The 72,089-nt window shown below is 44.6% G+C and overlaps 2 protein-coding genes and 2 long non-coding RNA genes across 7 annotated transcripts; 2 read left to right on the forward strand and 2 right to left on the reverse strand.

Annotated features, from left to right (window-relative positions):
• The first annotated feature begins 5,590 nt into the window (after window positions 1-5,590).
• Window positions 5,591-8,040, forward strand: LOC125524829. Its single transcript, XR_007290965.1, has 2 exons — window positions 5,591-7,222; window positions 7,503-8,040. It is a non-coding gene; the product is annotated as an uncharacterized LOC125524829 (long non-coding RNA).
• Window positions 8,041-14,725: 6,685 nt separating this feature from the next.
• On the reverse strand, window positions 14,726-17,010 carry LOC125522926. 3 transcript variants are annotated; one of them, XM_048687967.1, is made up of 3 exons: window positions 16,753-17,010; window positions 16,479-16,531; window positions 14,726-15,174 (listed from the first exon to the last, which is right to left on the reverse strand). In XM_048687967.1, the coding sequence occupies exons 1-3, from the start codon at window positions 17,004-17,006 to the stop codon at window positions 15,080-15,082; spliced, it is 402 nt and encodes a 133-aa protein (XP_048543924.1). In that variant the 5' UTR covers window positions 17,007-17,010; the 3' UTR covers window positions 14,726-15,079. The 3 variants fall into 3 exon arrangements, 2 of the variants coding, with proteins under 2 accessions (XP_048543924.1, XP_048543923.1); XM_048687966.1 differs by having other exon boundaries at window positions 16,479-16,540; XR_007290040.1 differs by having other exon boundaries at window positions 15,854-17,010.
• Window positions 17,011-17,045: 35 nt separating this feature from the next.
• LOC125522927 lies at window positions 17,046-20,074 on the reverse strand. 2 transcript variants are annotated; one of them, XR_007290042.1, is made up of 5 exons: window positions 20,026-20,074; window positions 19,809-19,948; window positions 19,276-19,346; window positions 18,810-18,881; window positions 17,046-17,547 (listed from the first exon to the last, which is right to left on the reverse strand). It is a non-coding gene; the product is annotated as an uncharacterized LOC125522927 (long non-coding RNA). The 2 variants fall into 2 exon arrangements; XR_007290041.1 differs by lacking the exon at window positions 18,810-18,881.
• Window positions 20,075-32,018: 11,944 nt separating this feature from the next.
• LOC125520684 lies at window positions 32,019-33,092 on the forward strand. The gene is made up of 2 exons (XM_048685649.1): window positions 32,019-32,462; window positions 32,557-33,092. Exons 1-2 carry the CDS (start codon window positions 32,348-32,350, stop codon window positions 32,796-32,798), a joined length of 357 nt encoding a protein of 118 aa, XP_048541606.1. The 5' UTR covers window positions 32,019-32,347; the 3' UTR covers window positions 32,799-33,092.
• The last annotated feature ends 38,997 nt before the right edge of the window (window positions 33,093-72,089 follow it).

Consider the following 72,089-nt stretch of genomic DNA (forward strand, 5'->3'; position numbering starts at 1 on the left):
ACGCAGGGCTTCGCCTAAGCACTACAACGATATGACCGAGGTGGAATATGGTGGCAGGGGGCACCGCACACGGCTAAGGAACGATCACGAGGATCAACTTGTGTCCTAGGGTGCTCCCCTGCCTCCGTATATAAAGGATCCAAGGGGGGGTGCGCCGGCCTAGAGGAGGGCGCAGGAGGAGTCCTACTCCTACCGGGAGTAGGACTCCCCTCCCCGTTCCTTGTCCAACTAGGAGAGGTGGAGGGAGAATAGGAAAGGGGGGGCGCCGCCCCTCCCTCCTTGTCCAATTCGGACTAAGGGGAGAGGGGGCGCGCGGCCTGCCCTGGCAGCCCCTTCCTCTTCTCCACATTAGGCCCATAAGGCCCATTAACCCCCGGGGGGTTCCGGTAACCCCTCCGGTACTCCGGTTTTATCCGAAACTTTTCCGGAACCCTTCCGGTGTCCGAATATAGTCATCCAATATATCAATCTTTATGTCTCGACCATTCCGAGACTCCTCGTCGTGTCCGTGATCACATCCGGGACTCCGAACTAACTTCGGTACATCAAAATGCATAAACTCATAATAACTGTCATCGTAACTTTAAGCGTGCGGACCCTACGGTTTGAGAACAATGTAGACATGACCGAGACACGTCTCCGGTCAATAACCAATAGCGGGACCTGGATGCCCATATTGGCTCCTACATATTCTACGAAGATCTTTATTGGTCAGACCGCATAACAACATACGTTGTTCCTTTTGTCATCGGTATGTTACTTGCCCGAGATTCGATCGTCGGTATCCAATACCTAGTTCAATCTCGTTACCGGCAAGTCTCTTTAATCGTTCCATAACACATCATCTCACAACTAACATATTAGTTGTAATGCTTGCAAGGCTTATGTGATGTGCATTACCGAGAGGGCCCAGAGATACCTCTCCGACAATCGGAGTGACAAATCCTAATCTCGAAATACGCCAACCCAACATGTACCTTTGGAGACACCTGTAATGCTCCTTTATAATCACCCAGTTACGTTGTGACGTTTGGTAGCACCCAAAGTGTTCCTCTGGCAAACGGGAGTTGCATAATCTCATAGTCATAGGAACATGTACAAGTCATGAAGAAAGCAATAGCAACATACTAAACGATCGGGTGCTAAGCTAATGGAATGGGTCATGTCAATCAGATCATTCAACTAATGATGTGACCCCGTTAATCAAATAACAACTCTTTGTCTATGGTTAGGAAACATAACCATCTTTGATTAACGAGCTAGTCAAGTAGAGGCATACTAGTGACACTCTGTTTGTCTATGTATTCACACATGTATTATGTTTCCGGTTAATACAATTATAGCATGAATAATAAACATTTATCATGAAATAAGGAAATAAATAATAACTTTATTATTGCCTCTAGGGCATATTTCCTTCAAAGTCATGATGAAAGCAATAGCAGTAAAACTAAATGATCATTATGCTAAGCTAACAGATGGGTCTTGTCCATCACATCATTCTCTAATGATGTGACCCCATTCATCAAATGACAACACATGTCTATGGTTAGGAAACTTAACCATCTTCGATTAACGAGCTAGTCAAGTAGAGGCATACTAGGGACACTCTGTTTTGTCTATGTATTCACACATGCACTTAGTTTTCGGTTAATACATTCTAGCATGAATAATAAACATTTATCATGATATAAGGAAATATAAATAACAACTTTATTATTGCCTCTAGGGCATATTTCCTTCAAAATAAAGGTCTCCACAAAACAAATACAAATTCTAGCCTGGTTCTGTTTGTGTGATCAGTGCCACTGCTCGTTGTTGGGAGGGAGGGAGCATCAAACATATGCGTCATCACCTTTGGTGATATTGGGGGCGATGACCCTGAGCGTGAGGATATTTCTGCTGAGCCTGGCCTCCTTCATTGCCTCTCGACCTCCAGGTTACGTGTATGTCACGAACCAAGCTCTCTTATTGTTGATCAGCACAAGTAGGTATTGATCACTCATAATTGGGGAATAGATGGAGCTTAGACTGGGAATAGCAAGGAATCGAGGATAGGAGCAAGAGAGAATTAGGGGAGAGAGACACTCGTCTGGATATAGGGGGAGGAGTGAGCCGAGGAAGAAGATGACCTGAAGCTGTGCTAATCTATTCGCCCCCTCCTTGAAGAGAGGCTGATTCTTTTTATCATGCTCCAATGTAGCCCCTTTCACATCTCCTATACATATTTGCAGCTATCGGAGCTAAATCCGACAGATCCCTCGGTAGGATATCCTAGCTAGGCTTACTCGGCGAGGTGGTAACAAGGGCAAGGTTTTTTTTACATAGATTCGGGCTCTCATGATGGAGATAATACCTTACGTCCCGCTCTTTGCTTTATTGCGTTGGAGTGTATAAAAAATACAAAGTACCAAGAGATTCTAATATGAATGATCTTGTTCTACGATGAGCTCGACCCTCAGTTTATATAGCATACTGGGTTTCCTAGGGTTTGCACAACTAGATCGACCATGTTTAAAGAGGTAGAACACTCCACGACTCCGTTTTCTTGTCTTGTACGTCAAGCCTTGCGGAATCGCCATGTATATGTCCATGGGCTGCCCAAAGTGGCCAAGCACAGAACCGACAAAGATCATGTACGATGGAGGGTGCGGTTGACCTTTTTATTGACCCGGCTGTTGGGATGAACTGGCCAACCAAAGAAGGGCATGAGCAATAATCATCATTGGGTCTCGTTAATGAATATATACAGGGCAAATACAAACACAATGCGAAAAAAACAACTTTCAGAGTATTCACGAGAAACATCCTTCAAATAATTCATCTAAGTTTTTGGTTGGTTGGTCTTCGGGCGGAGCTGCACTTGGCCTCTTCAAATACTTCACTTAACTTTCAATTATCCCTAAAAAACTTAACTTTCAATTTATATTTCAAATATTTAACTTAATTTACGGGCTGCAGTTGGTCTCTGCAACCCGTAGAGACCATTTTATGTTTATCATATATTATTATTGTGTTGAAAATTATTTGGCCCCTGTAGCGCTCAGATCACTGGGGAGTACTAAGCATTTGGCTCAGACAAGATGCATCCGAGCCCAACGGCCGACGAACTGATCGGTGAACTTCTGCTGATGTGCCGAAGGAGCAAGATTGCTGGAAGATTCAGTGATGTTCTTCATAGTCTTGCACAATACTTTTGATTGCCACGTAATTTTTGAAGTTTAATATCTGTGTCAGCCATGTATTGTGCCAACTCTTGACAGCCTGAGTATCCCTGATTTTTTGTGCTATGTACAGCAGTAATAAAATGCAGGTTTATATCATCATTCGTTCATTTTTTTTTGCATGTTCTGATTCAGAAAAGAAGTGACAATGTGTTCTGATTCTTTTGGCTCAGTTAACGTGCACATGTTGCTTTATCTTTCAAACCTCCCCCCCCCCCCCTTCTGTTTGTCACCCTCCACCAGGGTAACTCTCAGTCGGTCATCCGATCGATCAAGAAACATGTACGAAGTGGCTGAAATCCCAGACCCACTGAAGGAGAGGCGAGCTCAGATCAAGAAGATTAGTCGGACGCAGAACAAGGCTGCGCATGCTATGGCATCCATTGGACGAGCACAAGAACGAACGGCATGTTGGTTAGCAAATGTTCCTCAAGAGATTAGCATTATCATTGTGAATGATTGTAAAAACATTATCAATTAAGTAATGAAATACTTTCCGCCACAAAAAAACTCTCGGTCGGTCAGCCACGCCACCTCGAGGACAGAGGTGAGGCACGCTTGCAGCGACTCTGCGCATGGTGAGAATGAGATGACGAGCAAGATGGCGGGATGGCTCGTCCTCGTACCCTAGCAGCCAAGGCGGAGCACCACGACCTCCTTGTATCTCGTTGTTGCCATATCCACCGCCATTTTGTGTGTCTTCCCACATGTAACAATGATGGCGAGGTTTTCAGCCTCATACCCGTGCTACGATGATGTAGTGGGTGTTGGCTCCGTACTCCCATCATCGACCACGCCTCCTCTCGCGACCAGCGGTAGCCGGACTTGGGGGCGTCGCGGGACATGCAGACGGAGCAGCCCACGCGGGATGAGGTGGTGCGAGCCCACAAGCTCTACCGCCGCGCGGCCGTGACTCGTCAGAGAGTAAAGTTTCTCTGTAGGTCGAGCTACATGGAACTTTTTATCTTCAGCCCTTTAACATTGCCTTGAGATCCTTACTTTTTAACTAACTTCCAACAAGAAGATTTCTCTTTTTTGTTTCTTTCAAATGAAAGAACATATGGACTTCAATGTTATTAGCCAGAGCTGCCTAGCCGACCCGTGCTCCTCACTGTTACCAGACATCGGCGCACAATGCTTTGCTGTGGTGAACGGCCGACGAGCCGGCTACTCTCCCCACCATCGCCCTTTACCAGATCCAGGCGGCTCCTCCCTGGATTCCGCTGCCCTCTGGGCGTATCTTCTGTCGTCGGCTTGACATCGTCTAGGCTGGCTAGAGCTCGACCTTGGCCGTGGTAAAAAAAAGTAATAGTTGGGGACTGGCGTTTTGCCTCCCGGGAGCACATGCTCCTGTGTAAACAGTAACACCAAAAAAAATATTAAATGTTTTCAAAAAATTCTGGATTTTTTTATAGATGTTTGTGTTAGTGTTGCAAGCATGCATGACAATTTTCATGCGAAACGGACCAGCGATGTTTGTCAATAAAAAAACAAATTTGGGATGACATTTTGGGGTCACTTTTGGTGTTCAATTTGTTTTTTTACACAAGGCTTTTTGCGTCAAAATTTGAAGGTAGCATTTGGATGTGACTAAGCACATATAAAATTTTTGGTCTTAATTTTTTTTCATTTCAAATTTTTTTGGGGCCCAAGAGCCAAATTGAATTTCCGTTATATGAGACACGAACTTGTAAAGTGGTACATTTTTTTTGTGAGTGAGTGGTATTTGTTAAATATTCTTAATGAATAAAAGCATCTCAAAAAAATAAAACTGGCTTACAGGAAGTAGAAAATGGCGCCCAACTACAAAAGGGTACACTAGTACAAGCCCAATAAACGTGCTGTGGAATTTGGAGTCAAAGAAAAAGGAAAAAAATATAACATGCGTGCGTGCACCAGCTACGCCCTACGTGGTGCTCCCCGCATGCGCACGTGTTAAGTTAAGATAGTTTTATCTTAAAGTTTTATATGTAATTTAGAGATGATAAAAAAATTATAATGAATCATTTCTTAGCCTTACTAGTAGAGTGCCCGTGCGTTGCCACAAGCTCTTGAAAAAATTTACAAAAGTCATATGTTAAATTTCACATGCACAAACAATATAACACAAACACAATTACTAAATAATTGAAGTCCATTTTGCAATGAAAATTGATAAGAAAAAAGACTAACGACATTTATCACCTGCCTCGTAGATGGTCTAAAGCAAGCATGCAATATATGTAAGTATTTATCACTTATAGTCAACATTTAGATTATATATATATAGTAGCATTATTCTAATTCTAGAATTAGAATAGTTATTTGGATCATGACGCCTTATATAGGAGTCGCGGTGGTGTTCCCAAACTCCACCGACCAAAAAATCGATCGTCTGTCCCGCACCTCCCGCGCCTGGATCCCCACCTCCCTCGCCTCCATCCCCAACCCACCGGCGACCCCCTTCCCCACCCGCAGCCAGTGCTCCACCCCGCCCCGGACCCCATCCCCCGCCGTAGGTGCCCCGCCCCAACTCTCTCGCACCCTCCGGCATCCCCCCACCCCCGCCGCCCCCGTCAACACCAGCCGCCGGAACGTCCCCAATGGCGACGGGGTCGACCGCCTCCCCGGTCGCGCGCCCACGCGTTTCCTTACGGCCACCGCCCCGCCGCCCGCGTTCCCCTCCGGTAGGCCGCAGCGCGCCCCGCCCTCCCTCCGGCCACCCGCCCCCAGCGACGACGGGGTCGACCGCCTCCTGGGTCTCACGCCCCCGCGTTTTCTTCCGGCGACCGCCCCGTCGCCCGCGTTCCCCTCCGGCAGGCCGCAGCACGCCCCGCCCTCCCTCCGGCCACCCGCCCCCAGCCTCCGGCCAACTCCATTACCTCCGCTGGGCACCGCTCCCCCTATCCTCGACCTCTCTCACCGCACCGGAGCAGGATCCTGGTAGCACGACGCGACCAGCGACGCACGGCGGTGCCTGTGTCTTCTCTGCTCATGCTCTTTTTTTCTTTCTGATGCAAAAGGCTATGGTCAAGTTCATGGTGAGAACCGGTTGTGTTCTTCCTCATGGCCAGAGCTCGTCCGGTGATGTAGGAGATAGATGGAGCCCCAACCGTGTGGTCTAATTCCTCATGGGGTTTCTGGAGCCACTTTTTTTGCAGCTCAACATTGGTATACTTTAGAAGTTCATCTACTAACTGATCGAGGTGTTTCCATCCGCCTCCTGCCTTGCATCTCTAGTACGTGACCTGCTCCGGCACCTCTGATCGACCTTCCCCGTCGTCGCTTGCTTGAACATGTGAACCTCTGCTGCTCCATGTAAATCTGCCTGCTGCACTACTACGGTTGCTCTATGTTGTGCCCTTTTGCTGGTTGAAGTTGTTGTTATTTGCTAGCTTTTCCATAGGCTACTGCACTTGGATCTTGAAATCAATTTCATCGGTTATGTGCGTGCTTGGACTGACAACATTAGGCCATAGAAAAAAATGGATGCTCCTCGACTACTAATTCCATGGCTGCCTCAGCTCTACTCGCTCAAGCGACGATAACTTTGATGTTTGTTTCTACAATATTGTTTGCAAGTCAGTATTGTTGGTATGGATGCTTCTCTGTTGTTCATCTTGTAGTATGTTAAAGAAGAATCATGAATGATTGGGTCTACATCTGCATAAAAGAGAGTCCCTTTCCGAGTTTTGATCCGTTAGTTAATTTCATATGTATGTTGTTAAAAAAGAATTAATCGTGTAGAATGTGAAAAACTGAGATTAGAGTTGTATTTTTTCTGCTGAATTTTTTCACAATGTTTCTTGGTTATCAAGTAAGTGTTCTTTCATTGTTTTCATCAATTTCCTAATTGATGGAAAAGCTTGCTGCTACTCGCGTCCAGTGTTGTGTACTGTGCTCCTCTATCTAAAGCTTGTACAGCGTGCCAGAGCAAAAAATGGGAAGGCACTAATCTGAAGTTCAGATATGATAAAGAAAGAAGTCGTGCGATCTCGGATCTAGTGATTTTCCACAAGGTAAGTTGCAGCAAAAACTCTGCTTAGATTTAAAATTTGTGAAGTACTCCCTCCGTTCCTAAATACTTGTCTTTCTAGGCATTTCAACAAGTGACTATATACGGAGCAAAATGAGTGAATCTATACTCTAAAATATGTCTACATACATCCGTATGTAGTAGTCATTTGAAATGTCTAGAAAGACAAATATTTAGGAACGGAGGGAGTATCAGACTAGAATAGTTCCATCGATTTCAGTGAATGAGCAGCACGCTTATGAACATTGCTTTCTCACCCGCAGCTATGGCCCCTTTCCCTGATGCATAAACGCGGACGGCCGCCCTGCAACATACCTCTTTCTCCCGCTGCTCCAGCAAGCAAGCTCCTAGCGTCGCTCCTCCAGCCTGCGACCTTCCGTGCCACGTCTCCACCGGGCGTTGCTACCTCCCGGCCATATGAATGGCGTTGCCGAAGTCCACATTGTACTACACCAGAAGGACGACTCCTATAGGTCGTGCCAATCGTCTTTCTTCCACCGTCCATGGTCGCCATCGCCGTTAATAAAGTTGTACTCGATCCATGTGTACTATGTTTGCCATACGTGCTTGATGCATTCGAGCGCCCCACGCAGTGCTCCAGGGAAGTAGCTGGAGGCAGGAGCTAGCTGCGCACTTGCTGATTTTGTCATAGCCTAGTGGTTGTTAACCAAGCTAAGCAGGTCATGTTTGTGTCAGCTAGAAGAACCAGTGTGAGGCGTTACGTAGAGCTTGTCGGTTTGACTGAGTTAGATGTACCAGGATGGGAGATGCGAGTGTTCTTTACTTGTGAGTTTATTATAATTGTTGTCACCGTGTCTTCAGGGACTACTACTAACACTGTACTGATACTGGAAAATAAAATAAACATGTTAATGTTCAATTATGACAGACTTAAAAATATATTCAGTTGATCAAACTTAAAATAGAGCAGTTTGATGTACATATACATATTTTTGGATATTCTTTGTTTCTTAAAGAAACAATAAGACTAAATTAAAAAAAGCAGAGCAGTCCGGCGTTTATTTTAAAAAGATTAGTTTTTCATGTTCATAAAAAATAGAATAACATCAAATAAAAAATAATAAAAAACTTCAATGTGTACAAAAAAGGATTTATCCATTATAAAAACAGAGAAGATTACTTTCGCAACCATCGGCGCCGCCCCTCATCCCCCTCCCCGACCATCGACGCCATCCCTCACTAGCACTCCCTTCCTCGTTTGAAAAAAATATATGAGAAAGGATTGTCCCCATTTAAAAAAAAACAAATGCTCAAAGTTAAAAGTAGAGAAGTTCACTGTTTATTACAAAACCAAAAAGGTCAAACTAAAAAACAGAGCAGTCAAAAAGGATTATAAAAAATAGGTTTTCATCGATACAAGAATACTTAGAAGTTCAAATTTAAATAACGGAGAAGTTCATTGTTTATTAGAAAATCAAGAAGGTCAAATAAAATAAATAGAGCAGTACATATTATATATATTAACGGCTTTTCTTCGTTTCTTAAAAAACCCGAAAGTTTAAATTTAGATAACAAAGCAGTTTAGTATTTATTACAAACTAGGATTTTCCTCGTTACTAAATAATTAACCAAGGAGTTCAAAAAAAAGAGTAGTTCAAAATTTATTGAAAAAATGGAATTTTCTTGTTTTCTTCAAAATCTAGAGGTTTATATTAAAAAAATCAAGAAGTTCAATGTTTATTACAAAATCAAAGAGGGACGAACTAAAAAACCAAAGAAGTCCAACTTTTTTTTGTTAAAATGGATTAAAAGAACCAAAATTTTCCAACGAATAAAACTAAGAAGTTCAAATTAAATAATAGCAACGGTCAAAGTTTATAAAAAACTCAATTTTGTGCTCGGGGGAGCAAAAACAAATAAGTTCAAATTAAATTAGGAGAGCAATTCGAACTTTATAGAAAAACATATTTATCCCATGCCTAAAGAGTAAAAGCCAAGAAGTTCATTTTTTTTAGAGAGATCCGTTCGAACATTTGAACAAAAATTGGTTCTATCAAGTTCTTAAAAAACATATTTATCTCTAAGAAGTTCAAAGTAAAAAAAGAGAAAAGTACAAAGGTCAAAAAAAGTTAGATGTTTTCTCCTTACTAAAGAATAAAATGAAGAACTTCAAACCTAAATAAAAAGGAAAAACTAAAGAAAATTCAAATTAAAACCAAGAAGTTCAAATTAAAAAAACTCAGATTTTCCCCAATACTAACGATTAAAACCGGGAAGTTCAGTTTTAAGAAATGAAGTAGTTCAATGCATATTAAAAACTCAATTTTTTCTTGTTACTAAATAATAAAACCAAGAAGTTCAATTTTTAAAAGTAGAACAATTTGATATTTATTTGAAAACTCAATTTTTCTGGTCACTAAAGAATAAGACCAATAAGTTCTATTTGAAATAATGAAGAAGTTCTATTAAAATAAACCTATAAGTTCATATTTAAAAACAGACCAGCTCGATGTCTATCAAAAAGTAGGATTTTTTCCGTTACTAAAAGAAATAAAACCAGAAGTCCAAATTAAAAAGATGTAGAAGTTCGATGATTATAGAAAACTCATATTTCCCTCGTTATTAAGAATGGAAAACAAGAAGTTTAAAAATTAAATAATAAGAAGTTCAACTTTTAAAAACAGAGCACTTCAAAATTTCATAAATAAGATTAAGAAAAAAACCAGGAAGTCCAAATTAAAAAGATGGAGAAGTTCGACGATTATAGAAAACTCAGGTTTCCTTCGTTATTAAAGAATGAAAAACAAGAATTTCAAAAATAAAATAACAAGAAGTTCAACTTTTAAAAATAGAACGCTTCAAAATTCATAAAAAGGATTAAACAAATTATATTAATATTTATAAAAAAACTTAGATATTTTCACGTAACCGAGAGAAGTTTAGATTGATAACTGTCAGAAGGTCACGTACTACACGGTGTGCATTTTGTATTAAAAATAAAATAAAAAAGCAAAGTCTAAAACTTTTGTTGTTATAAGTTCAAGTCGTGCGCCGGAGAAAGTTAAAAAAATTATTGTGAGAGAGATTTGTACAAAAGGAATATCATTTATGTAACACGAAGTAATGGATGAGAAAATTACAAACGAAAATACATCACAGAAGTTCAACGTGAAAACAGCAGGAAGTTCAGCTACTATGTTGAATGAATTTCAGATAAAAAACTTTTAAAATCATCACGAGTATGAAAAAATGATCAACATGGGAAAGTTGCGTGTTTACAGCAGCTTTTCCATCGGTATGTCACTTGCTCAATTCCGGTGAGTGGATAGAGAGCTACGAGCAGTGGACCGAGAGCCACGAGCAAAAAAATCACGTGAAAAACAGAGTGAAGTTCAAGTAAACATGCCGAGAAGTTCAGGTTCTTCACACGATGCATTTTCGGCGAATCTGTTTTGCGATAAAGGGAGAACGAATGATCCCGCCGTTTTCGAAATTACTTGAAAATGCCTAGGAATCAGAGAAAACCATCAACATGAAATTTTTTTGCATTTTCCGTAGCTTTTCAACGGTATATTATTCGCCCCATTCCGATAAAGTTTGTAGAAATTACGGCAAAAATATGTTTTTAGCCATTTTCAAAACTGACATAAAACCGGAATGAATTAGGAGAAACAATATATACAAAAAAGTTTCACATTTCTTCAAGCTTTCCAACGCCATATCATTTGCTGCATTTGGACGTACGGTTAAAAAATTAGCTCGAAAATACGAACTCGGTGGAACTTGTATCGTTTTCTAAATTAATTTTAAACCGTTCAAAATTAGAAAAAACTTTTAAAATGAAAAAGTAGCGCATTTTCATAAGCTTTCTAACGCCATATTATTTGCCTCAATTGTATTAGCCGTTTAGAAATGACATCAAAAATACGAACTCGGTGTTCGGTTTGCGAAATTTTACGATTTGCCAAATTACTCTTTAACTGTAGGGAATTAGGGAAAACTTTCAACATATGGAAGGAGCGGTTTTGCAGCAGCTTTCCAATGCCATATTATTTGCCTCATTCCGAAAAACGGTTTAAAAATGCGATCGAAAATACGATTCACGTGTTTTGTACGAAGAAAAAACGGTTTTCAAAACTGCTCTTAAACCGCTTACATTTTACCAAAAATTGAACTTGAGTCATGATACTGGTCTCCATAGCTTTCCAACGGTATATAGCAAGCCCCATTTGGACACTTTTTAGCTGAAGTTCAACCTAGCACACGAGGAAGGTCAGGCGCGTTACTCGGGAAGTTCATGTTGTGATCAGAATATTATTCTGATCCCGTGATCAGAATAGTGTTTATATATATATATATATATATATATATTGTTGCTATTCATCACCCAGGGTGCAGAATAAGTTATACTTCACCCGAGGTAATCTTATGATCGCTTCATAAACAAATTACGTTTGGAATACAAATAGTTACATTCATATTGATTTACTATATAAAATTTAGTATAAGAAAATAAAAAAATAGGTTATAAGACCAAAAATACCGCATTTTCATGTATATTTTTACGTTCGTAACTTTACATAAAATAAAATATTTTTGACGGCGAGTATATATTTTTTACGTTCTCTTTTTACGTATGAAATATGACAAAAATTACGAAACCTAAAAATATGGTGCATTGACGTCAAAATAGAGAGGGGGTGAAGAATAACTATTCCTCACCCAAGGTGACGAATAGCGCGACCCTATATATATATTACAATATTATATTTCGTTGTAATTATTAATTACAAAGTTTATGCAATTGGTCTTACACCATCGTGTAAGAACATATCATCTTTCAAAAGGCATTCCAATCGTCCGTTGATAACAAGATGTCCACGAACAAGGTTTTCTTGGGGGCAGACATGATTGATTCGATGACTGAAATATCTCTAGGGGTACAAACATAGTTTGTCGACTTCATAAAAAAGTGAGCCAACTTAGACAACAAAATGAGCCAAATTAGTTGAATACAGAAGGCAATTTCACAAAGAAAATATTGATAATAACATTAAAGAAATACCTTGTGCGATGACATTTAAATTGACATCCTTTTTTGGTTTGTTATGAGATATCACCGCTTCGACATCATTATGTTGTAAAAAACTCGGTGAATTTACTGTCCCTTTCAGCAACTTCGCATCGGAACCCTCAGTGGATTCTTTTTGTGCATATCCAAAGTCCATATCCATATCTCCTATATTCTAAAAAAACATTAATATACAAAAATATACCTTTCATATTTGCATGTACAATAGATACCGAGGAAGGTTAGCTATATGCACCTCTTCTCGTGGTGTTTCAGTGCGGTCTGTCATCGTTACATCAGTGCATATGTCAAAACCCATCACTTTGTATCTACGATGAAATATATATGATCAAATATGAATGATATTTTCTACTGCATAATACTCCCTCCTATTTTTTTAGTCTACGCATAACTCACATCACGCATACCAAGGAGACCTACTTGTAAATTTTTTTGGACGAAATTGCCCCTGTGCTAGTTGAATTGCAGCGACCAAGAAAGCAGGGGAGCTATGATCACCGGAGCCAGTTATTGGCCCGTCCTCCTCGTTTCCTCTGCATGGCTGTTATTGGCCCATTCTCCTTTGCATGCGCTGCATGCGCGGTCAGTAATTAATGCACAGGAGGAGGTAGCGTTGCATGCAGGGCTGAAGATTAGGATAGACTTGGAAGAAACCGCTACAAATCAGGATCGCGCAGAGTATTGCGGAAAAAACAAGAAAAACTTATGCGCAGAGTAAAAGGGATCGAAGGGAGTATAATCATATATAATATCTGGAAAAAATAAAAGTGAAACTGACACAACTATTTTCTCTATAAAAAAAATAGTTGACATTATTAGGAAAATATGTTGATTAAATAATTGTACTAACACAAAATTTGGGGAAAACAACAAAACTGTAATGTTCATGTATAAGTAAATAGTCATATGAAAATTATTTAAATTATTAATATAGGCCATGGAAAATTGTCCAACAAAAGAAAAAAAACATGCAAACAAACCTTCTTCAACCAAGTATATTTTTTCTCTCTCAATTTTATTGTGATACCCTTAGTATATGAAAGGTAATTATAAAATATATTTATTTTTATGAACCATATTTCATATATATATATATACTTTTATTGTTTTTGTGAGGTATGTATACTTTCAATATCTATTTTTTTGTCATAAATTCCCACACATGCGAGTTTAGAATTTCTATCGTTGAGCAAAATTTTCACACAAGGCCCAAATTAGCTATCCACCACGGCCCAACCAGCACCCAAACTTAGCCCCCTAAAAAAATAACTATAAAAGAAATTACCTTATACACAGTATATTTTTTTGAGGGATTACAATATACCTGGACAAATTGGCTGGCCCGACACGGCCCGGCCCGGCCAGGATCACGGGCCAGGCACGACACTTCCCGGCCAGGCACGCGTGCTGGCCTCCCCGGCCCAGGCACAACAAAGTTGCCTCACGGGCCGGCTCGAGGGCCCACCTGGCCCGCTGGCCTCTGGGCTCACTGGCCACCCCTCGCCTTTTTCCTTCCCCCCGCCGCATCCCAACCCAAACCCCACTCACTCGCCACTCTCCCCTCCACTCACTCACTTCCTCTCGCATTTTACCCTCCCCCGCCGCATCGGCGCGTGCCTCAACAAGCCGGCCCGCGTGACTCCGCCCGCCGACCGCCGATCTGTCACATGTCGCGGCAGATCTTGGGGCTCACTCACCGGTCCTCTCCACTCACCCGCCACCTCTCGCCCTCCCCCCTCCCCCCACCGCATCGCCGCGCGAGTCGCCGAGCCCGCAACCGCGCGACTCCGCCCGCCGACCACCGCATCAGTCCCATGCCGCGGCCGGTCTTGTGGCTCATTCACCTCTCTTCTCCACTCACTCCAACATCTCGGCCATCTCCCCTCCCCCCGCCGCATCGCCGCGCATGTCGACCGTGCGACTCCGCCCACCGACCATCGCATCGGCGCGGCTAGGGGCTCCAACGAGCTGTGTGCGGCGTGACCAACGAGGACGGGCGCATCGAGCTTACTGAAACGGGCGCCGGTGCTTGGTCTGGTCCCGTTCCCCTCGCATCCGCGGCGGTGTTCGTCTCTGGCGAGGTGGCAGTTGGATCCGAAGCGCGACAATTCAGGGGGGGGATTGTTGGGAGGTGGAGGAAGGACGGAAAAAAACCATGATAGGTGAGACAAAAATTAATCATGGAACGAAGACTACCAACTGAGACATTAGGAGTAGAGATAAACTCTATAAAAATCAATGAAAAAAGTAGCGCACTATAACAAAATAGGAGCGGCCTTAAAATACGCTATTAGCATGCTATATCGCACTATGGCATTCTATTAGCGAGGCAGTGTACATTGATTTATTTAGCTAGACAATTCTATAGCGTGCTATTAGCGGTGCTTTTTTCGGTGAAAAATACATTACAAATATATTAGTAGTAGACTCAAGGAAGCATCAATACATTTGTCAACATGCATTCCCTTGAATGGTAGCTTAACAACCCATCACAAAATGGTAGTTACGGAAGATGTATACAAGAGGAGACGACAACATGTAGTCAATTTAAAACACAAGTATAAGAATTATACTCTGCTTTAGTGCAAGCCATTCAAAAAGCATACTTGATTCAAGTTTGGATATGAGAACAACATGACAAAAGTTTCTCTTTTTAGGATTCGTCGATGCCTCACCGTGCACCTCTACTAGTCTCCCTTTCCTCCGTACATTTTTCGCATCCTCAATTTCTCCTAGTGTTCCTTCAAACAAGAAAATGAGAAGATATTTTTTTCAAGGGGCATCAACTCAGAACCATGACCTTCGCATCTTCTTGAAGACTATTGGCGAGTGAACCTTCATGTGGAGCCATGTTTTCCATTGACAACGTCCTCCGCCCTGGCCTATATCACACAAGTTCTTCTCCATCAGATCTACAATGCCATATAACAAGATGATTTAAGAATGAACGTGTAAGTATTCCTAGCATGAAAAGCATAGCAAATTCGAGTGCCAGAACATAACAGTGAAGTTGTACACTTTCATGCGGAGTTGAGCTTCAATACAATGCCAGAGCTCTATCTTCAGTGAACTGGTAATATGAAAATATCAGTACCAAAAATATAATCGTGAAATGGTGAGCACGAACTTAACTTTGGATGTTCAGTGCCAATTATGATGCCCAACTCAGTTGATGTTACCACGGAGAATTATATAACAAGCATTGAGCGTTAAGTAGCTTGAAACCTTATACTTAAGGTCACTTGTCTATCTGATTGTAAATGACAGGATGCAATATTACATTATCATTACTTAATTGAAGAATATAATTATATTTGCGATTGTTATTAAAGCAATCTTCATACACAAATTCTAGAGCATCAGCTTTCTCTTTGTATAGAAGGTCCTAAAATCAGTGAGCTCTAGAAACTTCAGGCAGAAAATTATCACGAGGGCATACAAATTGAAGTATAATTCGAAGAATCAACCCGGGAAAATACAACCAGGAACCATTTTATTTCGGCTTCAGTTCCTAATTTTTTTAATATTGACTATCTAGTGTGGAAAAGAGTGATTTATAACCTCTGTGTCCATATCGGTATGTCCCAGTTTCAGTCGTCATCATTTCAGTTACAGTTTCCTCTCGTGCAAGCCCCAAATCAGTAAGTTTCAGCTTCTTACGGTTTGTAGTAAGCAAAAAATTATCTGCCCACACAAAACTTTTATTAGGACATCGTAAAAGCATAAAAAGTGTGACAGAGCAGCTCTAACATAAAGGAAAAAAACAACTACTGGAAGAAGCTACAAGGTAAAGCAAGCAAAACAAAATGGTAAGACTGATAGGGAGAAAGAAACAAATCATGAGTGAACCATGAACATGTACTAAAGCAAAGCAGATACCATGGATGTGAAATCAGGAACATTCAAGAATATGATGTAGAAACATCTTACTAAAATTTTTAGATGATTAACGGACCAACTACTGAAAATCAAAGAAGCTGAACCAAAAAGAAGAAACTAAAAACAATACCTTCGCAAGTAGTCATTCATTTTTGAAACCAGATGCTATGATGATGAGGTGCAAAAGGTGAAACAAATAGTATTCACACAAATAAGAAAAGAGTGTTTTATTGAAGTGTCGTAAATAGTTAAAAGCAGATGCCTCTAACCCACTTGATTCTACAAGTAAATAAGCAACAGATCTTACTGCTGAATGCAATGGTTGGTATCCAAACGGGAAAAGGGTACATCGTCTTTAACCTGTTGACGCTATGACAGATTTAATCACCATTAGAAACAATCCTGATTAGAAATGCAATAGGATTTCTAATAAACCCCATGATGCAGCAAATTGGTATTATGAATCAAAATGTTTAGAAATCATGTAATTCTACCGCAACAAATTTATTATGAATATTGAACATATTAAGGAGAAGTGTCTTGGCAAAAATAGAATAAAGCATTCAGGATAAGAATCTCACCTGCCAATGGAACCTAATCCAATAAATATAGGTAAAGATGAATAAAAACTTCCCATGACAGTGCTCCAAGTCATCATGATTTGCACACAGAGAGTCGGGCCCATTGCCTCCGCGTCTGCTCCCAGCTCCATCAGCGGACCACCACCATATCCCGCGGCAGCTCCACGGCGTCCCTTCCGATCGGGGGCGACCACATCAGCGCCCAGCACAAGCAGCACACACACGGACGTCCCTGCCACGACGTGCAACAACATCAGCCCAACGAGCTAAATACCCATGCCTTGCCACTTGATGATAAATAAAGTATGGGTTCGTTAGTTAATATATTTAATCAAATACGCCAAGTACAACATATGTTCAGTTTTATCACATCTCATATATACATTATTGATCTCATCAAACATTTTTGAATGTTAACATACATAAACAAAAGGTCATATCGTAACTCCTAACATACATACATGAATGTTAGCACTGTCACTGTCCTAGGGGTAAAGAATCTGCATTGTTTCGTAACGAGTCTCGCCACTTTCGTCTGTTCTTGTGGTTACTCTCATAATCATAGACAATCTATTTTTGGAAAGATCGGGACGGTGTTGGAATTACGCATGTCAAGAGAAAGCTGATCAGATGCCATAAGTCCATAATCATGTGCGAAGATGAAACTTAGAACGTGCCTTGCACTACAGTGAAATTTTTTACCTCTCATATTTGCAGACCCAATGGGTAATAAGTAATCCCATATGCACCCTTTCTCCGAGCCACATCATGGTCGCCCCATCTTATTCAAAAATCCTGAGCAATGAATCAAGCTGAATAATATGCATCTTATTTTACAAACTGAAGGCATATAGCAGCATACCCAAATTTCTAGCTAGCTGACCTTGCAGGTACTGAAAATTAAGTAGACAATGTTAGGAGACTCGAAAGAAGGGTTTAGCCAGCCTGTGATCCGTACATTATATGATCATGTGCAGGTTAGTATTTTACTGTTTAAATCATTGGGGCTCTCCTCATCTTGTTTTGAAATAGCTCTGTTAAGACTTCTTCTGTCTATGTACATCATTGATGTATGTATGCAAAAACATATACAACAATGATTATGATGTACAATGTGACAATACAACAATCAACATTTTTTTCTTCTAACCTCTTCATAGTCTAAGGAAACAAGGTCAAATAAAGATACTTGTGTTGCACAATAAAATAAAATAATTTGGTAGAACCAGAAATCACATTTGCTTCAGTCAAATTAAAGAGTCGTTGCACATAGACTATGAACTACATGGCATCTGAACTCACCGTTTCAGTGCTCAAACTTTTGCTCTTTAAGCTTGACGATTTTTATTACTTCTCTCGACAAATTGTCAAGTTATCCTATGGGGAAAGCATTTGCATCATTTAGTCAAACAAGTGGAGTAACAACCTATTTTTCTCCACGTTGAACCAGTCCTCGCAGCTTCGCTCGACTGGGCTGGCCTGATATGATCGCTAGAGCAGGTCGCTCGCGTCCAACGCACAAGGCATAAGTTGGGCCGCACCACTCTGGCCTCCAATATTCATAGCACACATTGTTCGCCTTCCTTCGAATCACACACACGCTGCAAACAAAGAAAAAAAAGGATTTCAACAATATTCAAAATGGTGAAAAAACTTTAAATCAATGTACGTCAGTTATAGATGGGTGACATGTATACACGTGATCTTCTAATAAGCATTTTAATTCTGTCTGAATCAAACACCTCACCGGCCAATGCATGAGTCAGGAACATGTACTCTCTCTGAACTATCATTTGGCTGTAGAACTTTAAAATCAAATCCAATTAATTGGAACTAAAGAAATACAGTAGCAAACAACTTATAGCTAGATATGACCTCTCCAATCAGCTTAAAAAAGAAGTGCCAAATTAGACTTGGATGCATCCACTAACATTTCTAAGTAGGTACAATCAGCGCTCTATTAGAAAGAAAAGGAAGAAAAAAGCATGTAGGTGGTGGTGGTGTTTCAAAAAATAGTTTGACCCGCCACAATAGAAGGCAATCCAGTTTATCCTCACCGAATTGACTCGCCTTTATTTCCTAGGATGTACTGCAGGACCTCTTTGAGCTGAATAAAAAGTTTTACTAACCTAGAAACAAAATCATAAAATTACAATAAGAGTGGATTAGAGAAATTAGCATGTTGTCCTTAATAATAACAGAAAAATAAAGGTTATGGAAACTAAATGTCAAATCTGGATAGCAATATATAGAACAGTCTCACTGTTATAGCACACCAATTTCTACAGTGAATCGTCTAAAAACACAATTTATGCACGGAGAAGTTCATATATAGTGAGTCATATATTGAAGATATGTATATTTGTAGGTTGTAGCAAACAGTGGCAGTTCAACTAGCTTGTACGACCCATCAAAAGTATTAAGTATAAAAGCGATTCAACACGGCCGCAAAACTGCAACCTGATAAATTTTTCCAACATTGGTTGCAAATGTTTGGACAAGTTTCAGTTTAGTAAAGCTTACCATGTAGTTAAGACTGCAAATGTGGTGCATACTGCTGTCATTCTCAGCACACATTGATCATTGGTTTGGTCCTGGGAGAATAAAGGAAGAACTCTGAAATTAGGCGGCCGCTTTCACCAATGACCGATCCACACACCGGACTCATAACCGTGTAAGATAAACAGCACAACAAAGTAGTGAAGGCATTAGCATTCAAATTCCGACCCAGCATCCGTGACCTCCCATCCATCTTAATCTCAGTACTTGATATAGACTTGCATTTATTTCAGATGTATGTTTGTGCCAAACAATTTAATATGGACGAAAAAATAAAGAGAAAAGAATGCTAGTTCTTCAGAAAGTAGAAAGAACTAATGGTTACTTCTAACCAGGGGAACTTAATTCTTAATATACAAGCAAGAATCAATACTAAAAGGACCATAATCAGAAGAAACAAATAGGCCCGTAGTAACATCATTATTCACATGGACCATAATCAGAAATAAATGTCTTTTTCTTGTATGTGCAAGGATGGACTATGATGCTGCACCTACTTCAGGCTCTACATGAGGCCCTGCCATGGCTAGGGCTATTGGGGCCTTCTTCTTGGCCTTCGTGGTGCCTCCATTGATGACAAAAGGAGAAGTCGACATGGCATATCTCGGCGAGCCGCTTCTTCTCGTTGTTGGTTTCCCTATGGCCATGATCTAGATTTGTGGGTACGAGATTTGGATCAAGGGAAGGGAGAAGGGAGGGGAATTGGGGACTTACATAGGGGAGTCCGCGTTGATGGGGATCTTCTCAAGGTTGATTGAGTCGCACGTTTTCATCCAAGGCCGCCATTTTCTTGGGGGCACGCGGCGCTGGCGGAGACCATTGGGTGGCGGCGCAGGGGATAAAGCACGAGGAGCCTACGACTGAGGATAGAGATAGTTTGTAGAGGAGCAGGGCGGCCGGGAGCTCGATTAGCCCACGCCCTCCTCGATGTCGAGGGCGAAGTAGCTCCGGGCGGCTGCGTCGAGCCCACATCGGCGACCTTGGTCCGTCGCAAGTGGCAGGTTACGGAGGGGAACCGAGCGGCATCGGTGGTGGCGATTCTGGAGACCGATTTCCCCTGCAACTCACGAGATCGGGAGGGTGAGGGTGGGCGGCGACCAGATCGGGAGGGTGAGGGTGGGAGGCGAGAGAGAAAGAGAGGTGGGCACCCTGGACCTGGAGGCCTCGCTCGTTCCTGCCTGCGTGCGGGTCGTGGAGGGTCTTTTTTCACTGGTTTTTCTTCGGAGGTTTATTTTCGTTAGATTTTGTCGCTTGCGAGAGAACTATGTGAACGTGGTTTTGGTTGGGTTTTTTTGAACTGAGAGGCGGGAGTAGGTACCAAAGAAGTATCAAAAAACATGGTAGGTGGGACGAAAATAAAATCCGGAACGCAGACTACTAACTGAGACATTAGGAGTAGAGATTTTCAATAACTAACAATTCCTAAAAATATGGTGAGACATATTATGTTAAGAGATCATCTCTTGTCTTCTCTTATTTCTAATGAATTCTCTCTCCTTCACCTTATCATTGATCCTACGTGGCACTCATAAGATAGCACCATTGTACATGTCTTTAGAGCATCTTCAACAACCATGATATGTGCGGCACGTTAAAAAACATTTTGCAACGCGCAGATAGTCTGTTTTTGCATGGCGAAGAGCGCTTACTCCAACGGCTGCTCAAAAATTTAGCGTGCACGAGCTGCTCCAACAGGCGCTGCAAACCTAAACAACGCGCACTCTCACACAAACAAAATATACACTTCGAACAAATATAAAAAAACACATGCATAGACTAAAATAGATAAAAAAGACGATACATAGATAGTTCATATAACATACATAGTTCATCATAGCATATATAGATAAAAAAACTAGTCCAATAGGACAAAATAGATAAAAACTACGGTCCAATTAGAACCTACTCTGAATCGTCATCATCATGGCTAGCTCGTCCGCCTCGGCGATGAGTAGGCGACGCTGGCGTCTGCGTTGTTCCTTACGGTCCTCGTCTATTACAAGACGGGGCGGCGACGCGAGGTCCTGCGCCTGCTAGCACATCTGTGCATCGTGGAAGTTCATCTACGAGCGTGGCCTGCTGAGGCGCCATGCCGCAGCATCGTAGGAGCGGGCGCCTCGTGCGCGGTCTCGAATGTCCCGAGACTGAGACGCATGTTACTGGAGAGGATCTTCGGTAGAACCAGCCGGAAGGGCGGACGTGGATGCCACTACTAGGAAAAGGGCTATGGATGATATGGCCACTAATGACGCACCAGACATGTGGTGCGCCACTACTATATAACAGTGACGCACCATGTGTTGGTGCGCCACTAGTAACAATTTTTTTTCCAAAAATACTAATGGCGCACCTGCCACACAGTGTGCCACTATTATAATTTTTTTGCAAAACAACTAATGGCGCACCACAAGCATCCCCGCACCCTCCCCGCTCCACCGCCGCCGAGCAACCCCGCACCCTCCCTCGCTCCACCGCCGCCGACGACCCCTCCCCCCCGCATCCTCCCCCGTTTCATCGCCGCCGACGACCCACCGCACCCTTCCCCGCTCCACCGCCGACGACGACCCACCGCACCCTCCCCCGCTCCACGGCCTGGCCGAGGCACTACGCCCGGGCGACCTCCCCGGCTCCACCGGCGTCGCCGGAACGCAGCGCGACGCGCTCCCCGCTGCACCGGGCCGTTGAGGAGACACCCCCGAGTGGGCCGACGCAGCCGCTCGGCCCCGTCCCCGCGCCGGCGGGGGGGGCCGCGATGACGCCACGGGCGCACCTCCCTTCCACGGCCCGACGCACGCCGAAGCGCAAGAGACGCTCGCGCGCTCCAACTACCGCGAGGACACGACCGCCCCCTCCGCCGCGCATCGCCGCCACGACCCACCGCACCCTTCCCCCGTTCCACCGCCGCCGACGACCCACCGCATCCTCCCCCGCTCCACCGTCGCCGAGGACCCCCCGCACCCTCCCCGGCTCCACCGTCACAAATGAATGCAACTAAAAATCCAAAAAAACAAATTTGATTATATTTTCAAATAACAAATTCGATGATATTTTCAAATAACAAATTTGATGATATTTTTTATATTCATAAATATTTTCAAATAACAAATTTGATGATATTTTTTAAAAAAATTATTACTGTTTTTATAAAAACTTATTACTGTTTCATATTCATATTCATTTTCTAAAAAATTATTAGATGCAACAAAAAATAATAAAAAAATTACTTATGGCGCACCGCTGGCTGGTGCGCCATCGCTATTTAAAAAAAGATTACTTATGGCACACCGCTCGGGGGTGCGCCATTGCTATAAAAAAACATACTAATGGCGCACCGCCAGGGGGTGCACCATTAGTAATCTCTCCCCTAGCTAATTCGCCCGATCCCTTCGTCCCTCCCTCGCCAGATCCACTTCCCCCCTCGCTCCACACCCCTCCGACGACCCCCGCGCCCCGCCTCGCCGTCTCGGTCCTCGCCGCCGATGGCCTGCCGCCACGACTGCCAGCCCCCGGAGCACTAGGAGGAGGAGGCCTGCGTCCACCCGGAGAGGAGGCCCGAGCACTTCTTCTTCCTCCACTCGCCGTCGCCACCGTTGCTCCCCATCTCGCCGTCGCCACCGCGGTGAGCTCCTCCCTCGCCCCCTTTCCCCCATCGAGTTAGATGCCGTAGGACGCCGACTCCATCGTGCCTGAACCCTACTGCTGCTGCGCGGCATATGGCCTCGCCGCGCGCCGGGCTTCCTTTCTGCTGCCCCGTCCTGCTGCACGCGTGCCGCGCCCGGCCACGCCTCTGAAGTCCCTGGCCGCGAGCCCCACCTCACCTGGCCGGTAGCCCTGCGCCCATGCCATGTGTGTTAGTCTAATTAGTTAGTTAGTTAATTAGTTAGTTTAGGCTCCTTGTTTAGGGACTACTTTAGTTAGTTAGTCTAATTAGTTAGTTTAGTTTAGGCACTAGTTTTGTTGCCCTGTGTGTCCATTTCAGTGACTGAGATTTTCTTCTAGTTCCCAGGAGAAAAGAGTTTGTAAATGCACCATTTACCTGATTAAATGGCCTCCTCCTCTGCTCTGCTGCTTACCCAAATACATGTGCATGGGGTAGTGGTACCTTGAGCAGCGGAGTGTCAAAGGCTTCTTGTATTTTTCTGTTGTGTATTTCTACATATGCTCCTTTCCTTTAAACCTCCTCTGCTGCTTGCTGAAATAGTGATTAAGGAGTTATGTTAGTTTTGTTTTGTAACTAGAAGACCAAAGTGTGTTACTCACCTGGGATCTTAACTGTTAATTTTGTAATATTCCTTATATTGAAATCGAACATGATGGTGCTACTTGATATTTTTGAGACATGGCATTTCCTGTGACTGAATCAACAACAAGGGGAGTTGATTCCATTTCTTGGTTTCTGTAAGAATTTAATGGACCTGGGCCTAGTTAAGTATAGGATTGGGCTTGTGGTTGAATGCTACCGTTGTCCTAGCCATGTATTTTCAGAATTGAGCTAAAGATTTGGGGGTAGTATTTCTGATTTTAGAGCACCTTTGCTGGATGTATTTTACAACAACTGTTGGAATCAAAACAATGCTTGTGGGTTGTCCTGTTAAGTTGAGTGAGTCATTACAGGGCAGATAGAGTCACCCACACCAATTAATGTTTATGAAGAAGAAGAATAAACCTGTTGCTGCTGCTGCTGTTATGCCTGTATTCATTGCTGCTGCTGCTGTACTTGTGATGATGTTGTACTTGTGATGATGCTACTTGTGATCTTCTGAAATGACCCATTGGCGACTTCATTACGCGGGGATAATGATTTTGCAGGTACCCCGAGAGGCCCTTGAGTTTGCTGGAATGTTGATTAACTTCCATTCCGGCAAATTCGGGTACTCCATATGTCCTATTTTCAGCAAAGGTCATGCTGAAATTTTCCGTGAATTTTAGCATGACTTTACACAAAATAGGACATATGGGGTACTTGCGACTAATGCATGGGCCGGGGTATCTTAGTACTTAATTAAGTAGGATAAACTGCCTCTTGTATTATACATATAGAAGTGTGATATCAACTCATAGTTATTACTAATGTCAGTTGCTCGTCATCGATAAACCCTAATCTGGTAGGATGACCTACTAAAAAAGCCCATACCACATATTCTATTTGGATGGCCCTGCTAACCCTTGACCATAAATACTTGAGATGGATGTAGCAGGCTTAAAGAAAGAAATGTTTTTAGGCCAACTCCACTGGGCCTGGCTAAAAATGCACAAGTGTGCATGACTAACAATATTCTATTGTAAAGCTAAACAGGAAAGAGGAATCACTCATCCTAACCATTTGCTCTCAAAATTACCACTTCACTTCTTACTACTGAAAATCTTAGACCATCTCCATTCACCAATAGCTCAAACCAGTTCGAAGGGCGTGTTTTCACCACACTATGGATTATCTTATTGGACCCAACGCAAGAGATGATGTAGTTTTGAATTATGAACGTAGGATATGTCGTCATCGGACGACGAAAGTCTCCCGGGGGAGTGCGGCTGGTGCCACGACGATCGAGGTCTGTGCGACATGCCTCACCTGGACGATGATCGGCGCTTCAACATTAAGCTCGAGGAGACCTTCAAAGTTGACACGGTACACAACGACGACAAGTGTTATTTTCATAATTAAGCATGACTTTAACTATTTCAACGTGTAATTTTCATCTTTTACAATTCCAGTATAGCTTATTCCATGCCATGCAAGATGCTATGTCTTGGAGAGGATGGATTTTGAAGACCATGAAATTTCTGAAACAAAGAAAATTCACCTAAGGACTCATCACGATGTGGATTTTGAAGTAAATCTGTATAATTCTGGGAGCGTAACCCATTTTGATTGCAAAAATTGGGAAGCATTTTGCAAAATGTATGGTTTTGATGAGGGTATGCTTGTCACCATGGATCTTGGTGATCCTAAAACCGAGCAAGACAATATGGACATTTGGGTCCTTGTCGATATGCCTCCAATTCTACCGCTATGTGAATTTCTCAAACATAGTTATTAGCTAATTTATATTGTTTATTTCAAAATAGTTGACAGCTTATTTTCATTGTTCAAAGAATGTGCGGGAGATGGTAGACAAAACCCACTACACCGATGGCTCCGAATTAACAACTTACAAGGAGAAAAATCATCTGGTTGGATTTTGTACTGACATTGAGAATTACAATATCTACAATCAAACTCCTCAACATTATGGTCAATACGTGCCACTAGTGCATGTGTTCAACTACGGTAACTACCATGGAACCCTGGTAAGATTTTTTACTATTAGGACATCCGTGCATCTTTTGCATACTTCTAAAACTAGTACATCATTGGTAACTATGAAGTTATTACTATGTTTTTCAACAAATAATCCCAGAGAATTGTGTGCCTCATTTGATGTATCAGAAAGGTAGCCTTAATGTTTTGAACATACAGCCAGGTCATCCTATGAACCTCAACTGTCGATATCAGATTTCTAAAAAAAGTGGAGACATGCAAATCAAAGGATGAAAAAAATGTATGGACAGTCATAAGGAGGTTCTTGGAAGCAAAAGGAAGTGAAGCGCAATAATTGGATACAGGATGATCTCCATTCTCCATAATGAAGAGTCAGGATCTATATTGTTTTATGCTATTTTACCTTAAATAGGGTATTTAGGTCCTGCCTAATACTGATGATCATGTGCTAAGAACAATTAAGTAGGGTTGGTTCGATGACTATCAAGATGATGATTGTATGACTTGTTATTAATAACGAGTAGAAGTTGTATGATGATGATTAGTAGGACTTGTTAGGATTAGTATTACTTCCGACAAACTCGCTACTCGCGGTCTGGAGACTTGTAATGTTTTATCTTTGTTCGGTCTTTTGAATTCGGAGACTAATACGATGAATTGTATTCGGAGACTAATCTTTTATTGTATTCGATGAATCTGCTGTTTATATGTTGTGCTCTCTATATTATGTGTAGTAATATGTTTTCTAACATGTGCAAATATCAGAAAAATAATAATCCGTAATATTCATACTAGTGGCGCACCACTCAGCACACTAATGGCGCACTACAAAAAGGACTCTAATGGGGCATCATCCACTAGTGCGCCATTAGTATGCCAAAGCACATGGGTAAATATGGCCCCCTGGGAGGCATACTAATGGTGCACCGTGGGCTATACTAATAGTGCACTACATGGTGCGCCATTAGTATAACATATACTAATGGCATGATACTAGTGGCACATCTGTAGTAAAAAAATACTAATGACGTGATACTAGTGGCGCACCTGTAGTGCGCCATTAGTAGGCAAAACAGGTGCGCCACTAGTAGGCCTTTTCCTAGTAGTGTGCCGCGGTAGCCCGAGCTGCTTCGGCGACGCGGTGGCATGTCGACAGCGGGGGAAGGGCGACACAGCGAGGGAAGGGCGCGGCGGCGGCGGCGGGGCGCCAGATGCAAATAAGAGAGGGGCGGCGAAAGGAAGAAAGGGCCGACGGGAACGGTCGAGTGTGCGGCTGGTTGCATCGGACGTGCGCGTTTTGTACAGTGCGCCGGACGCCACGCGCCAAATCTAGCGCGCGAAGGGCAGCCTTTTCCCGCTCGCCGGAATTTCCTGCGCCCGCTCGCACGGACCCGCTCCGCGCGCGCTAAAACTAGCTTTTCCCACGCGCACGATATTTGCCACCGCTGTTGGAGATGCTCGTAGACACCGAGGGCCGTTAGATATGCGGCGTACGGTGGAGGCTGCACGCGCAGTTCCCAGCCGCGCAAACACGTAACACGCAGAATACGTATTCGTGCAAGCTAGAGCGCGCTGCGGCCTGCGGCCAGCATTCAAACAAAAACGCCGCCGCCGGTCTCCTCCCTTTTATACGGTACACGGCGCGCTCCGACCCCATCAACCATCGATCGCTCTCCTCAAACACCACTCTTTCTTTAGTTTGCATGCACATTGCATCGATGATCCGATCAAAGTTTGTTGCCGCGGTGACGGTCTTGACGGCGCTGATCATGACGTTGCTCCTCACCGGAGGAAGCTCGACACAGGTGCTGAGTGGAGACGCTGTCCTCGGCGAGCCTGCCGTTGGCCTTCTCCGGCATTTGTTTCTGCGGCGTCTGGCGGCGTCGGGAGGGCCAGGGTCGTCGTGCAAGACGAATAGTCCGACCGGTGCTGCCGCTGAAGGGCGCAGGCCTGCCGGGGCTTGACCTGAGTGCCGACCGGTGTTAGCTCGCCCGTGGACACTTTGGCACTTTGCTACTAGTAGTACGTAGTATTTCGTTTCAATAAAAGAAAAATAAAGCCGCTTATAGCTTTCCTCTCCTCCGTCTTCGTCGGTGAACCCGTGAATTCGTCTTCCTCTTGCATGTCGTTTTGATGGCAGGTAGCGGTGAGAGGAATCATGGTGCCTCGTTCCGGTTAGTATATAGGTTGAAGTTTTAGTCCTAGTGGAGGCGGCGCCTCATCTTCGAGTCGGTCTTTCGGACTCCGATCCTCCTCGAGTTTGTCCGCAGTGACAGATTTAACGGGGCTTCGACGTAGATTCCTGCCAGCTCCTCGGAGTGGCGAGGCTAGGGTTTCTCGTCGTGTGTATACGACGGCGAGATATTGTGTCAGGTTTTTCAGATTGATTCAAGGATTGAACGGCAACGACTGCGGCTTTCGAGACAATGGTCCTTAGAGGCACATGCATGAAGACATTTTGGTTGTCATCAATAAGGTCAGGGCGCCTTCAGTATAATAGCGTCGACGATATCACGTTGACGACTTGTTCCGACAACGACAATGGTTGTTCGATGGTCCAAGATCCTCAATAATATATATAATGTTCTGGGATGCTTTGTACTTCCGACGAACCTTTTTATAATAAATTTGGATCCTTTGTATACATGCCACGTTCCCTTTTCATTTTCGTTTGTTTTGTTTGGTTTACAGTGATCGATCCATGGATGCAGAGGCAGGCCCGTATGGCAGGCAGGTGCAGCCTGTGCGATGGCACAGGGCCCCTAAATTTTTGAAACCCCAAAACATATTTTAAATGTCAATTAATAGTATTAGTCAAGGGAATATTCAAGCAACGCTTCATCTCCTGTAAAACATTTCAAGTACCAACACTAGCCAGTTCCAAATTCCAAGGCAAGCCACTACAGAAACACAAGTGCACATCTTTCTCTTGACCTCTCTATCGACTTAAATAACTACTCCGTCCCACAATATAAGATATTTTTGTAAGCTATAAATCACCGCTAAAGTGGATTATTATTGGAAAGATTATGTTTATAGTATGCTAAATAAATAATAAATCATCCATCCGTCCTAAAATATAAGACATTTTAGCAAGCTATGTTAGTTTACAAAAACATCTTATATTATTAGACGTAATTTTCTATCTAAAGAGCCTCATCTCGTGCTACTTTGCACCGGGCCCTGAATTCTCGGGTACGGCCCTGTGCAGAGGTCAGAGCGATAGAACAATTGCATGCTGACTTGCTGAGAGACTCCATGGGTGGCAAGGCCACCTAATTTACGAAACCAAAAATGAAAAACACCTTTGTCAAAAAAATATGAAAAACACCAAAATGCGCGCACGCCCGTCGCATTCCGATCTGGCGCATGGACAGCCCAAGTTCAGCTTCTTCTCCACGTATTCTTACCTATTACGCCCCGCCGCCCTTCGCCGTTCCAATCCTGCGCTGTACGTGTTCCGTCGAAGCCGATGGCGTGACCCGCCCTTCCCCTTCGCGGCTCCGTGTTCCTTCTTCATTGCCAGCGAGGGCGCCAAGCACCGGATCCACCGCCATACCTCGCCGCCGGCCGTGATGTCAGGGCTGCGCGTGTATGGAGGGAGTTGCGCGGTCCTGCACTTCAGTGCCCGCTGGAGATCATGTCTGACAGTAGGAGAGATCAATCCAGTCCCATGCTGAAGTTCGTGATCCCCGCGCGCTCCCAGAGTTTTTTTGTTTTTTTTTTTTTTTTTGAGGATCGCGCGCTCCCGGAGTAATGCTGGTCACCAGATTTCTGGGGTTGGGCTTTATCCTTGGGCCTTATACTACTCCCCGAGTCCGTGTGAAAAATGTACACTTTGCAGTCTCCTGTACCCTTCATATGTGCCTCTGTTTTCTCTTAATATACTGTGTTCCATTCTATGCATGTCTCGTTTCTGTTTATGCATTGTGACATTCCCAGTCACTAGCTCAAGTAAACCTGCACGTTTGACAGGAACCTGTTGTCTAGAGAACTAAACGCTGCGATATTTATGCTCAAGATTTCTCTGTACAAACTGAAATAAAATGGTCGTTCTTCTTCAGATATGTACAAACATGAGGGTACCAGCTGGGTGTCCAAGTGAGCACATGTTGATTTGGAAAACGGTGAGTGGAAAAGAAACGAGTGACCTGACCTGCATCCTTTGCACCGGGTGGCTTCTTGGTTGACATTGGTCAAGAAGAGTATCTGAGATGTGGTGGTTCACTCCCAGGGAAAGCCAGATTTCATTGTAACTGCCACAATTTCTCTTGCCTCTGCAACCTCAAGGTATGAAATTTAAGTCAGAGAGTTTTTTTTTTACTGAAAGAAGCCCCCCTCCGATTTCTATTAAAAGAAACCATCTGGTTCAAAGCCTATAACATCCACTACAGGAAATTAAAGCCAAAGGACAAGCATAGTTTAACATGCAACATCATCCACGCCCACAGGTCCGGCCTAAGCCAAAAGTGAGCTTAAGTCAGAGAGATGAGGTGAGATAAAATGAAATGGTGGATCCAACGAAAAAAGGAGTGGTACCCAGTGTGTGAAAGAATCTGCTAGGGTATTCTGTTGGGTTGGTGTTCCTTTGAGATAACAATGTTATCTGAAAGACAAATGGCGCTTCACAGTTTTGATTGTGTCCCTTTTAAAGCCCTTGGTGCAGAGGCCGGGGAGCCCCCCCTTTTCGAAAAAAAAACCCTTGGTGCTAATTAGTACTCCCTCTGTAAATAAATATAAGACCATTTAGATCACTACTTCGGTGATCTAAATGGTTTTATATTTCTTTATGTTGACGTATAAATGTATTGAATAGTCTTTTTCATCAGATCGGTTTTTTGTTGCATTGGTAGAGCATGCACCTCTACATGGTAAGAGTCAAGAGGTCTTGAGTACTGAGGGAGCCACACGTGAGGGGGGAGGGGTTGCTGACGTATAAATGCATTGTCTAATCTCTTTCATCAGATCGATTTTCTAGTTGCATTGGCTAGAGCATGCACTTCTATACTTTAGAGATGGAGTATCTATTAATGTCCATGCATGAAATCAGAAGAAGTAAGAACACTAGATGAGCAGGCAGTGGCAGAGCTACACACATCACCGGGCGGGCCCAAAAGGGCTAGATTAAGATATACGCCTGAAAATTTGCATCTAGGGCCCAAAATTAGCATCACTCTACATTGAAATCTTATTTGGCTGGGCGGGCCATGACCTGGTTTGGCCCTGCCGTAGCTCCGAGTAGGCAATCTTTTACAATTCGGTGGTGAATTAGGTGGTGTTTGGTTCTTTAGTCCTAGGACTTTTTCTAGTCTCTATGACTTTTAAAAAAAGACTTTTAAGAAAGTGCTTCTAAGGACTTTTAGCAAAAAGTCTCAAAAAAGTCCTACCCTATTTGGTTTGCTAGGAACTTTTTCTAGTCCCAACACAAAAAAGTCCCTGAAACCAAACACCCCCTTATACTAATATGCAACACTGAGTACATGCATAAAATACCATTAAGTACATGTACCCTTTCGCTTTCCAAGTGAAGTGGAAATTCAAGGGTGGACCACTTTCAAGTCTAGCTCTCACACGAGCAAAAAAAAAGGGGGTTTCATTTTGATACCCATATTTTGAGAATCGCATATTGAAAATGTCTATCGTTATGACCGACCACAGATACTACATAATATGCCTTTTGACACTTTTGATATTTGTTTGGATATAACACTAGAAAAGGAAAACATGACACCAGACTAACAAAAACTAACAAATTGACAACGCCAATACTCAGTGGCGCAGCTAGGCGTGCCTTTCCTTCTTGTAAATCTTCTCCAGCACAGAAATAACGTCCACTCTCATCTATGAGTGCGTTTTGTCTGAAGCCTGCTCTGAAAAGAGGGCGCACTACCTTCCCACTCAGTGGTAACATCATTCTTTTCAGGGTGACAAGTGATGTATCTACTTTTATTTTCTGAAGAGGAAAAAACACCCTCTATGATTTCATAATCCGGTTTCATGATCTGTACAAACTTCTCATGACCCGACAATGTACTATTTTCTTTCAGAATGCGTAAGAATTGTTTTTACTGATGCAGCAGTTGTCCTTGCTACTTTGTACTGATGTAACTGTTCCTCTGCAGAAAATGCCACGTCTGAAACTTGGGCTGAAAGGACCATTCACAGGCCGCCCAAAACGACATCTCAGAAAGGCAAAGATCACACCGTATCCCCTGCTGATCGGATGGAGGAGATGAGAAAACCAATCTCAGGATTTCTACATTACAGGCTGCCTGTGGTCTCAAAATTCTGTAGCTCTCGGAGCTGGCAAAGAGCACATGTGGTGGAGCATCGTGGAATCTCAGCGCCAACGACATGCACACAGATAAAAAAAGCAACAAAATATGCTCTTTGGGTAGCTTTTGCAGTTCGCTTTGCCCCCTCTTGCCCCCAGCGGAAACACCAGTGATGCCATAGAGCACCGAAACAAAAGTTCCTCAAACTGTTGCTCGTTTTGGGGGTGGTGCTAATCAGCAAGATTACGGGAGAGTACTAACCCTGATTTTGTGAGCTAACGAGAGGGTGGGAAAGGCACGGTGCAAGGCGCCTCTCCGGCTCAAGGCACAGTGTCTGCCACAGAAAGAACCAAGCTCAACTGTTGCCACCATGCACAATAGCTTGTGGAGTGGTCTTATCTTAGCTAGCTGCTCTCCAGCATCCAGGAGTTAAAAGACTAGACGAGCCTCCGCACACACTCCACATCGGAGTTGCTCTGTTGGGCACCGAGTCCATCTCAAGATGAAGAAAGGTGCCTTCGCTTTCTTCCTCCTCCTCCTCGCCGTCGCTTCCCATGGCACATGGTGTGAGGCAGCTCCGAGAAGGGCCATGGCTGGTGCAGCTCTCCAGCCCCATGGTTAGTAGTTTGTGTGCATCAATCTCCTCTTTTCTCCCTACTTTCTTCATATCTCTTACAAAGTTATTCCTGGAACTGCCGCTTACTTTTCCAGAAATCCAAGGCCAGAGGCTCCTGGAGATGTCGAGAGCCAGGAAGCTTGGGCACACGGGAGGCCGCGGCTCCGGTGGTGGAGCGAGCGGTGCCGGGAGGCACACCGGTACCGGTGGCGGCGCGGTGAACACGAGGCCGCACAACACCAAGAACGGCGGCGCTGTGGCGCTGCCGGCTCTGGTGACCTCCGCTCTGGCACTGGTTTTCACCACTGTCATTCTTCTCTCGGCGCTCAGCTTCTAAAGTACTGATCTTGTTGCGGGTGGTAGTGCTAGTATCTGTGTAGTGCTGCAGTTTCAGAAATTGTTTGCCTATAATGTTTGTCGATATCGTGCTGATATGTTGTTTACTGGCTAGTATTTATCCTTTCTGTGTGCTTAGTAAGTTCTTGAATTACCAAGCTATGTTTAGTCAGATTGTACCGGATTATCGTCCTATAACAGTCAATATAAGTATGTACACCAAGGAATCGTCAGTATTGTACTGATCAATTGGAATTCAGACATTGCATATACTGAAATGACATATCCTGGTATCCATGCATTTCATATGTTGAGTGATTCTGATTTAAATAAGGTACTACAGTATGCACGTATTTGACATCTGCACGCAGAGGACAAAAATATTTTGAGTTAAAGAGATAGAGATGCCATATGGAAGCAAAACTGAACGCTACCTTGTCAATAATATCAAGCCTGCGAGTTATGAAATCTGGATGTAAGCAGTATTACCAACTCATATCAGATTTTCTAGGTCAATTTGCAGATGAAACCGGATAGAGATATCATATAGGTACATATTTAGATCACATATTTGTTAGCTAACTTAGAATATGCTCGGTGGCTACAGACATGCTAATGGGCAAATCGGAGAGGCCAAAAAATTCTAACACACTCCACATGATTAGTTTGCTAACGATGAATTTACATGCCTTTAAACACACCAAATAGCATGTCAGGTCATTAGAAAAAACATCTTCTTGGATTGATATTGGAACTGAAATTGTTGTGTGATACAAGGGAAGTGGGTATCTCAGACAAATTGTGTTCATTGTTAGTTTGACACGACAAAGATACCCAAATGAAATCCATACGACTCTACAGCGGTTCAGACTCTGTTGAATGTAATATTTGCAGAATTTTCAAATGCAAAAACTAGCTAGCAACACATAAGGTTTGTCATTTTTTTTGCGGGCTTTAATCGTAATAAATCTAGTTAGCAATGCAGATAAACAATTCCATCGCCCATTAAAAAGCCATTTCTAGAAAGAAAAGGTCAATTTTATTGGTCATTTTTATATAATTAATTTAATAGTAAAAAAATAAAATATTTATGTGTTACAAGAATATATGCACATATTAAAAAAAAGTCTCTGTGTATCTTTTATAACTATTTGTGTGATTTTAAAATTTGACCACACACTTTGAAAAGAAATCATGTAATAAAAATATTATCACTTTTATTTCAAAAAATAATTCGAATAAAAATTATGAAAATACTTAAAAAATCGAACCTATTTAAAAAAAATCATAGTTCGTGGTTTTTTAAATCATGTATTTTAAAAAGTCTTCACACATTTAAAAAAAGCAAACAACTAACAAATTATTCACGTATTTACAATACAATGTCCATGTATTTTGAAATAAAATATTCAAAAATAGTATTATTTGATTTTGAATAAATTTCATGTAGTTTTTAAATATTATCGTGTATTTTGCAAAATAAAATTTGTACATATTATTAGGAAGTAAATATTAAAAAGAAAAGAAAAAAGGGAATATAGAAGTAGGAAAAAACAAAGAAAGAATAATAAAAAGATAAAAAGGGAAAGGATAAACAGAAAATAGAACCGGAGAAAATGAAAACCCACCAAAAAAAGTATGAAAAATGAGTGCCGCCCGGGTCGGCCCAATGACACGCACGTGTGGTCAATATGTGGTTTCACAAGAAGCGTCCCATAATGTTTGCGAGAGCAACTAGTTAACGAGCGCTCCTTCGGAAGCCTGGCAACGATCAGCGCCACTTGGCTCGCTCTCAGCCATTCGCCACATGTCGCGCCCTGGGGACTCCCTCCGGATTTTGTTTTTTATTTTATTTTTCCGCATGCGTTTTCGGCTTTTTAAACGGTTTTTTTTCGACGTTTTGGTTTTCCACCATAGCTTTTTTATTAAAAAAATGCAAAATAAACGTGTTTTCTTTTTTTGCCTTGCGCGAGAGTCACGGTTTTACTTCCGCGAGAGGCACGGTTTTTCTTTCGCGAGAGTCACGGTCGTGCCTCTCGAAAAGGAAAAAAACGTGTTTTCTGTTATTTTTCTTTCATGAGAGTCACGGTTTTGCTTCCGCGAGAGGTACGGGTGTGCTTTCACGAGAGTCGCGGCCATGCCTCTCGGAAACGGAAAAACGTGTTTTCTGTTTTTTCTTTTCGCGAGAGTCACGGTTTTCCTTCTGCGAGAGTAAGGGCCAGTTCTTTTCGGCGATTCTCCCAGAATTGCCCCCCTCTGCAGCTTCTCCTAGAATCGCCACTCCATATTTTTTTTTACAATCCTATCTAGTTAAGATCTAATTAGCTAGGATTGTAAAAAATATATGGAGTGATGATTCTGGGAGAAGCTGGGGAGGGGGGCGATTCTGATAGAATCGCCCAAAAGAACTGGCCCTAACGGTTGTGCTTTAGCGAGAGTCACGGCCGTGCCTCTCAGAAACGAAGAAAAAAAACATGTTTTCTGTTTTTTTTCTTTTGCGAGAATCACGGTTTTGCTTCCGCGAGAGGCACGGTTGTGTTTTTGTGAGAGTCACAGCCGCGCCTCTCGGAAATGAATAAAAATGTGTTTTCTATTTTTTTTTAATTTCGCGAGAGTCACAGTTTTGCTTCCGCGAGAGGCACGGTTGTGCTTTCGCGAGAGTCACGGCCGTGCCTCCTCGGAAATGAAAAAAAACGTGTTTTCTCTTTTTTTTTCTTCCGCGAGAGTCACGGTTTTGCTTCCGTGAGAGGCGCGGGCATGCCTCTTTTGGAAAGGGAAAAAACTGTGCTCCCGGTTCAGTTTTTTCGTCCGGTTTTTTTCATGAAAAAAATTCGTCAAAACTGTCAACATGAGATTTAGTTTTGAAAATCTCAACGCGAGAAATCCAACAATGAAAGCGGTTTGAGATTTGGACGCACGATTTGAGAGATAAAACATTTTGAATAAACTAATCTACGAAAAAAGAAAAAACTCCCTAGTTGCGACAAGTGGCATGCTGCATGTGCGCCACTTGTCGCAACCAGGAGAGTTGGATAGTAATTTCGAATGTTTGCAGTGTCTCCCCCACCCCTTGTGGGCCGCTTGAGGGGTTTGTCCTGCTCCTTGGTCCACATGATGACCTACATTCGGCCCAAATTGCATAACAATTGTGACTAGCATATGCATTTTGTGCTGCTGAAATATGAGGTCATGTAGGACCTACGAAGTATTCATTATCAAACATCATCACATCAGTTGGTCATGCGGCGTTGGCGTGAGACATGTGAGAAATAATGTAGATCTGGCTCTGGGATCTACAGCTCTTCCGTTGTGATGGCTTGTTCAAGGTGCTGGCCCGACAGGACCACTTCCTCGATGATTTCTTGTTCATGATCAACAATGGTAAGTTGGCTTTGCTGACAAAGAGTCACGCGGCTGCACATTATCGGTCCATTCGGGAGGAAGAAGATGGTCGGCTACAAAAACACTTAAGTAAAAAAAAAGTTGTTTGTGCTGCTGGTTTTGTTAATAAATTTGAGTGTTCTTCCAATGTTTCTAGTTGTCACTGGATGGTTTACGGATTTGGACGTAATTTTTACTTTTGATGTTCTTTGTACTATCTTGATAGTTGATAAATAGATCGAAATTTCTTTTATAAAATAATTAAAGAAATCTTAGTGTGTTTTTAACCACTACACGTGTGTATGTGAGAGAGTATCATTGTGGGCCTGAAACATGGCAACGTTGTCGTTCTCCATAAAGCATGGCCCAACGCCCCAACATTATCACAAGCGTGAGTCAGGGTTGATGAAATCACTAATTAAGAAGCAATCTTGCAAAGGTCACTTCTATTGTTTTAGGTTGTGACAAATGGCGCACTGTGAGTTTGCCTTTTTTTGTTGATTTGTTTACTCAAAATGTTTCATCTCTTAAGCCGTGCGTCCAAATCTCGAACTGTTTTTACCCTTGGATTTCTTGCATCGAGATTTTTAAAATTAGATCCCATGTTGATAGGTTTTGGCGATTTTTTTCGTAAAAAGGACAAAAATCCGAGCCAGGAGCACACTTTTCTTCGTTTCCAAAGCAAACATGTGCCTCTCGTGAAAGGAAAAAAAAGGAGAAAATGTGTTTTCTTCGTTTTCGAAAGACACGGTCGTGCCTCTCGCGAAAGCAAACCCGTGCCTCTGTGGAAGGAAAAAACACATTTTTTTCGTTTTCGAGAGGCACGACCATGGCTCATGCGGAAGCAAACTCGTGCCTCTCGCGGAAGAAAAAACCCGTCCTTTTTCCATTTTCGAGAGGCACGGCCAAGCCTCTTGCGAAAGCAAACCCATGCCTTTCGCGGAAGAAAAAGACATGTTTTTTCATGCAAGTTTTTTTTCAATTTTTTATTTGACCAAAAGCTAAGAAAGACCGATTGAAAACCGAAAAGTCAAAAAAAACCGAAAACATATGCGGAAAAAATTCAAAGGAAGCGTTCAAAGCGCGACATGTGATTGAAGGAAATATGCCCTAAAGGCAATAATAAAGTTGTTATTTATATTTCCTTATATCGTGATAAATGTTTATTATTCATGCTAGAATTGTATTAACCGGAAACTTAGTACATGTGTGAATACATAGACAAACAGAGTGTCACTAATATGTCTCTACTTGACTAGCTCGTTGATAAAAAGTGGTTAAGTTTCCTAGCCATGGACAAAGAGTTATCATTTGATGAACGGGATCACATCATTAGAGAATGATGTGATTGACTTGACCCATTCGTTAGCTTAGCACGATGATCGTTTAGTTTACTGCTATTGCTTTCTCCATAACTTATATATGTTCCCATGACTATGAGATTATGCAACTCCTGAATACCAGAGGAACACTTAGTGTGCTATCAAATGTCACAACATAACTAGGTGATTATAAAGATACTCTACAGGTGTTTCCGATGGTGTTTGTTGAGTTGGCATAGATCAAGATTATGATTTGTCACTCCGATTGTCGGAGAGGTATCTCTGGGCCCTCTCGGTAATGCACATCACTATAAGCCTTGCAAGCAATGTGACTAATGAGTTAGTTACAAGATGATGCATTATGGAACGAGTAAAGAGACTTTCCGGTAACGAGATTGAACTAGGTATGATGATACCGACGATCGAATCTCGGGCAAGTAACATACCGATGACAAAGGGAACAACGTATGTTGTTATGTAGTCTGACCCATAAAGATCTTCGTAGAATATGTGGGAGCCAATATGAGCATCCAGGTTCCGCTATTAGTTATTGACCGGAGACGTGTCTCGGTCATGTCTACATAGTTCTCGAACCCGTAGGGTCCGCACGCTTAACGTTCGATGACGATCGGTATTATGAGTTTATGTGTTTTGATGTACTGAAGGTAGTTCAGAGTCCCGGATGTGATCACAGACATGACGAGGAGTCTCGAAATGGCCGAGACTAAAGATCGATATATTGGAAGGCTATGTTTGGACACCAGAATGGTTCCGGATGAGTTCGGACATTTTCCGGAGTACTCGGAGGTTACCGGAACCCCCGGGGAGTCAATGGGCCCTATTGGGCCTTAGTGGAAGAGAGGAGGAGGCGGCCAGGTGGAGGGCGCCCCCCAAGCCCAATCCGAATTGGGGTGGGGGCCGCCCCCCTTTCCTTCTCTCTCTCCCCCTCTTCCTTCTTCTCCTACTCCAACTAGGAAGCACTACAAAAAAAAGACACATCCGTGACATTTTGGGCCGAACGAATTTTTTTTCTGTCATACATATGACACTTCTATGACGATAATTGTGACAAAACCCGGTATCATCATAGATGTGCTGGGCTCCTACTTCTATGACAAAAAATCATGACAGAAAATGGCTTTTCGTCCTGGGCGGGCCGGAGACGCAGCTGCATGATATCCTTTGGGCCATCCATGACGAAAAAGACCGTGGTAGAAGTGAGGGGGAGGAAATTTCGGGGAGTTCCCGGTTATGGTGGGAGGTCGGGGGCCGAGCGATGCGCGTTTCTCTCATACACGTACGCGCGTGTGTGCGAGGCGTTGGCTCTAACTGAATCCGAGCGAGGCGTTGGGCTCTAACTGAACCCGAGCGATTGCACTGCAGGCTACGCGTTACTGAACCTGAGCGATCGATCGATGGCTGTTAACTGAACCCGATCGTCGACGGCAGCCCGTGGAGGCTGGAGGAGGTCGACGGTGGAGATGAACAGTATCCCATGGAGTCCCATTTTGTGGTACGCCACACCACTCCCGATGAACATGACCCCTGTTTCGACCGTAGGAGGTCCGTTTCGTCCGTTTTGTGGTACACCACACCCCTCCCGATCAACAGGACCCCCGTTTCGACCGTAGGAGGTCCGTTTCATTCGTTTTGCGGTACGCCAGACCCCTCTCGATCAACAGGACCCCGTTCCGAACGTAGGAGGTCCGTTTCCTCCATTGTGCGGTACGCCAGGCCTCATTTCCATCGCCTGTTCCGTCCAAGCCCTCCCGATGAACACGACCACACATTCCGTTCCGACCCAGCCGGTTGGCTCCCACGCGTTCTGTTGCCTCCCGATGAACACGACACATTCCGTTGCCTCCCCATGAACACGACTCATTCCGTTGCCTCCCCATGAACACGACGACGACGCTATTTCTCTGTTCTGACCCAGCCATGTACACGAGCCTTGGCCGTACGTATGCGCGAGTAGGCGTTCGAGACCCTGCCCGTATGTACACATACGTGGCCGTATTTTCTTTCTTGCACCCTGGCCGCTGTACGTACGTGTACATGCTACGTGCGCGCCTCTACTACGACACATACGCGTCTCTACTACGACACGTGCGTGCCTCTACATCCACCAGTATATATGTACGTACACGTTCGCGACTAGAATGACAACGCTACGTACGCTTCGACCAGGTGGGTCCCGACTGTCAGGCACTTCCTTGCCTGCGAAGATGTAACTGGTGGGTCCCAGCAGTTAGGGGGCGAATCGTTTGTTTTTGCCCGGACGCACTTCCTTGCGTGCGAAGATGTAGCTGGTGGGTCCCAGCAGTCAGGGGCAAACATTTTTTTCGCGAAATACGGTGGCCCGTCCGGTGGGTCCCCGCTGTCAGGTGGAGGAATAATTATTTTGCATGTAATAAGGAGGCACTTCCTTGCTGCGGCCGTGGACCCAGCTGTCAGCCTCTCCATGTACAGTCCACGTCCGATGGAAGCCGTTCCTTGACCATGTTAACCACGCCGCGCTGAGAGCACCAGGGCGGTGGACGACGGCGAGGCCTAGGAAGGGGACGACGCGGAGCCGGGGAAGACACGTCAGTGGATGCCGACGCGTAGAGGAGTACGAGGGTTCACTGGTTCGCTGCGGTGTGAGGCTGCCGTTGCCGCAGAATAACAGGGGGTGTGGGTGAGTAGAGGAATGGCCTGGCCAGCGGTGGGAGTAGTAGGGGCGGTGAGGCCTCCGCCGCATCACAGCCGGCCACGAGAGGCAGGAGCACGAGGCACGACCGGCGCTAGTTTGGGCGGCTGGAGCAAGAAGACCAGAGGTTGAAGAAGCACTACGGCCGTTGGATGGACATCGTACGGTCACTGGAGCTAGAATCGTGCATATTGACTAAGTTGACAAAGCCCTCCGTCCCCGTCAACTTAGTAGGCCCACAAGTCAGCCTCCCACTATATTGGGTCCCAGCTAACAGGGGGAGTATTCATTTTTTTGTGCGTAATAAGGAGGCACTTCCTTGCGTGCGAAGATATAACTCGTTGGTCCGAGCTGTCAGTGCCGGTAACGTTTTTTTCACGAAATACAGAGGCCCTTTCGGTGGGTCCCTGATGTCAGGTGGAGGAATCATTATTTTGCGCATAATAAGGAGGCATTTCCTTGCGTGCGGCCGTGGACCCAGCTGCCGGCCTCTCCACGTACAATCCACTTCAGATGCATGTCAGTCATTGACCACGTTGACCAGGCCACGCCGAGAGCACCAGGGCGGTGGACGACGGCGAGGCCTAGGAAGGGAACGACACGGAGGCAGGGAAGACTCGGCAGTTGTTTCCCACGCGGAGGGGAGTACGACTATACGAGGGTTTACTGGTTCGTCTGCCGTCGCCGGAGAATAACAGCATGTGTGGGGGTGAGTAGAAATATGGCTAGGCCAACGATGGGAGTACGGTGGGGCGGTGAGGCCTGCGCGGCAGCACAATCGGCCACGGGGAGGAGGGAGCAGGCAATCCCGCCGGCGCTTGTTTGAGCGGCTGGAGCAGGAAGAGCAGAGATTGAAGTAGCACGGCGGCCGTTTGATGGACATCCAACAGTCACTGCTTGTGCGTCAACTTTTTTTAGGAAAGCCTTAAATCTGTGGAAAACACCATACAACCCATCTGCCATTATTTCTAATAATTTACAGCCCATTTGCTAATTCTTAAGGTTTTTTGAAGCCCATATTCTTTTTGTTAGCATTACAACCCATATTGTGGCCACGGTTAAAAATTTATACGAAATTTTGCATATTTCGGTGCGGTCCGAACTGTTTTTAATCCCGAAATTTCGACTCACATTCAAACTGATTTTAAAAATAAATGTATATCAATATAAAATCCAACAAATTCTCTACGCATAAAAATTAATGTAATTTAAAATCTCGAAATGAAAAAAAAGATATTTGAAACTAATTGCCGGTTTGATGTGTTTTAAAAATGTACAACCCATTTCTCATTACTGATAGGCCATTTTCTCGGCCAACCGAATGAAGCTCTCCTCGTCTTTAAAGATTTGCAACCCAACAAGCCTGACAAAGTGACTTACTTGGCAAATCACAAAAAAACTGGGTTGTGGCCATGGACCCAGCTGTCAATCCATTTCTTTTTAGTCCATTTGGTGGGCTGGGTGAAACAATGATGTAGCATGTATGCAGCCCGTTTAAATCCCATTTTCATTTTTCTCGAAATCCGCGGACTTGCTGGGCTGGGTGAAAATATCATGATGGGCTAGACGAAGAAATGTTATAAAAACATAAACACATGATTGCACGTCAGTAAAATCTTTGCAAGCTTATGTACACAATCACTAGGAGTTAACTTGCCAAGTTATATAAACAATTATTATTATTATTATTATTATTATTTTGTAAGAACTTCCAACTTACGAAATAAAATATCATTTTAATTTGATGAGTTAATAGTACGTGAGGTATTATTATTTTTTAGGCTAGACGTGGGACAGTTGAGTTTGTTCTAGGAGAAAGTACTGGGAGAAAACTCAGTTTACATCAAAAAAGAAAGTGGGAGAAAATTCAGAGACCTATTGGGTCCACCTAAGGAGGGGAATATGTTGGGAGGAAGAAGATTCAAAGCACGGCAGCCGAGTGAACTAGTTTTTTTACGGACAAGTGAACTAGTTTACATATATAAGCAAATAGCCACTAAAAAAGCAATCGGGTTAATGGGTTATTAAAAGAAATATTTCAGACAAAACAGATAATTACGACACATAGGCTAATGCATGAAACACTCAGATGATAAAGGTGCTTATAAATAGATAAAGTACAACATCTAGACCTTTCTGGCACACTTGATCATGACGCTGCGGCTGTCCGTGTACTCGTCGGTTACGGGAAGCAGACACGCCCTCATGTCCAAGATCTGCCTGTACATGTCGTAGCATGCGTATGCATCCTTGGCCACATAGGTTATGTAGGCTAGATTCAGAGGTACCTCCCACATGTTCAGGTCGTCTTCTTTCATGTTTTCGTATCAGGGGTCGATGATGGTGAAAGTGCTAGTGATCGACTAGAGGGGGGGGGGTGAATAGGCGATTTTTATGAAAGTCTTCAAAACATGGAAGTTTCGAAGACAAACGATAGAAATAAACCTATTACCATGCAGCGGAAGGTAGACTACACTAGGCAAACCATAGTCAAGTATTCAATGAAGTGAAAGCACAACGACTAATAGCAGCTAGGCAGTAAAGATCAGGTAGGAAGATATTGTGAAGCCAATCAGAACAAGCAGTCACTCAATGAAGACAAAAGATAATGAAATCAGGCAATGACTTCACCAGGGCCAACAGTAAGTAAAGGAGTGGGAAGGATGAAACCAGTGACTCGTTGAAGACAATGATTTGTTGGACCAGTTCCAGTTGCTATGATAACTGTACGTCTGGTTAGGGAGGCTGAGATTCAACTCAAAAGACCGCGTCTTCACCTTATTCCCCTTGAGCTAAGGACACCAGTCCTTGCCCAATCACTCTAGTAAGTCTTCAAGGTAGACTTCCAAACCTTCACAGACTTCGTTCACCGGTGATAGAACGCGACGCCTAACCGGCTGGAGGATTCACAGTCCTCAAGTGTAATAAGTTTTCAGATCACACAGACAGGAAGACTTCAGTGATGCCTAACTCTCTTTGGCTCTGGGTGGTTAGGGCTTTATCCTCGCAAGTAATTCCCTTTTAAAGGCTTCGAGGTGGGTTGCTCTCAAACGACAAAAGCCGTGCACTAACTCTGAGCAGCCAACCGTTTATGGTTGTAGGGGGTGGGCTATTTATAGCCACTAGGCAACCCGACCTGATTTGTCCGAAATGACCCTTGATCACTAAGGAACTGACACGTGTTCCAACGGTCAGATTTCAAACACACACGGCAACTTTACTTGGGCTACAAGCAAAGCTGACTTATCCAACTCTGGACAAGATTTGCTCTCATAGTCTTCACTCGAAGACATAGGGTTTTGGTTAAGCATCACTTCAGTCATTCTGACTGGTTCTCTTGGACCCCACTTAACAGTACGGTGGTTCCTGTGACTCAACAAAGAAGAAAAAGAACGACGAAACAACTAAGTCTTCGCACTCCATAGTCTTCATGCGATGTCTTCTCTTGTCATAGTCTTCAATGTGAATGTCTTCACATACCACCTTTGACTTCAATGTCTTCATACATTTTTAGGGGTCATCTCTGGTAGAAAAACCGAATCAATGAGGGACTTCTACCTGTGTTATCCTACAATTCTCACAAACACATTAGTCCCTCAACCAGGTTTGTCGTCAATGCTCCAAAACCAACTAGGGGTGGCACTAGATGCACTTACAATCTCCCCCTTTTTGGTGATTGATGACAAACTGGTTGAAGTTTTCAACGGGGAATAAAATATGTGAATTTGTAAAGAATAGGGTATTGTCTTCATAAGTTGCAAGGGCTCCCCCTGAAGATGTGCATATAAGTAGTTTGCTTTTGGAATGCAAATGCACATGGCAGGTTGTACTTGTGGAGATCCTCTTCAACCTATGATGACAAGTCATTATGCAAGATATGATGTAACGAAGATAATGACATGCATAATGAAAAATGGACGTCTGCAAAATGATCTAAGTGCAGAATTTATCGTCGCACATGCGGAATTTATCATCGCATCACAGAATAGCAAATAAGTAGCAGACGACCATCGAGTTTAAGTGTTACAACTCAAAGAACCAAATGTATTGAAAACGAGAGTTGTAAGCACTTGGCAAAAGTAGCAAAAAGTAAATCAACCACCCATATAGACCCGCTTGAAGACTATCAACTCATATGCTTCTCCCCCTTTTGTCAGTGAGGACCAAAAAGGTTTGAAGACATAGAGCGCCTACTCATTCTCATGAGGTGCAGGCGAGGCAACAGGGTCGTCGTTGAGATCTGGTGGTGCAGAGGAACTTGGTGCAGTGTCGACACACGCTGAAGTTGGAGGAGGTGAAGTTGCATCATCTTGGTCATCGATGACTCTGGCATTTACGGTCGCAGCTGAGGACGAGTATTCAGAGTCTTCAAGTGAGGGAGTCCGACGCAAGTGAGCATTTCTGGGAGGAGTTGAGTTAAACTTGAAGTGTTCGGTGAAGCCATCGTCATGCAGATCAGCTTCAGCACTAAGTAGGGTCAAACTCTTCCACGACCTCCGACAGGTTTCATGAGTGACAAAGGCATTCTTGGTGGCAAGATTGCGAATGCGGTTGACATCCACCAAGAGGCTTTGCATCTGACGCTTAAGCCAGTCGTGATGTTTGTCCTGTTTCTGATGTAGCGCAACGAGAAGCTCTCGGTCATTGAGGACACAAGATCGTCTTTGAGGCCTTTGCGCAATGGTGCTACCAGTGACGTCAGTTTGAGCATGAGGGACACGTGTGTTTCCAGCAAGGGGATAAACACGAGAAACTGCTGGAATCCCTTCAATGGGCTGGGTGAAGCTTTGGTGATCAGCATTGTGAAGATAAATGGGATCCTTAGCAGGCTCTGGGTAAATGGCTTCAACTGACAGATCAACCTCGGGCAAGAATATAAGATGATTGCGCGCAGACGGCTGATAGTTGAAAGCTGAGTGACGCTTTATCAGACGCATGACCCATGGAGCATAGAATTTCAACCCAAAGATGTCAGAGCCAGACGCAGCCAACTGCCCGATGAAGAAGTCTTGAGCATTGAAGCTGATGCCATTGAAGATATAGAAAACCAAAGTCTTCATTGCTCCTTCAAGCTTCGCTGCAGATGAGTGTCCTTTGACAGGCCATAGAGTCTTCCTGATGATGTGGTAAATGGTGCGAGGCAGGTACTCTAGGTCTTCAACAAAGAACTCAGATGGGTATTCAGCGTCATGAGGCAGAGGCTTCATCATGCTCAGCATTTACTCATGTTGGGTTCTGGCTTCTGAAAGATGCTTTCCAAGGCGTTTTGATGTTGTTGTCAACCTGGTTCATAGTATTCACCAGGAGTGGGCAGGCCTGTGAGCTCATTGATATCAAGAGCTTTAGCTTCATGATGGACATTGCCTGTCATCCACTCAAGGACCCAAGTCTTCGGATCCCTATTGTAGCCTTGAATATGAAGAGTGGCATAGAATTGAAGCAGCAATTCTTCGTTCCAGTGCTCCTTGTCAGTGACGAACTGCAACAGACCAGCATCTCTAAAACAGTCCAATGCTTCTTCGAGGCAGGGCAGACCAGCTATAGCTTCAGAGTCGAGGCGCATATGTGGAAATATGCGCCCTTGATTGTATAGGACACAAGAATAGTAGCTGCGCTGCTGATAGCTCCAAAACCAATCTGAGGAAATGCGTGGTCTTGTATAGGGGTTCTTGGAGCTGTTGAAGAAGGTATTATGTGCCACGAAGCCATTTGCATTGAAGACCCCAGGTGAAGTGGCAGTGCCTGGGAATCCTGGAAGTCTTGGCTTGGGCTTTTGAACTTGAGGCCTATGCTCGACGTGGTACTCAAATTGTGGACCAGCAGCAGGTGGAGGAGTCAGAATGGGCCATCGAACCATAACCGGCTGACCATGATCAAATGCCAGCTCCATTGTGTGAGGTCTTGGAGGGGGAACAGGGGCATTGACATTGTCTTCATGGGCTTCAGGGGCCACATGTGCTTCAGGTGCTTGGACCTCAGGTGCTGCAGCACTGACTTCAGGTGTTGCAGCATTGACTTCAGGTGTTTCATTGGCTTCTGGCGCCGTATTGGCTTCAACCATGACAATGTCATTGGCGTCAGCAATGATATTGGTGGCCGCCTCAGGGTTGTGAACCTCCACTTCAGAAGCTGGAGGGTCAGTCACGTTCTCCTTGAGAAAAACATCTTGGTGAGACGGGGGTGTAGCAACTCTAGTAACTCTTGGGGCTTCTTCTTCATCTTCTTCTTCATCGGCTGATGCAGCCGGAACATCTTCAGCCATTTTGGCTTCAGATTCAGACACGTGCATTGTGGGAGTGACTTGGGGCCTGGGTCCTTTGCGAAGCCTGCGTAATGTGGGCGACGCTTGTGGAGATGGAGCGTGCGGGGCCTCAAAGTCATCATCATCTTGCACTGGTGGGGTAGCTTGCGGTTGGGGAGAGCTTGGAGTGTCTTGTCTCTGTGGGTGATCAGCCCACGATGCATCCTGAGCAGTTGGCGTCAGAGGACGACCAATGCTGATGAGTTCGCTGTGCGTGAGCACAGGCGATGATACCAATTGGTGCTCGATCTGAGGAAGGACTTCATCATCTTCAACATTGTCATGGTGACCAATGTCTTCAGCAGCGGTGGGGTCAACTGCTGGAATGTCTCCAGCTTCAGGAGCCTCTGTGAAAGCAGGCTCATGAACTATCATCCGTCGTTCTTGATGCGAAGAGGCAGGACGAGCAACCAAGATGGGCTCGACAACAAGGGGATCTGTGGGAGCAGCCCGATCTTTCTTGGTTTTGCGCTTCTTTTTGGAGGGAGCGGCATTAGAAGCTTCAGGATTTTTTCTCTTTCTGGCTTCAGCCTCGGCAGCCCTTGTCTTCTTTAGTTCTGAAGCCATTGTGGGGACCTTAGGCTTCGAGCCTGTCATACTGGCAGGGAAGATAATGGGATGTACTTCCTGCCTTGTTGCTTCGGGTTCGGCCACAGCTGGCTTCTTCTTCTTCGGCTTGGCCGCCATTATGGGGTCGATGCCAGGACGCCCAAGAGCCTTGCGCTTCTCAGCTTCATTGTAGGCTTGCATGCACTTGTCAGCCAGACTCTTCATGCGCTCACGAGACCCTTTAGCTTCTTCACGTTTCTTGAGAAAGGCTTCCTTGAGCTTGTGCAGCATAATCTTGAAGTTTTTCACATCTTGCACGCTGAGCTTTGCCATGTGCTTGTTGAACTGAGCTTTCTCATAGTCGATCTTTTGCTTCAGTTCAACGATGCGTTGAGCTAGAGCTAGCTCAGAAGCAATGGCGCCAGTGAAAGCGACGCTGAGGCCAATTGGAAGTTGCAGATCATCAAAGCTGAGATTGGGGGTTTCAAACCACTCATGAATGAAGTTGTGGAGGATTGCCACGTCAAAGAGAGGCAAATCATTGAAGATTTCTGCTTCTTCTTTGCTCTTAATCAGTTGCTCAAGAGCGTCATCTGCAAGATCTTCATCGCTGGATAGATCAATGGCGTCATTGCGCAGAATAGCACCAGCAGTCGGTTCTTGGCTGGTGGGTTGCAAGGGCATCTTCACTCTCGAGGGCTTGGAGATGCGTGACAAATCTTCAGACTACACACTATGTTCAGGAGGTGCAGTGGCCAGAGGCTTCGCCTATAAGACCTTTGGTGTAGGAGCAGGCTTTGAAGCTTTAGGCTTCTTCAGTTTCTTTGGCTTCGGCGGTGCATGTGCTTCATCAGATTCAACGTCGTTTGCAAGCTCATCCACGGCTGTCCCTTGAACCATGATATGAGTGATGAGACCTTCCAGGTTGTAGAAGGGCCCAACAACATTGGGTTCAGCTTCGCGTGTGCCATCAGCACGAGGAGCGGAGGGGCCCGGATTGAAGTCTAAGCCTCGTGACTTCTTGTTCTCTTTGGCCGAGTTCCTGGCAAAATGAAGGTTGCGCTTGAACAGATTATCATCGCGACACCATAGTAATGAAGATGGGTCTGCATCCGCAGGCTGCGGTCCACGGACCATGCAAGGATAGAAGCCTTGTTCAATGGCTTCAGCTCTGCACTTGGGTTGAAGATTTTTGTATAGGATGTCTCCCCACGGTCATTTGATGGCGTTCTTCTCAGCATATTCCTGGGTCACAAACCTGTACTTGAACCATTGCTCTGCCCAGTATCTTCGAATCCATTGGATTCATGTCTTGCGCTGACCATAGCTTTCTTCGGGGTCAGTTTTGTACAGTTCATAAAGATCTTCGGGCAGGTCCGTTGATGTACCCCCACGGCGCTGTCTGCCGCCCTTTCTTGTAGGTTTCTCTGGTGCCATGAAGCTTAAACCGAAGGGCTTCAACACGTTTAAAGGCTTCAAAGGCTTCCGCTTTCTGGTCAAACAGGAACTGGCTTCGGGAGAGTTAATGTGATGCTGTAAGAATTTTGCAAACGAATGCAGACTATGAGAACCAAGGGATTCTCCCACAGACATGTACCTGTGATAACATTAAGGTGCGAGGGAAGGGGAAGAGGTCATATGCATTCTCAGAAGATTTTGAAGATAAATCAGTTTAGAGGACATTGACCTCATAGTGCAAAGACATTTACTCATAGATAGAGAGTTGGTTCCAGATTTGTACGAATCCACGAATAAGTACAAGTGAGGAATGTAACTTCTTTGTGAAGCATAAGTGAACATACTAGGCATATTATGAGATGCAGTATGAAATAGATCCAACTTGTGTGAATAGAAACTTCTTGTGGTAGAAAGTGATGAATCTATAGGATCAAAGGGGGCCGTAAAAAGGAAGTTTTATTTACCACACGAAGAACTGCTAGACAGAGTGGGAGAGGAGGCCGAGCAGTTCGACCGTCCGTGCCCTAACTTGGCGACGGAGGACACCTACGGCGACGGTGGAGAAGACGATGTCCGCGGCCGGCGTGAAGACGGCGTCGGTGAGGTCGCGGCAGCTAAGCGCTTCGTCGCCGGCGTCGTCGAGGGCTAGCGGTGGTGCTAGGGTTTGTGCGAGAGTGGAAGAAGGGATAATGACTGTGGTGAGGCGTGTATTTATAGGGATAGGGACGGCACAGAGTTATTACACAAGTGCCCCTGGCGATTCACATCTGAAGGACACGTGGCTATCATGCAACCCATCGGAGGTTGTTCCACGATCCACGCATGCCTGGATTGTCGGGTGGTCGTTCCCACTTCTCCGGGTTTCAGGTGAAAGGATTTAGCATTGAAAACGGATTAATGTTTGTCTCTGTGTCTTCTGGTGTCATGGATGCAGAGAAGACATTTGACAGTGTCAATAGAATGCATATGATTTGGATAGATAGACTTAGGAAAGAAGCATAGAGGGGTTAGGGTCCGATCACATTCACTTAGTTCAAAAGATTCATCAAGAAGCTATAGCTATAAGTGAATGCTGTAGAGGACAGAAACCAAACCAAATCAGTATATACCAGAAGACAATCATATCAACATAGTGAAGATAATCATTAGGACAAGTTGAAAATGAAGACAAACCAAATGTGAAGACATAGCAAATGTAACGCCATGGGTAAAACACTTCAACAGAAGAATTTGGTGGTGGCGTTACCCACCGTATAGGAAGTATTAGACCCAGACACGGCGCACAATTATCGTGGCGCTCCGAAGTCAAATTCCACGTTAATGTATTCACACTCAGAATGTAAGTCTTCATTTATTGAAGATATACTTTACTTCGTGTGTTGAACATCTAAGTCATCAACATGCATAAGTGTTAGGATGTGTGCCTGATCACATGACATTTGAGGATTCCAAGATATTTAGCTCACACCGTAACTTGCAAAACCTCTTATCATCCAAGGGCTTGGTGAAGATATATGCCAATTGCTCTTCAGTGTTGACGTGTATGATATCAATATCTTCCTTCACAACATGATCTCTGAGAAAGTGATGACGAATTTCAATGTGCTTTGTCTTCGAGTGCCGAACTGGATTGTTGGCAATCTTGATGGCGCTTTCCTTGTCGCAGTAGAGTGGCACTTGCTTCAGGTGAATGCCATAATCTTTGAGTGTTTTCTTCATCCATAGAAGCTGAGCGCAGCAAGATCCAGAAGCAATGTATTCAGGTTCAGCAGTAGAGAGAGATACACAGTTCTGCTTCTTTGAAGACCAACATACAAGTGATCGTCCTAGAAAATGACATGTGCCTGATGTAGACTTGCGATCTACCTTGTCACCAGCATAATCAACATCCGAGAATCCAACTAGATCAAACTCTGAGCCCTTTGGATACCATAATCCTAGTGTTGGGGTGTGAGCCAAATATCTGAGAATTCGCTTCACAGCTAAGTGATGCGATTCCTTTGGTGCCGCTTGGAACCGGGCACACATGCAAACACTAAGCATGATCTGGCCTAGATGCACATAAATAAAGCAAGGAACCAATCATGGAGCGATATACCTTTTGATCGAACTCTTTACCATTGTCGTCGGGACCCAGATGATGTTTGGCTGGCATTGGCGTCGTGTAGCCTTTGCAATCTTGCGTTCCAAATTTCTTCAGGCAATCTTTGAGGTATTTCTCTTGAGATATAAAGATGCCATTGCGTTGCTGACGTATTTGAAGACCAAGGAAGAACTTCATCTCTCCCATCATGGACATCTGATATTACTCTTGCATCATATATCCAAACTCATCAGTGTATTTCTGATTGGTGCAGCCAAAGATAATGTCATCCACATATATTTGCCACACAAACAGTTCACCATCATATGTCTTCGTGAAGAGAGTGGGGTCGAGGGAACCAGGTTTGAAGCCTTTGCTCTTCAGGAAGTCTTTGAGTGTGTCATACCAATCCCTAGGGGCTTGCTTGAGGCCATACAGTGCCTTGTTGAGCTTCTACACCATATTAGGATGTTTTGGATCTTCAAAGCCAGGCGGTTGTGCAACATACACTTCTTCGTCAATATTGCCATTGAGAAAAGCGCTCTTCACATCCATTTGATGCAGAAGAATGTTATGATGATTTGCATACGCCAGCAGTATGCGTATGGCTTCAAGTCTAGCCACAGGAGCAAATGTTTCATCGAAGTCAATCCCTTCAACTTGAGTGTATCCTTGAGCAACAAGACAAGCTTTGTTTCTGACAACTTGACCATGCTCATCTTGCTTGTTGCGATATATCCATTTGGTGCCTATTATATTGTGCTTGCGAGGATCAGGACGCTTAACCAGTTCCCATACATTATTCAGCTCAAATTGCTGAAGCTCTTCTTGCATAGGTTGAATCCATTCAGGTTCCATGAAGGCTTCATCAACTTTCATGGGTTCAGATATTGATACGAATGCGAAGTGCCCACAGAAATTAGCTAGCTGTGTTGCCCTTAAACGAGTGAGTGGACCTGGTGCATTGATGCTATCAATTATTCTCTCAATCTGTATTTTATTTGCAACACGAGGATGTACAGGAGGAAGATTTTGCTCTTGCTGATCATTGTCATCGTTAGGAGGATTGTCTTCAGGCTGAGCATTGTCTTCAGGTTGATCAGGTGCGGAGATGATAAGTTCCTCTTCAGGCTGAGCTTCAGATGGTATGATTTCTCCAGTTCCCATAAGTTTGATTGATTCACTGGATGGAACTTCATCTATCACATTTGGCAGGTGCTCTCTTTGTGAGCCGCTAGTCTCATCGAATCGCACATCCACAGTTTCAACCACTTTATAGTGAAAGGGGTTGAAGACTCTGTAGGAGTGCGAATCCTTTCCATATCCAAGCATAAAACCTTCATGTGCTTTTGGTGCAAATTTTGAAGTGTGATGTGGATCCTTGATCCAGCACCTGGCACCAAATACTCTGAAGTAACTGATATTTGGCTTCTTGCCAGTAAGGAGCTCATAGGATGTCTTGTTCAGAAGCTTGTGAAGATAAACACAGTTGATGATATGGCATGCAGTATCAATGGCTTCAGGCCAGAATTTTCTTGGAGTCTTGTACTCATCAAGCATCGTCCGAGCCATCTCAATAAGTTTTTTGTTCTTGCGTTCGACGACGCCATTCTGCTGTGGCGTGTACGGAGCTGAGAATTCATGTGTGATGCCCAAAGTATCAAGATATGTATCTAGCCCAGTGTTCTTGAATTCAGTGCCATTGTCACTTCTGATGTGCTTTATCTTGACGCCATAGTTGTTCATGGCTCGATTGGCGAAGCGTCTGAAGACATCCTGCACTTCAGTCTTGTAGAGGATTATATGCACCCAAGTATATCTTGAATAATCATCAACAATGACAAAGCCATAGAGACAAGCAGTAGTAGTAAGAGTTGAGTAATGAGTGGGACCGAAAAGGTCCATGTGGAGCAGCTCGAAGGGTTGAGTCGTTGTCATGATTGTCTTCGAGGGATGCTTGGCCCTCGTCATCTTTCCTGCTTCACAGGCACCGCATAAGTGATCCTTCTTGAACTTGACACCCTCGATGCCTATGACATGCTTCTGTCTTGCAAGAGTGTGCAAGTTCCTCATGCCAGCATGCCCTAGCCTCCGATGCCAGAGCCAGCATTCTGAAGCTTTTGCTAGAAGACATACGACAAGTTGTGGTCCTGCTGAGAAATCTACCACGTACAAATCATCTTTCCGATACCCTTCAAACACTAGAGATTTGTCAGATTCCATTAGAACAAGGCAACGATATTTTCCAAACATCACAATCATGTTTAAATCGCAAAGCATTGAGACAGACATTAAGTTGAAACCAAGGGATTCAACAAGCATGACTTTATCCATGTGTTGATCCTTTGAGATTGCAACTCTACCTAGACCCAATACCTTACTTTTACCAGTGTCAGCAAATGTGATGTGACTTTTGTCAGATGGACGTAAGGTTGAGTCCATAAGAAGGCTTCGCTTGCCAGTCATGTGATTAGTACACCCACTATCAATAATCCATTCTGAAGCAGCTGGTGTCGTACCCTTGGCACCGCGTGCCATGAAGTAGTAGGTAGGAGCCGAGTAGTCCTTGTCATTTGCATCGGTGTCGGTGACGGAGTCATTGTCTTCAGTGTTGAAGATGGACTTGGCAACGTATGTTGTAGCCAAACTCGCAACGCCAGAATCAGACTCCTCCTCAGACTCCACCTCCGCCTCCTCAGAAGCGGACTCCTCCTCTGAATCCATTTCCTTTCCAACAAAAGCATGTGCCTTGCCAGATGAGCTCTTCTTGTGTGATGAAGACTTTGAGGAGGACTTGGAAGAAGACTTTGATTATTTCTTCTTCTTCTTGTCGTCAGAATCATACTCCTTGCTCTTCTTTTTCTTCTTGTTCTCATTGTCCCACTGCGGACACTCGGAGATGTAGTGGCCAGGTTTCTTGTGCTTGTGGCATGTTCTCTTCTTGTAGTCATGAGCAGAAGCTTCATCATTCCTTGAGTTTGATCGTGAGGACTTTCTGAAGCCTTTCTTCTTGGTGAATTTTTGGAACTTCTTCACAAGCATAGCAAGCTCCTTTCCAATGTCTTCAGGATCATCAGAACTGCTGTCAGACTCTTGTTCAGATGAGGAGACAGCTTTTGCCTTCAAGGCACGAGTTCGCTCATAGTTGGGACCGTAGATGTCTCTTTTCTCAGAAAGCTGAAACTCGTGTGTGATGAGCCTCTCAAGTATGTCAGACGGATCGAGTGTTTTGAAGTCAGGACGTTCTTGAATCATCAGAGCTAGGGTGTCAAACAAGCTGTCAAGTGATCTCAGGAGTGTCTTGACGTCATGCTTGGTGATCTTACTGGCGCCAAGGGCTTGAAGCTCATTTGTGATGTCAGTGAGTCGATCAAACGTGAGGTGAACATTCTCATTGTCATTTCTCTTGAAGCGGTTGAAGAGGTTGCGAAGGACACTGATTCTCTGATCTCTCTGGGTTGAGACGCCTTCGTTGACCTTGGAGAGCCAGTCCCAGACTAGCTTAGATGTTTCCAAAGCACTCACACGGCCATACTGTCCTTTGGTCAGATGACCATAGATGATGTTCTTGGCAGTGGAGTCCAGTTGAATGAACTTCTTGACATCAGCAGCGGTGACACCTTCACCAGCCTTGGGAACGCCATTCTTGACGACATACCATAGGTCGACATCAATGGCTTCAAGATGCATGCGCATCTTATTCTTCCAGTAGGGATATTCAGTTCCATCGAAGACTGGGCACGCAGCGGAGACTTTGATTATCCCTGCAGTCGACATAGCTAAAACTCCAGGTGGTTAAACCGAATCACACAGAACAAGGGAGTACCTTGCTCTGATACTAATTGAAAGTGCTAGTGATCGACTAGAGGGGGGGGGGTGAATAGGCGATTATTATGAAAGTATTCAAAACATGGAAGTTTCGAAGACAAACGATAGAAATAAACCTATTACCATGCAGCGGAAGGTAGACTACACTAGGCAAACCATAGTCAAGTATTCAATGAAGTGAAAGCACAACGACTAATAGCAGCTAGGCAGTAAAGATCAGGTAGGAAGATATTGTGAAGCTAATCAGAACAAGCAGTCACTCAATGAAGACAAAAGATAATGCAATCAGGCAATGACTTCACCAGGGCCAACAGTAAGTAAAGGAGTGGGAAGGATGAAACCAATGACTCGTTGAAGACAATGATTTGTTGGACCAGTTCCAGTTGATGTGACAACTGTACGTCTGGTTAGGGAGGCTGAGATTCAACTCAGAAGACCGTGTCTTCACCTTATTCCCCTTGAGCTAAGGACACCCAGTCCTTGCCCAATCACTCTGGTAAGTCTTCAAGGTAGACTTCCAAACCTTCACAGACTTCTTTCACCGGCGATCCATAGTGACTCTTGGATGCTCAGAACGCCATGCCTAACCGGCTAGAGGATTCACAGTCCTCAGGTGTAATAAGTCTTCAGATCACACAGACAGGAAGACTTCAGTGATGCCTAACTCTCTTTGGCTCTGGGTGGTTAGGGATTTATCCTCGCAAGGAATTCTCTCTTAAAGGCTTCGAGGTGGGTTGCTCTCAAACGACAAAAGCCGTGCACTAACTCTGAGCAGCCAACCGTTTATGGTTGTAGGGTGGTGGGCTATTTATAGCCACTAGGCAACCTGACCTAATTTGTCCAAAATGACCCTCGGTCACTAAGGAACTGACACGTGTTCCAATGGTCAGATTTCAAACACACACGACAACTTTACTTGGGCTACAAGCAAAGCTGACTTATCCAACTCTGGACAAAATTTGCTCTCATAGTCTTCACTCGAAGACATAGGATTTTGGTTAAGCATCACTTCAGTCATTCTGACTGGTTCTCTTGGATCCCACTTAACAGTATGGTGGTTCCTATGACTCAACAAAGAAGAAAAAGAACGACGAAACAACCAAGTCTTCGCGCTCCATAGTCTTCATGCGATGTCTTCTCTTGTCATAGTCTTCAATGTGAATGTCTTCACATACCACCTTTGACTTCAATGTCTTCATACATTTTTAGGGGTCATCTCTGGTAGAAAAACCGAATCAATGGGGGACTTCTACCTGTGTTATCCTGCAATTCTCACAAACACATTAGTCCCTCAACCAGGTTTGTCGTCAATACTCCAAAACCAACTAGGGGTGGCACTAGATGCACTTACAGATGGTCTCAGCAAGGTCAACCATGGAGTCCTTCTCCTGCCCGTTGCTGATGATCTTGTATTGCTTCTGGATGTCGACAAGCTTGTTGCACCAGATGGCCGAATCGTCGCATTCTTCCTTCTCTCCATCGTAGCGAAGGTGCAGTCGGCGCTGCCGATGAAACGGGTGAATGCTCCAGAACCTGGTGCAGCCATAGGACTGAGGCGAGGCAGAGCTTCACCGAGTCCGTATCGTTGTTGTACATCACATTCAACTTGGTGCAACCATAGGTGTTGGGGATATTACTACCGGAGGTAAACCGGCCTTGGGTAGCCGGGTTGACTCTTTGAAGATTAGAAGCCCATGAAGATGTAAAGATGCTGGCGCTTTACGGAGGGCCCAAAGGCGAGTTACATTATGTAAATGTAAACCGACCCAGTCATGTAACTTTTATAGTAAGATAGAAAGAGAGAGGCCGAACCGGATACGTTTATAAACCGGCTTCGGGACTCTGTAGCCCGGTGGGCGTCAACCTATGTATATAAAGGGACGACCCGGCCGCGGTTTAGAGACAGACAACAACAACTCGAAAGCCAGACAAAGCGGATTCGCTCCCTGGCCTTCGAAATCCTAGCAATACCAATCACAACTAGACGTAGGCTTTTACCTTCATCGAAAGGGCGGAACTAGTATAAACTCCCGTGTCCCCTTGTCCGGTTTAACCCCTTTAAGCTAACCTGTTGCGATGGCTCCACAACTAAGTCCTTTCACGAGGACATCTGCCGTGACAAACCCACGACAGTTGGCGCCCACCGTGGGGCTATCGCACGATGGTTTCGAGTTCTTGAAGGGCAGCTTCGATGGACTTAAGGGATACGCTGTGGGCCGGATGACGAAGAGTCGCCGCGGCAAGCTCTACATCGACAACGCAGGATGGGGTCCCGAGGCCGATTCAATCGAATACGGGTACCGGGTCCCCTTTGGTGGGATTCACGTCTTCATCGGCAAGATCGGCGAACCGGCCCCCGAGCCATACATCTGCACCGAAATCATCGAAACGGCTCGGTGTGCAAGTCCTTCGCCGGTTCAGCCTGAGGCAAGGCATGTTTTCGTAGGTGTCGTCCATGGATCAGGGCACGAGGACGGACCGGTGTCCGAAGGAGAAACCGTAGTCTGCTCTGATGTCGAGTCTTCTGGAGAAACTGAATCGCTTTACCAGTTGCAGGACGGCCGGATTGAGGGAGGATCCGAGGGCAACAGTATTCCGGATTCCCCCGGTCTGCCAAACCGGGCCGCCATCTTCATGGCCGGCACACAATTGGCGCCTCATTCATCTACCGCCGCGGCAATGCTCTCCGGTTCAACAACGGCCACACCAGCAGGGGCAGGAAGCTCGGCGCCACCTCTGGCCCAAGTCTTATCTGATTTGTTCGATGCTCTGGCAACATTGATGTCCGCGGAGGTAGACGCAGCAGCCAGGGATCAGCACGATGCGGAGATTGCAAAGGTGAAAGATCAGATAGCCCAGGCCAAGGCGGACCTGGCAGCAGAGAACACCAGGATGGCTATGGAGCGGGCCGAGTTGGAAGCACAGGCTTACCGAATTAGACTGGACCAGAATGCTTCAGAGGAAGTCATGAGAAGAAGGTACCGATCACGTCTCCCATCCGTTTATGAGCCACAGAATCTTTTCAACACGCCAGGCGCAGGAGCTGGTAACCAGGCGGGGGCGCCGGGAGCAGGAGCGCCGGTTCAGCCGCGCACGACGGACCTGCCTCGCCAGAACAACATTGTACCATCAACACCGCCTGGGCATTATTCCAACCCGTTGGACAACATTGTGGCCGCTGCGTCACGCCGGGCGGCCCTCCCAACCGACGGCGAGTCACCAGTGGCAGTGGAAGAACGCCGGGCCAGGGATCTCCTTCAGACAGCACTAAATCAATAGCAAGCATATTCACACAGCCGTGAGAGGATTCACTCCACTCCCCGCCCAAGCCGGAGTTATAGCAGACACGTGGAGGACGAACCGGCCGTGTCCAGTAGTGCACGCCGCCGAAATTTGCCACGAGGGAACAACCCGGCTGGGGGAGGTGCCAATGCACAAGATGTTGTGGATCATGGCCGCGCATGTCGATAGGCCGAGTTGACAGCTCGACACGAGGCATGACAGCATACTCCGGTTCACCCCATTGCCTCTGTGGAGCCAGGGGCGATGTTCAGTTCCTTAGGGGTACCGTGCTTATCTCCTGCTTTGCGTAATGTGCGACTACCCAAGGATTTCAAGGGACCTCGTAAGGTACCAAATTATACCGCCGATTTGCAGCCAGAGGCGTGGGTGGAGAGCTATGAGATGGCAATGGAGATGTTAGATGTGGACGAGGTGGTGTGTGCTAAATATTTCACCATGATGTTGGAAGGAACAGCTCGCACTTGGTTGAAGAGCTTGCCGACCAACTCTATTGGATCATGGGCCGAATTGAAGCACCGGTTTATCCAGAACTTCAAGGATACGTGTAAGCAGCCGATGTCAATTGTAGATCTGGCCGCTTGTGTCCAAGAGGAAGGGGTGTCCACGACCCATTGGGTCAAACGGGTCTCAGCGATTTTGCATTCGTCAGATTGTATCAACGCAGACACCGCAGTGTTAACGTTAGAGGGTAATTGCGGTTTCAAACCGTTGAAACAGAAGTTGGGAAGGCTCAAACGTCACTGCAACGACATGTCAACACTCATGGCTACTTTGGTTAAATACGCCGATTCAGATAATACCAAAGATCCAGATTCAGAGGAGGACAAACCGGAGAAGGGTAAGAAGACCGGCAATGCCAAAGGCCAACAACACAATCCTGCAGGCCATGGGAACGCTGGTAAGCGCAAGGCCGACAGTGGTTTGGACTTTGTCGCAAATACCAACGCACAGGAGAATGGCCAACGCCGTAAAGGCAAGCAGCCCCAGAGGGGTGGAGGTCCAGGCAACTATTTGGAGCGTTTGTTAAATCAGCCCTGTCCAAAGCACGGATCAAAGGAGAAACCGGCATCACATCTCTGGAAAGATTGTTATATCATGCGGGATTTCAAGAATTCCAATATGTTCCAATATGACAACGGCCCGCTCGGCGGTTCAGGAGGAGCTTTCCACGGGCCGGGTTACGGAGGCGGTGGTTCCGGTTCAGGGTTTCCAGGCAATGAAACCGGACACGTCAATCAAGGACACCAAGGCAACCAGGGAGGTTACAACCATCAGGGGAGTCAACAGCAGCAGCAGCAGTCGGGTTATTAGAGCAATCCCAAACAGCTGAACAACGGGCAATATCATGTCTTCACTACTAGTTTGTGCAAACGTGATCAGAAGCTTCACAAAAGAGTAGTCAACTCTGTTGAGCCGGCAGTACCTCAGTATTTATGCTGGTCGGAGCAACCTATTTTGTGGAGTAGAGAGGATCACCCGCCCTGGGTTGATAATCCAGGTCACTTGGCCTTGGTGGTAGCCCCTCAAGTTGGGGGATACAAGTTCGCTAAAGTGCTCATGGATGGGGGAAGTAGTATCAATATTTTGTATTATGATACATTCCGCCGTATGGGGTTGACAGATAAGGATCTTAAACCGTCAAATACGGTATTCCATGGTGTGGTGCCTGGTAAGTCTGCATATCCTGTTGGTAAGATAGCTTTGGAGGTAGCTTTTGGAGATGACTACGATCAAGGTCAGAAACAGTGACATTTGAGGTGGTGAATATCAAAAGTCCGTACCACGCTCTGTTTGGGCGGCCGGTTTATGCTAAGTTTATGGCAAGGCCATGTTATGTTTACCTGCAGCTTAAAATGCCAGGTCATAAGGGGACTATCACAGTACATGGAAGTAGAAAGATTGCTTTGGAGTGTGAAGAAGGCGATGCGGCTTATGCTGAGTCGGTTTGTGCCACGGAGGAGTTAACATTCTATAAGGAGCAAGTTGATCCGGCAGACATGACCTCCTTAAAAAAGCCAACCATGGAACATGATCCAGCATTGAAGTTTAAATAAGCTACAGACACTAAGATGGTTGACTTTGTCCCTGGCGATTCATCCAAACAGTTCAGCATCAGCGCTAACCTGGATCCCAAATAGGAAAGCGCGCTCATCGAGTTCATCCGTGAGAATCGGGACATCTTTGCATGGAAACCTTCTGACATGCTAGGTGTACCGAGAGAACTCGCTGAGCACACACTCAACATTGATCCAAAATTCAAACCGGTCTGACAGTTCCTCTGCCGCTTCAACGAGGAAAGGCACAAGGCTATAGGTGAAGAGGTCGCCCGTTTGTTGGTTGCTGGGTTTATTGTTGAAGTTTTTCATCCAGAGTGGTTAGCCAATCCGGTGCTGGTTCTTAAGAAAAACGGCACTTGGCGCATGTGTGTGGACTACACAGATTTAAACAAGGCTTGCCCTGCAGACCCCTTTGCTCTCCCTCGCATTGATCAGATAATTGATGCTACGGCGGGTTGTGACCGTTTGTGTTTTTTGGATGCTTACTCTGGTTATCATCAGATCAAAATGGCAGTTAAGGACCAGGAGAAGACAGCCTTTATAACTCCCTTTGGAGCCATCTGCTATGTTTCCATGCCCTTTGGACTCAAGAGTGCCCAGGCAACTTACCAGCGATGTGTTCAGAATTGCCTTCATAAGCAAATTGGGCGCAATGTCCATGCGTATGTAGATGATATTGTGGTCAAATCCAAAAAGGAGGAGACATTGATAGATGATCTACGGGAAACTTTTGACAATCTCTGGGTCTACAAGATGATGCTCAATCCGGAGAAGTGTGTTTTCGGTGTCCCGGCAGGAAAGCTCTTAGGCTTTTTGGTTTCAAATAGAGGCATTGAGGCTAATCCGGAAAAGATTGCAGCGATTACGTCCTTGGCTAAACCGGCGTGTATTAACGATGTGCAACGTCTGGCCGGCCGGATTACAGCCTTGAGCCGGTTTATCAGCCGCCTTGGAGAGAAGACCATTCCCTTATATCAGATGCTCAAGAAAACGGATAACTTTGTCTGGAGTGAAGCAGGTGATAAGGCGTTTGAAGATCTGAAGAAACAGCTCGTGGAACCGCCCATACTGGCAGCACCGATCGATAAAGAGCCCTTATTATTATATGTGGCTGCTAATGCCCGGGCTGTCAGCGTAGCCATTGTGGTAGAGCCCAAAGAGCCTGGCAAAGAGTATCCGGTTCAACGGCCGGTTTATTATATCAGTGAGGTGCTCATTGAGTCAAAGCAGAGGTATCCGCATTGGCAGAAACTGGTGTATGGGGTGTTTATGGCAAGCTGGAAGCTCAAACACTATTTTCAGGGCCATCCTATCACAGTAGTCAGTTCAGCTCCTCTGGGTGACATCATTCAAAACAGAGAGACAACTGGCCGGATTGCCAAGTGGGCCATTGAGCTTGGACCCCACGGGCTCAGATATATACCCCGCACGACGATCAAGTCCCAGGCATTCATAGATTTCATCAACGATTGGACGGAGTTACAGTCACCTGAGGAGAAACCAGATAATACATATTGGACTATTCATTTTGATGAGTCCAGACAGCTAGAGGGTTCGGGGGCTGGAGTCATATTAACCTCCCCACGAGGTGATAAGTTTTGTTATGTCTTCCGTTTAATGTTCCCTTGTACTAACAATGCATCTAAATATGAGGCTTTACTCCACGGTCTTCGGATGGCTAAAGAGATGAATTTGAGCCGGGTTAAGTGCTTCGGCGATTCAGATCTAGTGGCTCAGCAAGTGTCTGGCACTTGGGATTCTAAGGACCCACTCATGGCTGCATATCAGCGAGAGGTGGACACAGTGGCTGGTCACTTTAAAGGTTATCAGGTGGACCATATAGACCGGCAGAAGAATGAAGCGGCAGACGCTTTAAGTCGTCTTGGTTGCCAACGTAAACCGGTTCCGCCCAATGTCTTTCTTGATGTGTTGCACAATCCGTCAGTCAAAATACCATCCGAAGAAGATTTGGCTGTTCCTGATCTGGAGGCTCAATTGGTGGCAGCTTTGCATGCCATACCGGATTGGACGATCCCATATCTGGATTACGTGAACCGGGGCGAGTTACCAATTGAGGAAACGTTGGCCCGACAGATAATCCAGCGTTCCAAGTCCATGACCATACTCAACGGGGAGTTACATCGTTACAGTGTTTCAGGAGCGATTCAATGATGCGTTTCTCCTCAAGAAGGTTGTGAGATTTTGCGAGAAATTCATGAAGGGGATTGCGGTCATCACGTTGGTTCAAAGTCGCTGGTTTCTAAAGCTTTTCGCCACGGCTTTTACTGTTGACGGCGCATGCTAATGCGGAGGATTTGGTCAAAAGATGTGATGGATGTCAAAAGTTTGCCCGCCGTGCGCACGTTCCGGCTCAAGAGTTGTGGATGATTCCAATTACGTGGCCGTTTGCCACTTGGGGGTTGGATATGGTTGGACCCTTCAAGCGCTCCAAGGACAAGAAGACCCATCTGTTAGTAGCAGTTGATAAATTCACTAAATGGGTAGAGGCAGAGCCAATCAGCAAGTGTGATGTAGCCACATCGGTTCAATTCATCAAAAAGGTGATATTCCGGTTTGGCTTTCCACATAGCATTATAACAGATAATGGCACTAACTTGTCAAAAGGAGAGATGGAAGAATTCTGTCAACGTGAGCACATCCGGCTTGATCTAGCATCAGTGGCTCACCCCCAATCTAATGGTCAAGCAGAAAGGGCAAATAAAGAAATTCTGCGGGGTATCAAACCAAGGCTTATGGTTCCCTTAAAGCGGACGCCGGGTTGTTGGGTCGAGGAGCTACCTTCTGTGTTATGGAACATCAACACCACACCCAATAGGTCTACGGGTTACACGCCTTTCTTCATGGTTTATGGAGCAGAGGCGGTTCTTCCTAGTGACATCCGTCACGATTCACCCCGTGTGGCAGCTTATGTTGAAGCTGATAATGAGAAGGCACGTCAGGATTCTCTGGACCTGTTGGATGAAGAGCGGGATCTCGCAGCAGCACGTTCGGCGATTTATCAACAAGATCTTCGACGTTATCACAGCCGCCGGGTTAAAACTAGAACCTTTCAAGAAGGTGATTTGGTGCTCCGGCTCATCCAGGATCAGACTGATATGCATAAGTTATCCCCCCCCCTTGGGAAGGACCCTTTGTGGTCAGCAAAAATCTACACAACGGATCCTACTACCTCATTGATGTTCGAGAGCATGAAGACTCACGTCAATCAGAGGAGGAGACAAAGCGGCCATGGAACATAGTTCTCCTTCGGCCTTACTATACTTGAAGCCATAGGCTTTTTCACCTGTACATATTTATGATAGTGTATATACCATATAATAAACCGGAGCCTTCGTTATAAGCGGGGTATCCATTCTTTCTTATATCATATGTGTGCTTTAACAAGTTAACGGTCAAAGTGAAGTCTTTGTTAAACCGGATTTAGCAACTGCATAAAGATAAAGAAAATCACTAGGGGGCTTGGTCATGTTTGAACCACAGCTACACCTCTTGATAGGCTTTTCAGCCACACAAGGACAAATTTGTGGAGCCAAAGAGAGTATTGTGCACTGTACAAACTCAAACATAGGCACACACTGAGCATCGCTCACAAAGTTACTTGGGGGCTCTTTTTTGCAAAGCAACAAAGAGTTTGAAAGGGCCCTTGTAATTAGCTATCAAGCCACGGCTTGGAAGCCTGGTGTATTCACCTAAAACCCCGGGTTAACCTGCCTTCATCAAGTAAGCCACTCCTATCCAGGTAATCCTGGCATGACCCATCGAATGTTTGACAAGTCAATCTTTTACAGACCCTGAACTTGTCATAGTTAAAACATTGATTGGTTAATTGGAGGCCCATCTTAAAAGGCTTTGTTAAATGGTTTAACTCAGAGGCCTGGCAGCCCATGAAAAGCCTCGATTTGGAGCTTGGCAGCTCGTAAAAAGCCTCGCATATTTTCCTATTTGCATTTTGTTTGTTGACAATCATAAGTATTTTTTGATAAACCGGCATCCTTGATCCGGCTTGCTTTCCAACCATCATCTGTTGGCTCATGATCAGTTATAAACCGGTGGTCACTGACCCGGTATGGTTTGACTAAATCCCCAGTTTTATGAAGAAAATCCGGTAGGTATACTGGTCCGGTTTAATAGATAGACCGGCATTTTGAAGATGAGATTATTAAACGTATCGGGTTGGTGTTAAACACCTTTGCTGTATATACATTTGCTCACTCAATGAGGTATGTTCTGTACATTATTTTTTTGTACAAACACTTGGTTATTCAGCTCAAGTACTATATACTTCTTGGATATTATGACATGTTTAGCGGTAAACCGCTAGACACTTTTAAGTTTTTTGTACCCAGGAAGGCAAGTCATCATAGACTATGCATAAAATATATCCTGGGGCGGCACAGATTGTCACAAAGGGATATGAAGCATGCTCGATGGCATGGCAGATAAACAAAGTTTCAGCTATCCTATTACATGAAGCTTTAAAGCGGCTCAACAGTGCATTTATTTTTCACAGTAGCCATATAAACCGGTGACCAGATCAGGGCTCTTCATCACGACGGTTTGACGGTTGCGGATCAGTTGGTGCACGCACTTCTTCATCCCTCCCTAGCCGCTGGAAATCAGCCATTGACCAATCGATTCCGGTTAAAGCTCGGAATACTGCTTCCTCATGGATTAGATCAGAAGGGTTAATATCAGGGGTATAAGTGTGCTTACGAATCGGAGGCACAAGTTCTTCGACTTCATGGATCTCGGCCGGCTGTCTTTTCCCTTCTGCATCATAAAACGGTTGAAAATGGGACAAATCGGTGTCTTCAGCTAATTTGCTGGCCGCTGGCCGCATCTATTTGGTCAACCGCCGAAGATCATCATTGTCAAAGTTTGAGCCGTCTTCTTTAACGCCTGGATACCCTTTAATGATATCCTCCGCTTCAAGATCTGGAATCCAGGCCTTGGCTCGAATAAGGGCAGTTAATGCTCCGGCTCTTGCAGCGGCTCTTTTCAACTCGGTAATACGCGCCGGTAACATGCCCAGCTTCTCAAGTGTTTCCTTAATCAATGTTGGTGCCGGTTTGTTATAAGCTGCTGTACTAATGGCTCGCTGAGATCCAGAGTATAGTTGCTCAACCAATGTGTATGCCGCTTTGAGCTTCATCCGCATATCTGCACCAAGATGAGTGATCCGAGTTCCTGCCACAGATTTTTTCAACATTGTGGTCAGTTTTAAGATTCATTGACTGATGCAACATACATAAGCAGATACTTACCAAAGATAGCAGAGGTCATAGCATTGATTTGGTGCTTCAAACCGGCTAGTTCTTCAGCCACCAGTTTCAGGGCTTCGTCCGCATCTACGACTCTTTTTGTCAAACCGGCTTTTTCTGTTTCCCATGCAGCACGATCTTGATTGAAGGATTCTTTCAATTTTTCCATTCCGGCCAGGGCCTGGGTCAGCTCCTCTTTGGCTTTTGCAGCTTCGGCTTGTTGCAACTTCACATTTTCTTGCAAGTCAGAGTTTTTGGCATCTTTGCTTCTCAGTTCAGCTTGCAACATTGAAGGTATCTTCAACAAAACTACATATATATGCACTAAGTATAAAGCATATAACAAGTTATCCACTTCATACTTGGGGGCTAATGCTTATTTGCTCTCAAATACTACCTTCTATGCAAGTCTCCAGAACAATGCAAGCATTATCCTTGACACTTGGGGGCTAATGTACGTTTGTTCTAAACTGGCGGTGTGGTTTAAAAACCGGATTAACTTGCCAAGTTAAACCGGCCTTTGGGGGCTATGCTACAGAATGTTATCTCATTTTTCAAACATGAGTTTTATTTATGATTGAAGACACGCCTTGGCAAGGATTAATGATGGGGTGCTTAAAGTGTTACAAAGACCCAGTTTATGATTGACAATCATAAAATGGCTCTTGGGGGCTACTTGGAATAGTATTTCAGCTATAAATCAATGTGCAAGGGAGAAGAATTTACCTCATATCGTTCTTTCATCAAATTCACCAAACCGGCTTCATAATCCCGGTTTGAGTGCAGACGGTTCAAGAAGCCGAAATGAAGCTCATCAGCGTTAAGATGAGCATAGTTTGATAAGTCGCTGCTCCATTTACCTTTATCCCTGGCAATTTGCTCTTCTTTGGCACTATGCTGAGCCAAAATGACGGGATGACCAGGAGAACTGTGGCCGGCTCCAGTAATAATAATGTCATCGCCTTGGCCTTCAGGATTTTGGGCGGATGATGGTGGAATTTCAGTGTCTTTCATTGGATTAGCCCGGTTTGGTTCTGCCGGTTCAGCATCAGGGGCGGCAAGCTCAGCATCTGTGGGTTCATCAGTATGTTGGCCGTCAAGGGGCGGATCATCAAATGTTGTTTCAGGATGGAGGCCTTTCGGTTCACCTGTTTGCTCCGGTTCAACTCTTGGTTCTTCTTCTTCAGCAACAGGGTCTTCTGGCGGATTGGTGACCCGAGTTTTCTTGCTAGGTCTGGCTTTGGCCCTGCAAACAGAATAAAAAGGGTTAACATCCTGTTCAAAAGATGTGGGGCGCATTGAAAGGAAAGGTTTTTCGTAACTCACCCAGCCACAGTTTTCAAAGGGGGGAGTTGAGTTGCTGTCGATTCACCAGAAGAGGAAGGAGGTGTCACCTGATAATTTGAATCGGACGGATTAAGAGGCTGTCTGAAATAACCTGCCTTGGGGTAAGAATGGTCAGAAGTAGGAGAGACCTCAGACCGATGCTTCTGAACTGGAGTATCAGGTAAACCGGTAGAGGTGACCTGTTGGCCACTGTGCCGAGTTGTCCGGCGAGCCTCATGCTCTTGGGTCGTCAAAATAAATGTTGGATCCAAGTGAGCAAGAGGATGAGAAAAGCTTACTTTCCGGATTGTTTGGCGAGGTTTTTGTGTTGGCATAGAGTCTGAACCGGAGGAAAGGGTAATTACCTCTACGTCCTTAGCCTGACTAGCTTCGGCCTCCTCCTGAGGAAGATCATTGTTAACAAGATGCATAAAAAGAGAGCCAAGTGAGTCAAGTTCTACCTCAGCTTCTGGGTCATCAGTATCATCATCAAGCTCCATATTAATCCAGCCAGCCGTTTTCCGCTTTGACGTCCGTTTTACGGCTCTGGTCTTCGGGCGGGTTGGCTTGGCCACTTTGTCTCCAGTTGGCTTTGCTGCTTTTTCTATGGATTTCCGTTTCCAGAAGGGGTCATCACCCTATACATATAAAGAAGAAGGGTTACAGCTTGTATAAGTCAAAGATATTAGAGATGAAGAGGAAGTGTAATGCTTACAGCAGGCGGTTTGTTCTTGGTGTAGAAGGGACTCAGGCCGGTTTGACTACAGACCAGTTCCGATTCATTCAGAATCTTCTTTACACCTTCAGTAATTTCTTCCTCGGATAATTGGATGTTGCAGTGGCGTTGAGGATTGTCAACCTCACCGGTATATTCGCACATTAAACCGGGACGCCGGCTTAGCGGCAAGATACTCCAGGATATCCAACAGCGTACAAAATCCACACCTGTTAAACCGTTTGCCATAAAGGCCCGGAGCTTGGCGATTTGAGGAGCATATTTTGCCCTTTCTGAGGAGCTCATGCATTGTGGCATTGGGTGCGTATTGGATAATCTATGATCTCGGAAGCCGGGGAGGGGATTCTCATCTTCGGGCGAAGTGTCTCTGCAATAGAACCATGTTTGGTTCCATTCCTTTGGGTGGCTATGGTGTTTGGCATGAGGAAATTCCACTTCTTTCCGCTTTTGAATCGAAACACCACCAAGCTCTGTATTTGGGCCATTCACAAACTCGGTGCGCCGGTTTAAGTGAAAGAAATCCTGGAACAATTCTGCAGTTGGTTCTTCCTATAAATAGGCTTCACAGAAGACTTGGAAATTGCATAAGTTGGAGACTGAATTGGGACCAATATCTTGTGGATGCAGTTGGAAGCTGGCGAGCACATCTCGATAAAATTTTGACCCTGGCGGTTTGAAACCACGGCCTATATGGTCAACAAAGATTACCACTTCGCCTTGTCTTGGGGTTGGAGGATTCTCAGTTCCTGGGGCTCGCCATTTGATCTCAGTTTTCTTAGGCAGAGAGCCGATGCTAACCATCTCATCCAGTTGAGCCTCAGTAACCCGAGAACGAGCCCAGTTGCAGGCAGTGAATTGTTTGGCCATTGCAAAGCGAACAAACTGAAAATGAAAGGCCGGTTTATAAATTATGCATGATCATACACAAGAGACAAGGTGGTAAGAAACATACTAATATAATAAATGGTACAACTCGGAGACTAGTATGATGAGAAAAAAGGTAATGCTATCGTAGGATTGATCAGACACTATTAAACCGGAGCATAATTATGAAGGTAACATGCTCTTCCGGTTTATCAGAGGGCTAATGGCATAGACTATTTATCCAATATCAAATCTCTTATATTGGTGCGAGGAGAAACAGATTTCACAGTGATGTGTAAAACTTTCGGATCTAGAGATAAGACAGAAAAGAAAAAATAATTGGATCTTGAAGGGGTGCAGAACTGAAGCAATTTTTGACAGATAGCTCAGTTCTTTGCGCATAAAGATTTGTGATGATCATGGTAGGTAAGCTACGGTAAGAGATGTATCAAGCATGAAGTGTCCATCTATTAAAGGAAGAACATGGAAGAATAGCACTGATGAACTTCGGAAGAACTGCGAGGAATATTGAAACCCTAGAACAGATCTATGGTGAAAAAGGCAGAGAACTTACCGGAGCTAGTGAGGAAGCGGAAGGGCGCCGCAGTTCTCTGGTGCGTTCAGGGCGATGCAGCGGCCGAGGTCGGAGCAGAAACGACAGTCGACGGTGGCGGTGGAGTTCCAGAGGCTGAGCGGTGCAAGGAAGACGATGCGAAGAGGCATGGGGGTAAATGGTGAAAATGACCCCTCGGTCCTATTTATAAGGCGAAGTGAAAAATGGCAAGTGCGGGAGTTGAGGAGTCCAAAAAATCGATAAGTTAATAAAGGTGTCGCCTCGACAACTGGATATATATTAAATGAAGGAAATCTCCGATATCAATGGATGGATGACGTCAGGATGGTTTATCGTAATTTTGAAGTATGACGTCATGGCGGTTTACAAGATCAAAAGCGAAGACAAGAGAGAAGATTTTTTCTAAAGTGTGGAAGATTGACATGAACAAGTTCAAACCAATCTGGGGCCTAATGTTGGGGATATTACTATCGGAGGTAAACCGGCCTTGGGTAGCCGGGTTGACTCTTTGAAGATTAGAAGCCCATGAAGATGTAAAGATGCTGGCGCTTTACGGAGGGCCCAAAGGCGAGTTACAGTATGTAAATGTAAACCGGCCCAGTCATGTAACTTGTATAGTAAGATAGAAAGAGAGAGGCCGAACCAGATACGTTTATAAACCGGCTTCGGGACTCTGTAGCCCGGCAGGCGTCAACCTATGTATATAAAGGGACGACCCGGCCGCGGTTTAGAGACAGACAACAACAACTCGAAAGCCAGACAAAGCGGATTCGCTCCCTGGCCTTCGAAACCCTAGCAATACCAATGACAACTAGACGTAGGCTTTTACCTTCATCGAAGGGGCCGAACTAGTATAAACTCCCGTGTCCCCTTATCCGGTTTAACCCCTTCAAGCTAACCCGTTGCGATGGCTCCACAACTAAGTCCTTTCACGAGGACATCTGCCGTGACAAACCCACGCCAATAGGACTAAACGATGAACTCAAAGGGGAACTCCTTGCTGAAGTCCATATCCAGCAGGCTCACCCCTCGGATCGCCATTGGAGTCTCTTCGAGTGAACGAGTGTGTAGGCGGCAGCAACAGTTCATTTTTCAGCTCTTGGGGAACTGGATTCAACAGTAAGATGAGTGTGTACATGCGACAACAGTTACTACCCCTCATTCGTCCGCTGCACGCCCAGCAGAAGATGCACCCTCGGCCACACGTCGGTTCACGAGCGGCTTTGTATTGGTACTGTAATAACAGGAGTTAGTGGTCACTTTACTTATATTTAATTAGCTTTAATAGAAATTTATACTTAAAACAAGCAATGCATTCGCTCATTCTATCAGTGCCACAGGATCAACATGCACAACAATTAGAATTATTATTCTTAGGACGCACACGATCATCACATTTGTCGCACTTTCACAAAGATAATACTACCAAGTTTGAACTGTTTGTTATGGTTGTTATCCTCTGCATCATCATGCCATGTTTCCCAGCTTGCAAGATTCAGAACCAACAAATAAGATCCAAATAATAAGTACAACAAAGATGCCTACACATCTCATTGATTCCCAGCTTGCAAGATTCAGAACCAACAAATAAGATCCAAATAATAAGTACAACAAAGATGCCTACACATCTCATTGATTCCCAGCTTGCAAGATTCAGAACCAACAAATAAGATCCAAATAATAAGTACAACAAAGATGCCTACACATCTCATTGATTCCCAGCTTGCAAGATTCAGAACCAACAAATAAGATCCAAATAATAAGTACAACAAAGATGCCTACACATCTCATTGATTCCCAGCTTGCAAGATTCAGAACCAACAAATAAGATCCAAATAATAAGTACAACAAAGATGCCTACACATCTCATTGATTCCCAGCTTTCAAGATTCAGAACCAACAAATAAGATTCAAATAATAAGTACAACAAAGATGCCTACACATCTCACTGATTCCCAGCTGGCAAGATTCAGAACCAACCCATTAGAGCCTTTTGATAAAGTGAATATCGGGATTAAATCCATCTTGGCTAGCCATGTCATACAATCGAAGAACTTGGCGAATGCTCTTGACAGTCACAACATCTGTAGTTGAGTATTCCTGTTTGCACAACATGTTTGCACAACATAAACAAAGGAGATAGGAGAGCATGATTTCGCTTTAATAGCGGCCTCCTTGAACTCAACCTCCAACTCTACTTGGATGAGATCTGCCTGGAGTTCCATGATTCAATTCATGCGCATTTTTCTGCGGTTCACCTAAATGAAGCAAAGATTGCATCATTCAGCTAGCAAGAAGTACTTGCTCTTGTGAGCTGGCAGGTTCTTCTTTAGTAGTTGCACTAAAATTGAGGAACATTAAGGTTGGCTGTCCAGCTCATGTAAGGTGCAACTATAATTTTCTTATCCTTTTGTGCAGTTCCACTAAAGTAAATTGCCATTGTGGTGACAGTGACGGCTCCATATTGCAAAGGCTAATAAAATGTTGCACGAGATTACCAGCAGAACTTGACGGAGATTTTGCAAACTCCAATCACCATTTTGTGCAGTTCCACCAAAATTGAGAGATGTTGCCCATGTGACATTTTAGTTGAACTGCACAAGACACTCATTCCAAAAAAGTGTTTTGTGCAGTTCACCAAAAGGTCACAATAGCAACAAGGTGAAATGGATATCCCTATCTGCACAAAAAGATAGAAAGTAAACAGTTGTTGGTCAATAAGAATATATGAAACATATACAAATTGAAAAGAAGCATCTTAATTATGTTCATGGCAATCACGCAAGGACAGTAGAAATTTTAAAACGTCAGCAATGCTTCATGTTACCAGAAGCATTACAATCAACAATGAGATTCCTCAAATATGGGATTACTTTAATGGTGGCATTGCTTGTTTACCAGACACAGTAAATCTGCAGCTAAAGAGTTGGTTTAAGGGCATGGGACCGTGGGGACACCAGGACACTCAGCAGCGTAAAGGAGCAACTTACTTATCATACTGGGGAAAACAGCAGGAGTGCCATTGTACTATGTGAGGGCAGCAAATCTAATGCTGGAGACCTTGTACTATGTCAGGGCAGCAAATCTAATCCCGGAGACCTTTTACTATGTGAGGGCAGCAAATCTAATCCTGAAGACCTTTTACTATGTGAGGGCAGCAAATCTAATCCTGAAGACCTTTTACTATGTGAGGGTAGCAAATCTAATCCTGAGACCTTTTACTATGTGAGGGCAGAAAATCTAATCCTGGAGACCTTTTACTATGTGATGGCAGCAAATCTAATCCTGGACATACTCTGTTGACTTGTCCACCAGCTGCCACTTTCTATCCTTTTTTCAACCAATAATAGATCTGTTCCTTATCCAGTTTGTACTGCGTTTTCCCATTATTTCCTTTTTCAACAAAGAGACTGGTTGGGTATCCGGTCTCTACTACTTTCACCATATTATTTCCTCTTTGAATCAAGTCCTAGATTCATGCTACAACTTTCCCCCTTTCTTCGTTGTTTGAACAAAGCCCTAGATTCGAATGCATGAAG

The sequence above is a fragment of the Triticum urartu genome, chromosome 7 (genome assembly GCF_003073215.2).
Source record: "Triticum urartu cultivar G1812 chromosome 7, Tu2.1, whole genome shotgun sequence".
In the NCBI taxonomy this organism is placed as follows: domain Eukaryota; kingdom Viridiplantae; phylum Streptophyta; class Magnoliopsida; order Poales; family Poaceae; genus Triticum; species Triticum urartu.

What these genes read in the sequence shown, in the direction of transcription:
- LOC125522926 (XM_048687966.1), bottom strand. Translation starts at nt 17,006, where the DNA reads ATGTTGTTGCACGTCGTGGCAGGGACGTCCGTGTGTGTGCTGCTTGTG. An exon ending in GGATTAGGTTCCATTGGCAG is followed by an intron (nt 16,541 to 16,752) that starts GTGAGATTCTTA and finishes AATCTGTCATAG; the next exon opens with CGTCAACAGGTTAAAGACGA. An exon ending in ACCAACCATTGCATTCAGCA is followed by an intron (nt 15,175 to 16,478) that starts GTAAGATCTGTT and finishes TGTGTGATATAG; the next exon opens with GCCAGGGCGGAGGACGTTGT.
- LOC125520684 (XM_048685649.1), top strand. Translation starts at nt 32,348, where the DNA reads ATGAAGAAAGGTGCCTTCGCTTTCTTCCTCCTCCTCCTCGCCGTCGCT. An exon ending in TGCAGCTCTCCAGCCCCATG is followed by an intron (nt 32,463 to 32,556) that starts GTTAGTAGTTTG and finishes TTACTTTTCCAG; the next exon opens with AAATCCAAGGCCAGAGGCTC.